Below are 71,863 nucleotides of genomic sequence, written 5' to 3' on the forward strand. Positions count from 1 at the left end.
ATATCATCCGGGACTCCAAACAACTTTCGGTAATCTCGTATAACAATTCCCTATAACCCTAGCGTCATCGAACCTTAAGTGTGTAGGCCCTACGGGTTCGGGAGACACGCAGACATGACCGAGACACCTCTCTGGCCAATAACCATCAGCGGGGTCTGGATACCCATGGTGGCTCCCACTAGCTCCACGATGATCTCATCGGATGAACCACGATGTCAAGGATTCAATCAATCCCGTATACGATTCCCTTTGTCTGTCGGTATAGAACTTGCCCGAGATTCGATCGTCGGTATACCTATACCTTGTTCAATCTCGTTACCGGTAAGTCTCTTTACTCGTTCCGTAGCACGTCATCGTGTGACTAACTCCTTAGTCACATTGAGCTCATGATGATGTTCTACCGAGTGGGCCCAGAGATACCTCTCCGTCACACGGAGTGACAAATCCCGATCTCGATTCGTGCCAACCCAACAGACACTTTCGGAGGTACCCGTAGTGCACCTTTATAGTCACCCAGTTACGTTGTGACATTTGATACACCCAAAGCACTCCTACGGTATCCGGGAGTTGCACAATCTCACGGTCGAAGGAAAAGATACTTGACATTAGAAAAGCATTAGCATACGAACAATACGATCTAGTGCTAGGCTTAGGATTGGGTCTTGTCCACCACATCATTCTCCCAATGATGTAATCCCGTTATCAATGACATCCAATGTCCATGATCAGGAAACCATGATCATCTATTGACTAACGAGCTAGCCAACTAGAGGCTTGCTAGGGACACATTGTGATCTATTCATTCACACATGTATTACTGTTTCCTGTTAATACAATTATAGCATGAACGATAGAAGATTATCATGAACAAGGAAATATGATAATAACCATTTTATTATTGCCTCTAGGGCATATTTCCAACAGTTAGCTGGTGTAGTTGCAAGCAAAGCGTCGTGGCGGCATCTACATGTGAAGCGGAGTACATAGCTGCTTCGGTAGCAGCACATGAAGGAGTATGGATGAAGGAGTTCATTACCGACCTAGGAGTGATTCCAAGTGCGTCGGGCCCGATGACTCTGTTATGTGACAACACTAGAGCTATTGCTATTGTAAAGGAGCCCATGTTTCACAAGAAGACCAAGCACATCAAGCGCCGCTTCAACTCCTTTCGTGCATACATCCAAGATGGAGATATAGATATTTGTAAAGTACACACGGATCTAAATGTCGCGGACCCGTTGACCAAACCTCTTCCACGGGCAAAGCATGATCAACACCAGAACTCTATGGGTGTTCGATTCATCACAATGTAACTAGATTATTGACTCTAGTGCAAGTGGGAGACTGTTGGAAATATGCCCTAGAGGCAATAATAAAATGGTTATTATCATATTTCCTTGTTCATGATAATCGTCTATCGTTCATGCTATAATTGTATTAACAGGAAACAGTAATACATGTGTGAATGAATAGATCACAATGTGTCCCTAGCAAGCCTCTAGTTGGCTAGCTCGTTAGTCAATAGATGATCATGGTTTCCTGATCATGGACATTGGATGTCATTGATAACGGGATCACATCATTGGGAGAATGATGTGGTGGACAAGACCCAATCCTAAGCCTAGCACTAGATCGTATTGTTCGTATGCTAATGCTTTTCTAATGTCAAGTATCTTTTCCTTCGACCGTGAGATTGTGCAACTCCCGGATACCGTAGGAGTGCTTTGGGTGTATCAAATGTCACAACGTAACTGAGTGACTATAAAGGTGCACTACGGGTACCTCCGAAAGTGTCTGTTGGGTTGGCACGAATCGAGATCGGGATTTGTCACTCCGTGTGACGGAGAGGTATCTCTGGGCCCACTCGGTAGAACATCATCATAATGAGCTCAGTGTGACTAAGGAGTTAGTCACGGGATGATGCATTATGAAACGAGTAAAGAGACTTGCCGGTAACGAGATTGAACAAGGTATAGGGATACCTACGATCGAATCTCGGGCAAGTATCATACCGATAGACAAAGGGAATTGCATACGGGATTGATTGAATCCTTGACATCGTGGTTCATCCGATGAGATTATCGTGGAACATGTGGGAACCAACATGGATATCCTCACCCCGCTGTTGGTTATTGGCCGAAGAGATGTCTCGGTCATGTCTGCATGTCTCCCGAACCCGTAGGATCTACACACTTAAGGTTCCATGACCCCAGGGTTATAGGGAAATAGTGTACGTGGTTACCGAGGGTTGTTCGGAGTCCCGGATGAGATCCCGGACGTCCCGAGGAGCTATGGAATGGTCCGGAGGTAAATGTTGATATATAGGACAACAGAAGTGTTTCGGGCGTCACCGGTAACGTACCGGGACCACCGGAAGGGTTCCGAGGGTCCACCAGGAGGGGCCACCAGCCCCAAAGGCTTGCATGGGCCAAAAGGTGGAAGGGAACTAGCCCAGAGTGGGCTGGTGCGCCTCCCACCTAGTCCCAAGGCGCAACAAGAGAGGGAAAGGGGAGAAACCCTAGCGTAGGAGGCCCAAGGCCCACCTAGGGGTGCGCCTCCACCTCTCCCTGCCCTGACCGCCACCTCCCTGGTACAGATGGGGTTGTCACACCCCTTAGGGTGGGAACCCTAAGGGTGGGCGCCTCCGCCCTCTCCCGTATATATATTGGAGGGTTTTTGGCCTTTGGGGAACACGGAAACTCTCTCTCTCTCTCGGCGCAACCCTTCCTCTCTCTATCCTCGTCCTCCACATAGCTTAGCGAAGCTCTGCCGGAGAACCACGTACCTCCACCGCCACCACGCCGTCGTGCTGCCGGAGCTCTCTCCCTCAACCTCTCCTTCCTCCTTGCTGGTTCAAGGTGTTGGAAACGTCACCGGGCTGCACGTGTGTTGAACGCGGAGGTGCCGTAGTTCGGCACATAGATCGGAATCCACCGCGATCTGAATCGCTGCGAGTACGACTCCATCAACCGCGTTCATAGTAACGCTTCCGCTTAGCGATCTTCAAAGGTATGAACATGCTCTACAATCTCTCTCGTTGCTGGTTCTTCATAGATAGATCCTTGTATGGCGTAGGAAAATTTTGAAATTACTATGATCCCCAACAATAATACCCCTCGCGAGTCGCGTTGCCGCAGCCGTCGAGAAACCACTAATGACAGCACGACCTATTCATAGGTTGGCTAGAGCTCCAACGACCTTAATGTTCGTAGGAGCTCACGTCAGCCTTCCCTGGTAGCTGTTGCCCGTCGCTGAAGCTAGTAGGGGCAGCCGCGCAACCACCGTAACACATCAAGGCGGAGGTTTCTTGGTCATTGCTGCGATCATTGCGTCGCCGCGAGCGAAGTCCTCTGGTAGCCGCGCAACGGCGGTCCATAGCCTGTTGAAGCAGCCACCGCCCACCCCAGATGGGCTTAGTGTTGCCGACCGTTTTGTTCCACCTTGCATGCAACGTGTTCGAACAAAATTATTTGTTGGAATAGGACGTTTACATAATCAAACATACATCATTTGTTGTAGTTGCACTTTTATATCTTTAATATGAGTGAATTCTGAATTTTACCCCCTAATTTAACAATTTTGATATTATTTACCCCATTTAACAAATTTTCATCCAGATTACCCCATTTAATGACAATCTTGACTGTTTTTACCCCTTTAATTTTAAGAGCCTTCTTGCAACACCTCTGTTTTACTCGAGAGTCAAGACTAAGTGCCCAAGCATATATTTATATTAAAACAAAAAATCCATCCTATTATATTAATAATTTATAGTACTAATTCTAAATTGACACACATCATTGGAGCCCAACTAAAAAACACATGTTCGACAATAGTAGTGCAAATCTGTAAAATAGAATGTGATGTTTTTATTTGATGATTTACCATTATTAAGATAATAGGATGGGATTTGTTGATGCAAATTTGTAAAATTAGTACTACATTTGACAATTTAAAATTAATACTACAAATTATTAATATAATAGGATGGGATTTTTTGTTTTAATATAAATATATGCTTGGGCACTTAGTCTTGACTCTTGAGTAAAACATGATTATTGCAAGAAGGCTCTTAAAAATTAAAAGGGGTAAAAACAATCAAGATTGTCACTAAATGGGGTAATCTGGATGAAAAATTGTTAAATGGGGGTAAATAATATCACAATTGTTAAATTAGGGGGTAAAAATCGGAATTCACTCATATTAAAGATATAAAAGTGCAACTCGAACATTTCATCAACTTTTCACCAAAATTTCCATTCGTGAAGCTGGAGCTGAATAAAAGCCAAACGTTCCCTTTAAAAGAGCTACAACTTCCGTATGAAACTGCTCCAAAGTGGATTTGTTGGAGCGGATCTACTTTTGATGGAGCAGAGCGGTTCCAAACAGGGCCTTAATATACATCATCTGCTGGAGTTGACTCTTTTTTGAAGATGTAAAAAACATTTCTTTTGAAGGTGTAAATTTTACATCCCTTACTTTTACATCTTCAAATTTATATAATCTATTGAAGGTGTTTTAAGTTTTTTTGTATCATCTGTTAAAGATGCTCTTAGGCCTTTGTGATGTACTTAAAAGTCAGTTATTTTTGCATCTACATTTTCTATCGGAGATGCTCTAAGATTTACCCTATAATCAGCAAATTGGCAAAATAGTCGATCGGACGGCTGATATCTCACCCAAGGACACCACTTGGACGGCCATAAAATGGCGGGCTGCCATAACAAAGGCTCTGCAAGTTGCAAGTTCTTATCCCCCTCTATCCGCCGCCCGCCGGCTTCTCCCACTCCGGCGAGATGCTGACCTGCGGACGATACCTCTCCTCCGCCGCTGCCACAACGCCATCCTTTTCCCCACTCCGGACACTAACATTCTCTCTCCTCCGCCATCATCCTATCCGCTTCCTCTCGTCCTCCTCCTCCGCCGCCACCACCGCAGTCGAACCTGAGACCATAAGTAAAAAAACCCGAGTTCCAAGGTAAAAAAGACCATTTAACTTATCCTAACCTGCCATCTGAGCTGTGTTGGTTTGGGTACAGGCGGCGGCGGCGCTGGTGGTGGTGCCACAAGGCCGCAGTGGAAGGCGGCGATAGACTTCAAGTGGATCCGGGACAACAGGGATGTCGTCGCCACCAACATTCGGAATCGGAACTCCGCCGCCAACCTCGACGTTGTCCTCCAGCTCTACGATCAGTACCTCGCGCTGCAGAAGGTCAGTGATCTGCCTGTTATTGCTACTGCTGCACTCCGGATTTGTTTTTGGACTGTAATCTAATTGAACGGACAGTTTTTCACCGCCAAAGCGCGTGATTTACTAGGCTAGGCATTGGGTATCTGTTAGATGAGACGATTCTTATCGAACGTTAATAATGATCCATCTGGGATTATGCACGAGTTGTTGTTTGAGCTGCGCTATGAATGATGGGCTGGCACTGTTTAGTTTTTTTTTTCAATAATAGCCGCCTTGTGATTATTGTTCCGCATGGTAGCTGTAGCCATTATATAAGTTAGATTAGAATCAGAGCTAAAATACTGACAGTAGATTTTGAATCATCGTTGTTAGTTCGATGCTTGTGTATGTATCTGCCTTGTAAATGTCTGAGTAGGCAGGTGTAAATGCCCAGTGTCAGACCCGAGTGGTTTGAGTGAAGAATAAACACACAAACAGCTCGAGCTAGCTTGATTTCAGGGATGAATCAAGGAGTAGTTCTTACAAGCAGAGACACCTAAGCCGACCAAGAACAATGGCGGCGCAATAGGGGGAAACACTAAAACAAGATGAGCCCACAACGAGCTGGAATCCATGGTTTTATAGCCTTACAAAGTGAAGTAAAAACGGGAGAAAAGGCAGTAAGAAGGTGGCCGGTGTTCCCAGCCGGTGCTGGAAAATCTACAGCGACGCGCGCGTGAAGGGGAGCCGTCGATCGGAGATCAACGCCATCCGCGCCATCTGGCCAGAGCGAAGCGGTGCGGGAGTCTTCGGTGCGTTGGATCGACGATGGATGGCTGTAATCGCTTGGTGCCACAATTCAAACTTGAACTCTTACTTCTTACTCTTCGTTGGGTCCTGACAACTCCCCCCGTTCGATAACAGACCTGTCCTGAGGGTTGAAAGCTGGGAAGACCTTCTGGATGAAAGTGGCGTCTTCCCAAGTGGCATCTTGATCATCCAGATTAGTCCACTTGATGAGCCATCGAACGACTGGTATTTGTATATCACCTTGAACTCTGGGAATGAGCTTTCTGTCCAGTACTTTCTCTGGCTCCAGGAGGATTGTGCCATCCTCATGAAGAAGAGGCAGGTTGGGGTTGGGTATGGCTCTTGGGCCCAGATGCTTCTTCAACTGTCTGACATGAAAAGTTGGGTGAAGTTTGTAGTGGTCTGGTAGGAGTAACTTGTAAGTCACAGGGCCAATTTTCTGGATGATTCAAAATGGACCATAGTATTTGGAGTGTAGCTTGAGGCATCTGTGGATACTGAATGTAGTGTGTCTGTAAGGCTGCAGTTTAAGGTAGACTATATCCCCAACTTCCAGTGATCTTTCACATCTTTTCTTGTCAGCATATCGCTTCATCCTTTCTTGAGCTTTTAGCAGGTTAGCTTTGATCTGGGCAGCAATCTGCTCTGCAGTGATAATGGAAGAGAATTCCTGGGCTTGATCATGAGGGTACAATGCAGCTTCTGCCAACATGCCGGTTGGTCTGTTGTATAGTGCTTGAAAAGGGGTGATTTTCAGTGAGGTGTGGTAGCTAGTATTGTACCACCATTCAACCAAGGAAAGCCAATTCATCCATTTCTTGGGTTGCAGAAATGCCATGCATCTCAGGTAGTTCTCCAAGCACTGATTGACTCTGTCAGTTTGACCATCTGATTGGGGGTGGTAAGAAGTACTCATTTGAAGTTTAATGCCCAATCTCTTGAAGAGTTCTTGCCATAGGTGGCTTGTGAAGATCCTGTCCCTATCAGTAACAATGACAGAAGGAAGACCATGTAGTTTGAAAATGTGGTCAGTGAAGGCAGTGGCTACGGTGCTGATTGTAATAGGATGTTTCATTGCAATGAAATGTCCATATTTGGTGAATCTATCAACCACAACCAAAATCATGTCCTTGTTTTGTGAAGTTGGCAGCCCTTCAATAAAATCCATGCTAATGTGGCACCAGGCAAAATCAGGGACAGGTAGAGACTGCAATAACCCTGAGTATTTGCAGTGTTCATGTTTGTTGATTTGACAAGTTGGGCATTGCTTGATGTAATCCACAATGAATTGTTTCATTCCAGGCCAATGGAATAGAAGCTTGAGTCTCTGATATGTGGCTCGGAGTTGTGTAGGGCAGCTACCAGCTTAGTTATGAGATTTATGTCATTTCCAATGACAATTCTGTTCTTGTACCTGATGATACCCTGTTGAAGAACATAGTTGGGACGGGCAGTACCAGAGGTTACCAGTTGGGAGAGCAGGTCCTTGCATCTCTGATCTTGTGCATAGCTGGAGATGACTTCAGAAATCCATGCTGGTTTTGCTTGACTAGCAACCAATGAGCGCAGTCTGTGTTTTACCCTCCATTTGTTCACTGCCCCATTTGAAGTTATCCTTCTTTAATGATAGATAAAGTGGTTTGTAGATATATTCATAGTTTTGAATAACCTTCTGTAGTACCCTGGAAGGCCCAAAAAACTTCTCAGTTGGGTGACATTTTCAGGGGCTGGCCACTGGACAATTTCTTCAATTTTTGTGGGACCAGTGGCAACACCATCACCTCTAATGACATGTCTCAAGTACTGTACTTGAGGTTGTGCAAAAGAGCATTTACTGAGCTTGGCATATAGTTGATTTGACTGCAGGGCTTGTAAAACTAGTTGCAGGTGTTCCAGATGCTCTTTCATGTTTCTGCTGTAGATTAAAATGTCATCAAAGAAGACCAATACAAATTTTCTGAGATAGGGTGCCAGGACTGTATTCATGAGCAGCTGGAAGGTGGCAGGGGCATTAGTCAAGCCAAATGGCATGGCCAGGTATTCATAGTGGCCACAATGAGTACTGAAAACAGTTTTGCCAATATCTTCCTCTTTCATTTTGATTTGGTGGTAACCACTTCTTAAATCCAGCTTGGAGAATACAGTAGCTCCTTTCAGTTCATCTAGCAAGTCTTCTATGAAAGGAATAGGGTATTTATTTTTAACAGTTTGCTCATTGTCCTTTCTAAAGTCATTGACTAATCTCCAAGTCATGTCTTTCTTCTTGACCAAGAGGGCAGGAGAAGAATAAGGGCTATTTCTGTCCCTTATCACTTTGGTTTTGATCATGTCCTTGATGATGCCTTCCATAACATCCTTTTGATGGTGTGGTAGTCTGTAAGGTCTTTGATTTATGATTTTGGCTTGAGGGGTGAAGCTGATGACATGGTCAATGAATCTTTTTGGAGGGAGAGTGGTTGGGGTACTGAAAACAGGTGAAAACTTGTTTAAGATCTGCTGAACAGGTTCAAGCACAACATTTTCCACTTGTTCCATAACAGAGATTCTGTTACGGAAGAGTACAGCTCCACAAACATGTTCATCAGGGAAGTTTTCCTCAGTATCCAATTCTTGGACAGCAGCAGAGGGAAGGCTTTCATCTTTGAGAATTTTCTTCTCTCCATTTTTCAAGGTGATCTTAGCTTACATCTCATTAAAATCCAGCTCCGTTGGGCTGAAGGAAGCCATCCAATCAGCACCCAAAATGACATCATATCCTTGGGAGTTGGAGGACTCTGAAGTCAGTGGAGAAGTGAGTTCCTTGTAAGGAGAATGGAGTTTGCGGGGCAATAAATTCAGACCAAAGGGTTTCTCCATTTGCTAATATAACCTGTCTTCTTTTGGTTTGGGATAAAGCACATTTAGCCAAAGCAACAACCTTTGGTGTGATAAAGGTAGCAGTACTGCCACTATCAATTAAGGCAGTAGCAGGAGTGTTGCCTAGCATAACAGTAACTGTGAAGCTGAGCTTTCTGGTTGCTCTAATGCCCATCAGAGCATGCATGGATATTTGGAGAGGGGTATCATCAACCTCAAGGGGTGGAGGGGCATCAGTTTAATCAGTGACTTCAGTTTAGTAAACCAGCTCAACATCTTCTGGGTAGGCCTCCTGTAAGGCCTGGATTTGAGTTTGGTTTGCTAGTTTCCACACCTTATGGCCAGGGAACCAGGGCTCCTTGCACTTGTAGCAAATTCCTTTTACTCTTGCTTGTTGGATAATAGCAACATTGTTGGTGGGGCCCGGTTTTCTAGGGTCAAACTACAACTGTTATCTGACCTGTGTGTAGTTGGACACATTGGAAACAATTTTTCTTTGTGGCCGAGCTTGTTCAATTCTTCTTGCTAGCCAGATAGCCTTTTGCAAATCTGCTGGTTCATGGCACTGGACATGGTGCTGTATATTATCCTGCAGTCCAGAGATGAAACTTGATTTATAATAGTCTTGGGGTAAAGCCTGACGAGGAGGAGCAGCGTCAAGACTCGCAGGGGCCTCCTCAGGACCCCTCCGGAGCGGCGGATATTCCGAGGCAAGGCCAGACCTCAGGAGTCAAGGGTGATGCCAGGGAAGGACAGGCGAGCAGCAGATGGCAGGGCGGAACAGTTTCCCCTTTAGTGCAAAGGGGGCGTGAACGTACCGGGGCTCCAAAGGCATCTTCCAAAGGTTTCCCTTCTGGTGCAACGAAGCCGCCGCCGCCCGCCATTAGGGCAAACGTCATCGTCGGGCCCGTCCCTGCAGCGCGGGCAGTTACGTTGCAGGCGAAGACCACCTTTGGGCAAGGGAGCATGTTCCCCTGTTCCCCTTCAAAATTGGCCGCTGTGGGATCCTTTCCCGCCGAAGCTATGAGGGAAGAGGACTCGGGCCTCCGCTATAAATAGAAGGGGTAGAACACTTGGTAGAGGGATCGATCGGTTCATTCTGACCTTAGAGCAACACACCAAGCCGCTTAGCCTCCGGAGGCTCGAGAGCACTGTACTAGTTCATCCACCAACCTTCGCGAGAGGCAATCCACCAAATGCAGGAGTAGGGTTTTACGCTTCGCGGCGGCACGAACATGGGTAACGGTTGTGTTCTGTGTTTCCCTCACCATCCAGTGAGTCCTTCGTCGTTTCCATCGAGTAGCGAGCTAGGCGAGGCTGAGCAGGGAGAGATCTTCGTACACGTCCCTGTGTTCGAATCCTTAGGGTTTTGCGGAGCCCGAAATCCGACATTTGGCGCGCTAGGTAGGGGGCGTGTCGAGGTTTCCTCCAAGCTCCGTCTTCACCGAGCTCCGCCGCTCCGATGGCTGACGCTCGCCGGGCTCGCGCAGAGCGCCGCGCCACCCGCATTGCCCAGACAGCGCCCGTCGGCGCCGCCGGTCAGCGCCGGTCGCCGTCACCCGTGGTGAATGTTGCCACCGGCCTCGAAGTTCAAGAGCAACAAGGCTCCTCCCAGTAGGCGACCGAGCAGGTCGATGGCTGCACCGCCAATCCGTCACTCGTCCGGCCTTCAGGGTCGGTATCGCGCGCCCGGCCAGAGATGCCCCACGGCCGGCGCGTGCTTGCCATGGCCACCGAGCTGCTTCGCTACCGGCTTGCTCCTGACTGCCACGACGACTGGCTCCAGCGCATCGAGGAGCTCATTGTCGCCGCTGGTGACTCCGCGGCGCTCTCCTGCTTGCTCCGACCCAACCGTCCCTGGCAAACGATGAGGAGCAAGACGCGCCACCCCCACCTTTGCGGCGCGGCACGAACCCTGAGCCCAGACAGGAAGCGCGACCCCGCGACCGGCCCCGCGAACCCAGGGCGGGACCTGGAGATGAAGCAAGCTGCCACGTGGTTCCCTGGCCCGCGCCGATGTGTGCACACCCCCGGTGCTGCAAATTCCGCGTCGTGAGCCCCCCCTCGCTCGAAGCAGACCCGTGGAGTAACAAGACCCGACGGCTCCCCCGCGCACGATACTTGTCGGGCCGGTGGGGTGCCTCGCCATCGCCCCCGAGCTCTACCTCGCTGCGTGGCCCTGCAAGTTCAAGCCCGACCTGCCTCCGCGCTACGATGGCACCCAAGACCCGGCTGAGTTCCTGTAACTTTACACGCTGAGCATCAGGGCGGCGGGAGGAGGCGACAAGGTCATGGCGTGTTGGTTCCCCATGGCGCTCAAGGGCGGCGCACTCTCCTGGCTCCTTAACCTCCCGAAGGCGTCTATCACCTCCTGGGACGACCTGCGCGAGCGCTTCATTGCCAACTTACAGGGCACCCGCGACCGCGCTCCTACCGTGAACGACCTGTGGCGCGTCAAGCAGCAGGAGGGAGAGACCCTGCACAAGTTCATACAGCGCTTCACGGTCATGCGCCTCAAGATCCCCAAGGCGTCGGACGAAGCCGTCATCTTGGCTTTCTCCGACGGAGTCACCGACCTCAGGATGAAGGAGGAGCTCGCCATGAACGATGAAATGAGCACTGCACTGGAGATGTTCAACTTAGCAAGCAAATTTGCAAGGCTGAAGAAGGGCACCTGTCACTCTGCGAGCCCCGGGCACCGGACCCAGAAGAGAAGAAGGCCAAGGCCAAGGAGGTGAAACGCAAGGCTCCAGTGGTGCTCGCCGCCGAGCCCGAGGCGAAGCATGTCTGAGAGGGAGGGCGCCCGTCCGGAGGAGGGCCAACGTGCATCTTCCATGGCACCAGCGGCCATGATACCTCCGAGTGTCAAGAGCTCCGCCTGGTCCGTGCCGAACACTTCAGCAGGCGCCCCGGACGGTTCGACAGGGGCCCACGCGCGGAGGAGGCTGCAGTGGGGGCCGCTGGGATGACCGTGCGCCGCGTCAGGGGTGGCGTGAACAACCTCAGGAGGACCCCTGGTGTGGCCAGCCTCAGGAGGACCGTTGGCGCGATAACCCTCAGGAGGGGCAACGACGCGGCCAACCTTGTGAGGCTCGCCCTCGTGAGGCCGGGCTGCCCCCGTTGCCTCCGCCAGCCAGGAGGAGGGATGAGGACAGGCAGGACGATGAGGTTGGGGGCTTCCAAGAGGTCAGGGTGGTGGCCTCCATCCTGGGCGGTGCCCAGACTCCAGCCTTCAACCGCGCCTTCAAGCAGTTTGCCCGGGAGGTGAATGCCGCCCTCCCGAGGCCTGAAGCAATGCGCCCCTCAACTGGTCCCAGACCACCATCGCCTTCGACCCAAGCGACCAACTCAGGTGCTCGTTCACGGCCGGGAAGCTCCCAATGATGTGCACCCCGACCATCAGCAATGTCCTCGTCACCAAGACCCTCATCGATAGTGGAGCAGGGCTCAACGTCCTCTCAGTCGAGACCTTCGAGAAGCTCCAACCGCCGTACGAACAACTCATGCCGACCAAGCCCTTCTCAGGAGTCACGGAGGGGTCCACCGTGCCCATTGGGCAAGTGCATCTGCCCGTCACCTTCGGCGAGCGCAAGAACTACCATACTGAGATCATCGTCTTCGACGTCGCGCACATTCACCTGCCATACAACGAAATCCTCGGATACCCGACACTCGCCAAGTTCATGGCAGTGATCCACCATGGTTACAATGTCCTCAAGATGCCAGGGAGCGGCGGCGTCATCACCATGCCCTGCGACGAGAAGGATGCTGTCTGTACACTGGAGCGCGCCTACCGCGCGGCGGCGGCAGAGCGCTCGGACGACGACGAAGAAGACGAGCTGCCTCGCGAGGACCCACACAAGAAGGAGAAACTCCTTCCCACGGAGCGCCTCGGGGCTTTGGGCTCCGTGTCGGGGGACGGGGCCATGCCCCCCATCGCATAGGAAGGCGCGCTCGGCGCTCCCCTTGGGTCAGGGCTGGGGGCTCCCATCGGGGAGGTCCCTGGTCTGACCAATGAGGCGGGGGTGGCGTTAGAGCACATCCCGAGGGCGCACTCCCGAGTGCGTCCACCCAGCTGTCGTGAGTCTGTCATCATAGCAATCCAAGAACTTCGAGAGGCCCAAGCCGTGCGACGTGGTGACTGCCCTGCACCACCAATCACAGTCGCCGTCGTCGGCACGGTTGACCGGCCCCGCATCTGCATCAACGCGCTCGCAACCAACATGGCCGCGGCTTACGGCCCCTTCTGGCCTACGCTGGCTGACTATCGGTGGGTGTACCCGGACACCAATGCCTTCATGCCCTTCGGGCTGAGGAATGCGGCTCCCACCTACCAGAGGCTCCAGCGGGCCATGCTCGTACACCGCTTGCTGGGGCGCCGCGAGGAAGAGGAGGAGATGCTCGGGCCAAGCGAGGGCCCCGAGCCTCGGGAGGGGACAGACCTTGAGGGTCGTGACCGTGGAGACAGGAGATCAAGCGACGACGGCGCCTTCGGTACTTCAGCGGCACGGCCGCCAGGTGACTTTTTGGCTCACCCTGTCCGAGGGCGCCCCCAGAGCCCCGCGGCTTCCCCGAGCTCAGGACACTCCCTCAGCTGCTACTTTTATTTATGCATCTTTTGGTTGTTTCAGTCTCACCCATTTCGAATCCTAACGTTCCACCTTGCTTATATTGACGGGCGGTCGCCCCCCCCCCTCGCTTGGGGGCTCCGGTCGGAGTTTGTCCATGCAGGCCTCCTGAGGCAGCAGATACACAACCTCACTCCCAAAGAAGAAGTCAGCCAGGTTTGCCAATGACCCAAACAGAATCAACTCCGCCACCAATGACTCGGGGGTAGGGACACTCGCGAGGCCATATCGTCCTCGCGACCTCCCATATACACCCCCACCGTGACACTCTCACGTAATAACGAGCCGAGGCTGTATACGCCCCAGGGCTCCCCGAGGACGCGGAGGGGTCCATCCCACGCCTAGTGGAATCCCTATACTCTGCGCTGGGGAGAAGCTTAGTTCACCAATGTCTCGGGGGTAGGGACACTCGCGAGGCCAAAGCGTCATCGCGACATCCCATATACACCCCCACCGTGACACTCTCACGTAATAACGAGCCGAGGCTGTATACGCCTAGGGCCCCTCGAGGACGCGGAGGGGTCCGTCCCATGCCTAGTGGAAGCCCTATGCTTCGCGCTGGGGAGAAGATGGCGGCAATCAAGACAGTACGCCAATGACTGCACCCGCAGCTGGCACCAACGTAGTCCGCCAATGACTATGCCCGCAGCCGGCACCAACATAGCCCGCCAATGGCTGAGCGCTCAGCTGGCAAGGAAACCAACACAACCTGCCTGTGACTACACCCACGCCCTGTGCGGGGGACCCACAACAGAAGGTACGGAGCCGCTCGCACGTCAAGGGGGACCCTGAGCATCGCGACTCAGGGGCCTAATTGTGCCCGTAGCCCCTTCCCCCTTTGGGTTGTCCTTGGTTTCTGGTCGGTTAAATCGCGGGGAGGTACGCGCGGGGCGGGCCCTGCCGACGCAGAGCCTAGTGCGCTCGACAAACCACTTCGGATCCCTTAGGAAGAACGCCGGAGTCACTCGTATGTCAAGGGGGACTTCTGAGCATCGCGACTCAGGAGCTGAACTGCGCTCGTAGCCCCTTTCCCTTTTGGGCCGTCCTTGGTTTCCGGTCGGTTCAACCGCGGAGAGGTATGCGCGGGGCCGGCCCTGCCGACGCAGAGTGCTGAAGGAGTTCGAGAGTCTCAAATTATCGGCTTCTTAGGAGGAGCATTGGAGTCGCTCGCACGTCAAGGGGGACCCCTGAGCATCGCGACTCAGGGGCCTAACTTTGCTCGTAGCCCCTTCCCCCTTTGGGCCGCCCTTGGTTCAATTGCGGAGAGGTACGCGCGGAGCGGGCCCTGCCGACGCGGAGTGCTGAAGGTGCCCCTAGTTTCGAAATCTTCGCCGCACTCTCCTCATGAGGGCAGCTCGCCTCTCAAAGGGGACTCCTGAGCATCGCGACTCAGGAGCCTAACTGCGCTCGTAGCCCCTTCCCCTTTGGGCCATCCTTGGTTTCCGGTTGGTTCAATCGCGGAAGGTACGCACGGGGCGGGCCCTGCCATCGTAGAGTAACACAACAAATATGACAGGAACAAGGCGAGGAAAACATTCACGCATTCAATTATTACAAATCATGACCAAGTTCATAAAAAAGCAAATAAGTTTAACGCCTCCACGAGGCACGATGTGCACTGCAGGAAGAAAACAGGGACAAGAAATCAGGAGGAGCCACCGCCGGACACCCCCTCCACATGGGGCTGGTCGTCGACGTCAGAAGCATCTTCGGCTTCAGCGGCACCGGGAGACGAAGGAGCCGCGACACGGGCGAACCTCCTCACCAACGCCTTCATGAGGCCCTTCACCGCCTCCGCGGCCGCGGGCCTTGGCAGGGACAGGCAGGATCACAGAGCTGAGATCGAATCCTGGACCGTGAAGATGAAGGTGACTAAAGACGCAAGTCGCAGCCGCGAAGAAGAGGTCGCGACACTCGCTGTCCAAGATTTTGTCCACCTGCGCAACGACACTCTCCAGCACCACGACGAGCCTCTTTGCGAGCACGACAAAACCGTCATCGGGGGTGGCCAGAGGCTCATCGACCCCGTCCCGACAGAAGGAGCGGAGCGCCGTGCGAAGCTCGAGCTCAACTTCAGGGAAGCAGGCCAATTCCGCGGCCTTCTTCCCCTCGGTCGCGGCGAGGGCTTTCTCCTGGGCATCAAGGAGGGCCTTCCTTGAGACGACATCCTTCTCCTGCTCTTGCAAGCGCGTCTGCTTCGTGCCCATGCGACTCGCCTCCTGGGACAGCTCTCCCTACCGGGCGGCGAGCTTGGTCTCGCGGGCCTTAAGTTCCTTCCCCTGCAGGCGACGCTGCACGGCCAGCTCGGCTTGTTCTCCTTGGAGGACGTTCAGGCGGGCTTCCACCTCTTCACAGCGTGCGACAGCCGCCTTGGCTTCCTTCAGCGCCTCCTCACGCGCGGCACGGGCGGCCTCGGCCTCCCTCTCGGCCTTCCCCATCTCGACCGCGACATTACTCAGGGCGGTGAAGGCCGCATTCAAGGCACCTTGGGTGAACACCGAGGTCTTCTGGACCTCCTCTGAAGAGCCTTTAGCGCAGGCGCGGTTGGTGCCGTCAAAGGGGCAGCACCATGAAGAACAGGGGGCCCCGAAGACTGCTCGACGATCGCGAGCATTGACGCCTCAGGAGCCTGAGGGCCCTCGCGGGCCTGCCCCCTCGGGCAGCGACGTCTCCACGACCGCTTCAGGAGGCTTCGGGGGCTCGGGGGGCTCGACGATCGAGGCCAGGGGGGCCGCTCCACGAGCCTCCACTTCCCCACCTGCAGGCGACGACGCGTCGACAAGGGCAGGCGGGGCGTCGGGAGTCGCCTTTGGCTTGACGACCGTCTTCTTCCTTTTCGCCCCCGGCGAGACAATATCCCTGGACGTCAAGTAAAAGGGGGGATCAACCAAGCGCGGACAATAGACGCACAACGCGTGCCCAAGCAAGTAACTTACTCTTCGACATCACGCCATCTCTTCCTCCTCTCCGCCCCGGTGACAGGGCCCCTCACAGAGGGGGGCGAGCTCGGCGCCTTGGACCTCCCGCCGGCAGAAGCGGGATGCGTTGGGGACGGCTTAGCCCCGAGCTTCTGGGAGGTGAGCACGCACGCAGACTGCGTGGCGCGTGGAGTCGACGCGGGCCCCCTTGAGAGGCCCTGGCCAGGCGCGAGGAGGTCCCAGCGGGGGTAACGCCAGTGGCATCATCATCTTCAAGCTCGTGCAGAAGGAGGGATTGCGACGGGAGAGGCATGCTCGCCTGACGGTCGTCGACAGTCTTCTCCGAGTCCCCTTCACCGGAGGTGTTGCCGGATGACACCTCCACCGGACCGGAGCCCTCAGCCGGGAGGAGCCCCAACTCGTTGAAGACAGGCATCGCAGCGACCAGGTCGGCCCGGTCGTCGCAACGGTATAACGGACCCAGGGCGTCGGGAAGGTCATCAGGGTCGCCGCCCAGCAAGATCGCCATGGTCCTGCTCAGGTCCTCAGTGGGGAGGTCTCGGGACCGGAGCCGAAGCCCGTCGTCACCAGCTCGGTACTCCCACAGGGGCCTGGAATGGGCCTGGGGAGGCGCCAGGCGCTGTGCTAAGAATTCCTTCACTATCATGCCCCCGGTCAGCCTCTTGGCGCTGATGTCGCGGGAAAAGCGCTCCAGCACGGGCGCAGCCCGAGGGTCGGAGAGCTTTGCCGAGCTCCACGCGGAAGTCTTCTCTGGCAACTCCTTCGGCTCCTCCAGCCGAGGGTTGGCGTCCTTGAGGCTCATGAGGACCCATCGGTGCCTGAAGTTCTCCACCTTCTTCCCGGCCTTCAAGAGCACATTGCCGCTCTGGGCCGCCATGAAGGAGACACACGCCGACAAATGAGCGCCGTCGTGTAGATGCAGGCTGAAGAAATGACGGAGGAGGGCAACCGAAGGCTGCACGCCAACGAAAGCCTCGCAGTAGAAAGCAAAGACGGACAGAAGCAAGATGGAGTTGGGCTGGAGATGAAGGGCTTGGATGCCGTAGTGGTCCAAGACGACGGTGAAAAACTGGGAGAAAGGCGGCACCAGCCCGACATAAATACTGTGAAGGAAGAAGGGGTATACCGCCTCCGACGCGGGCTGCTCCTCTACGGCGCCAGGCCAGATCAGGGTTCGCCCATGCTCGCTGGACTCGGCCGCGGTCCATGGAAGCACGGGGACGAGATCCGCGTCCTTGGAAAGGGCGCACTCCAGGAGCGGGGAAGCCATCGGTGAACTGGCAGGGGATGACGCGATGCTGGATCTGGGGGACGTCGGTTGGAGTTGGAGACCAAGGAGGAAGAGCGAGTGGGGAAGAAGGAAAGCGGTAAGGCACACTGACGCAACAAGCAGGGCACGTAATAATTTGGGTAGAGACAGAAGACAAGGAGGACCAGACGCGTGACACGCGCCGGCCTGGCCCACAGGCATTTGAGGGCCCACGGCGCCACAGGCTGCCCCCCGAGGCTTCGCCCAGAAGCCAACCCAAGCACGCCGCGAGCCCGGGGGCTACTGTCGGCGTTCTGGGAATGGGGGTACCCAGACCTGCCTGCCTGTGGTCCAGGGCAGGCTCGCCTCATCGAAACAAACCGACGGGCCTGACACCGTTCAGAGTAAAGCCCTCGTGAGGGGCCAAGCCTCACGAGGAGGAGCAGCGTCAAGACCCGCAGGGGGCCTCCTCAGGACCCCTCCGGAGCGGCGGATATTCCAAAGGTCATCTTCGGGCGGCGTACAGGGGTTCCAAAGGCATCTTCCAAAGGTTTCCCTTCTGGTGCAACGAAGCCGCCGCCGCCCGCCATTAGGGCAAACGTCATCTTCGGGCCCGTCCCTGCAGCGCGGGCAGTTACGTTGCAGGCGAAGACCACCTTTGGGCAAGGGAGCATGTTCCCCTTCAAAATTGGCCGCTGTGGGATCCCTTCCCGCCGAAGCTATATGAGGGAAGAGGACCCGGACCTCCGCTATAAATAGAAGGGGTAGAACACTTGGTAGAGGGATCGATCGGTTCATTCTGACCCTAGAGCAACACACCAAGTCGCTTAGCCTCCGGAGGCTCGAGAGCACTATACTAGTTCGTCCACCAACCTCCGTGAGAGGCAATCCACCAAAAGCAGGAGTAGGGTAAACGGTTGTGTTCTGTGTTTCCCTCACTATTGAGTGAGTCCTTCGTCGTTTCCACCGAGTAGCGAGCTAGGCGAGGCTGAGCAGGGGGAGATCTTCGTACACGTCCTTGTGTTCGAATCCTTAGGGTTTTGCGGAGCCCGAATCCGACAAATTCATGGCTTGTTCAAACTTGAGGACATAATCATTGATAGATCCTGTTTGTGTGAGAGCATGGAATGTTAGACCTTTCAGCCTGAGCATTGATAGTTGTGGATGACACTAGGAGAGTTGGGACAATTTTCGTTGGTTTATTTCTCACACAATGCCATGCCAACTTGAGGGGTTGGGGATACATATTTATAGGCTGCTAGCCAGCCAAGCATATGCTAAGATGCTGCTAAGATGCTAGTCTAAGATGCTATCCTAACTGCCAGTCCTTGGTGGTCAAGGATTCTATCCTAACAGCCACAAGGACCATGTGCTGCAGCCCCACAAAGGACCATGTGCTGCAGCCCACAAAGACCCTAGTACAGAGACTTATCCATCATTCTCCCCCCAAGTCTTGTACGTCATCGTCTTGTGGGAGAGTCGAATCATCCCGATCCTGGAGCAGAGTTTGAGGAACTTGATCCTCCCAAGAGGTTTGGTGAGAAGATCTGCGAGCTGGTCCGTGGTGTTGATGTAGCTCGCCTCGATGCTCCCTTCATCCAAACAGCTTCGGATGAAGTGGTACCTCAGTCGAATGTGCTTGCTCCTTTCGTGGAAAACAGGGTTCTTTGCCAGGGCCAGGGCGGATTTGCTGTCCACCAGGAGCTGCACCGTTCTGGTGTCTCGGACGAGGAGATCACCAAGCAGTCGAGCGAGCCAGAGCGCCTGAGTGCAGGTGGTGGAGGCCGCTATGTAATCGGCCTCGCAGTTGGACAGAGCCACCACCTGTTGCTTGATCGGCTGCCAGCTCACGAGGCACTTGCCGAGGAAGAAGAGGATTCGCTCTTGCTGGTGGTAATGTCGCCGGCGTGGTCGCTGTAGCTGTACCCGACGAAGTGTGCCGCCCCCGGACACCTAGGGTAGTGGAGGCCGTGGTCGAGGGTCCCTGCCACCTAGCGGACGATCCTCTTCACTGCCTGTTGGTGCTCCGACGTCGGTCGCTCCATGAACCGACTGACATAGCCGACGGAGAATGCCAAGTCCAGCCGTGTGTGGGCGAGGTAGCGAAGGCTCCCCACAAGGCGCCGATATTGCGTAGCGTCCACTTCCTCCGTCGTGCTGTCGCGGCTCAGCTTCAACCTCTCCTCCATCGGAGTGAGAGTTGGGTGGCAGTCGGTGAGCCCAGCTAGCTCAACGATGCGCTTGGCATAGGCGGACTGTTGAAGCGCGATCCCGGAGTGATCCTGGTGCACCTCGATCCCCAGATAAAAGGAGAGGAGCCCGAGATCACTCATCTGGAAGGTGGCCTTCATTGCCTTCTTGAAAGCCGCCACCTCTGTATCCTTGATGCCGGTGATCACCAAGTCGTCAACATAGACGCCCACCAGCAGGGCATTTCCTCCACTGCCCCGTCGGTAGACGGCCGCCTCATGCGGGCTTTGCTCGAAACCCATCTTCTTTAGCGTGGAGTCCAGCTTGGCGTTCCACGCTGTAGGTGCCTGCCGTAGGCCATAGAGAGCCTTACGCAGGCGGAGTACCTTGCCCTCCTGGCCGGGGATCGCAAATCCCGACGGCTGATGCACATAGACTTCCTCCTTCAAGTCGCCGTTGAGGAATGTCGACTTGACGTCCATGTGATGGACACGCCAGTCCTCCTTAGCACCTAGCGCAAGAAGAAGTCGCACGGACTCCATCCGTGCCACAGGAGCGAAAGCGTCGTCGAAGTCGACTCCTTCATGCTGCAAGAAGCCTCGGGCCACCAAGCGAGCCTTGTGCTTGATGATGGCGCCGGCTCCATCCCTCTTCAGCTTGAACACCAACTTAAGGGTGATTGCCTGGTGACCACGAGGGAGGTCAGCGAGCTCCCAGGTGCGGTTCTGCTAGACCGCATCCATCTCCAACTGCATCGCGGCGCGCCATGCCGCGTCTCTCTCGGCCTCTGCAAAGGACCGAGGTTTGCCATCCTCACACGCGAGTTGTAGCCGCGTCTCCAGGTCGCGTGGCACCAGTCCCGGCACCTGCTGGTCGCCGAGTAGGTTTTCCATCGTACGATACCGCAACGGTTCGCCGCCATGATATGCGTCGATGCGCTCCTCGTCGTGAGGGAGCGGGGAGGCGAAGTCCATCGGGCTGTGCTCGACGTGAGCTGGTGCTGATGAAGACGAGCCCGGAGGGGTGACTGTCGATGCTGGAGTACGCGGCGTCGCCGGCTGTGATGCCCTCGACGTAGCACGCACCGGGGTCGATGGAGTTTTGGGAACTGAGGTAGACATGCTCTGTGAGGAGGAGCTGCTTGCTCCCCCTGCTTCCTTGAAGTGGACGTACTCAACAATGAAGTCGTCATACGTCGGCGTCGAGCCGTCGTCCACCGCCTTGTTCCTTGCCCACCTTCGCCCTTCGTTGAACACGACGTCTCGCGCCGTGCGCACACGCTGTGTCCTTGGGTCGAGGATGTGGTAGGCCTTCGAGCCCTCCGCGTAGCCGTTGAAAACTCCTGGAGTGCTCCTGTCGTCGAGCTTGCTGATGTGTCCGGGCTCCTTGGCGAACGCAAGGCAGCAAAGACCCGCAAGTGGGAGACTGCCGGTTTCTGCCCATGCCAAGCCTCGTACGGCGTCTTGCCGTCGAGTGCCTTAGTAGGCGAGCGGTAGAGGAGGTAGACGGCCGTCAGCACCGCCTCTCCCCAGAAAACAGCCGGTGTCCCTCTCTGCTTCAGGAGAGCCCGAGCCATCCCCACAACCGTCTGGTTGCGTCGCTCGACGACGCCGTTCTGCTGTGGGCTGTACGGCGCGGAGTAGTGGCGCTGGATACCCTCATCAGCGCAGTACGACGCGAATTCAGCCGCTGTGAATTCGCCGCCGTTGTCGGTGCGCAACACGTGCAGTTTGCGGCCGCTCTCCGCCTCCGCAGCAACCTGCGCGCCTGATGGTGTCCGCCGCCTCTCCCTTGCTGCTGAGGACTATCGCGCACATGTAGCGAGAGAGGTCGTCGACGAGCAACAGGAAGTAGCATCGACCTCCTGGTGTGGCTGGCGTCATCGGGCCGCATAGGTCCCCGTGCACGAGCTCCAGCTTCTCCTTGGCCCGGAAAACTGCCTGCTGGGGAAAGGGGAGTCGCCTCTGCTTCGTCAGCATGCAGATGTCGCAGAACTGCTCCACATGGTCATGGCACGGTAGGCCTCGCACCATCTCCTTGGCACTCAGACGCTTCAGGGCCTCGAAATGAAGATGCACAAAGCGCTCATGCCATTGCCACGCCTCGTCGTCCCGACGAGCAGCGAGGCAGACAGGTTGTGCCACCTGCACGTCAAGGACGTAGAGTCGATTTTCACCTCTGGGTACCTTGGCGAGAAGGCGACGCGGGCGATCCCAGATGCGTAGGACCTCATGCTCGATCAGTACGCGTGAGCCGTTCTCATCCAGCTGTCCCAAGCTGATGATGGAGTTCCTTAGCGCGGGGATGTGGTAGACATCGATGAGCAGCCGGTGCTCTCCCGCCTTGGTGGTGAAGATGACGGAGCCGACACCCTTAATTTCCACGGCAGAGGCATCCCCAAACTTGACGGAGCCTCGCGCGTCAGAGTCGAGCTCGGCGAAGAATTCCCTTCGACCGATCATGTGGTGGGTGGCGCCGGTATCGAGGCACCACCCCAAAGTCTTGTCATTCCTGGAGCCATCACCGAGAAGAGCGTGCGCTTTGGGCTCGTCGAGGTGGAGGAGAGTCTTTGTGACTGGTGTCGCTGAAGGTAGCTCGATGCTTGCATGCGCCATGAACAGAGCCGTCTCCTCCTCCGCCTGTGCAACGTGAGCCTGGCCTTGTCGTGGCCGTCGACACTCATTGGCCCAATGGCCAAGCCGGCCATAGTTGTGGCAACTGTTGTCCTGTGCTGGCTTGGGCTTGCCAGCGGCGCCGTCCTTGGCGCCTCCGCGGGCGTCACCTTCGGCACGTCCTTGTGCCTTGCCAGCGGCGCCTCTTCGCGCCTTGCGCTGCTTGCCGCGCTTGCGGCCGCACGTCGTGGAAGAAGGCTCCCCCTTCTTCCTGTCACCAAGGCTGGCATCCCACTGCTCCCGAGTTAGGAGCAGCTTCCCTCCGGTGGTGATGGGCCCCGAGGGAGGTTGTGGCTCGTCGGTGTCGACGACCTTGAGGTGACCTATCGCCTCCTCGATCGTCATCGTGGAGAGATCTAGCAAAGACTCGATCGAGCGAGCCATCTGCTTGTACTTCTCGGGAATGCACCGGAAAAGCTTCTCGACAGCTCTCTCCTTGGTGTAGTTGGCATCGCTGAACTTCACCATCTTCTGCAGCAGAGTGTTGAGACGGAGAGCAAAGTCATCAACGTCCTCACCTGGCTTGAAGGCCAGGCTCTCCCATTCCTTACGAAGTGCCTGCAGTGTGGACTTGCGAGCACGGTCGCTGTCGATGTGTGCCGCGGCGATGGCCTCCCAAGCCTCCTTGGCAGTCCGCTTGTTGGAAAGCGAGAACTGCATCTCGGGCGGCACTGCGGCGATGAGGGCGTCCAGCGCCCGTCGATCCTCTTGGTGGTCGACGTTGCTGTCCTGGACTGCCTACCACAGGCGCCGCACCTGGAGCCCGATCTTCATGATCGTGGCCCACTCGACGTAGTTGGTTTTAGTGAGGGTAGGCCACCCAACACTGGGACCAACATCCCTGACCACAGTCCGGACCTCGTAGAGGCCGCGGTCCTGGTCGTTGCAGCCGCCGTCGCCGTGCGCACCTCCACCTGGAGCGCGGGCATGCTCGGCTGCCCACTGCGCCGTCCGCTCTTGCGCCATTTTGGCGCGGTCTGCGTCGGCGCCATCGTCCGTAGGCGCGGAGCCGTTGGAGCTGCCGGAGCCGTCGCGGAGTGCCTTGGCATCCACCGTAGCCTCACGTGCTGCCTCCGCTGCTGCTGCTTCTACCTCCGCCCTGGCTGCTTCTACCTCCGCTCTGGCTGCAGCCAGCCTCGACACCCTTGCTGCCGCAGCAGTGGCTGCTGCAGCTGCTCGCTCACGCTCCTCTGCCACGGCGCGCTCGGCCTCCTGCCGGCGCCGTATGCTCGAGGTAGCCGTGTGCTGAGAGCGACCTGTAGACATGGCTCGCTGCAGGGGGGTTGTTGCGTGAAGAGGAGGCTGTTTCTGACGAGCTGCTGCTCGATAGTCCGGAGGGAGGGAGGTAACCAGGGGCAGTCGGAGCAGCTGCTGCTACCGGCTTAGGCTGCTCGGCTCCCGGTGAGAGAGGTGAAGGTGAGCAGGAAATGCTCAGGGTACAAGATAACGAGGCTCTGATATCACTTGTTAGACCTTTCAGCCTGAGCATTGATAGTTGTGGATGACACTAGGAGAGTTGGGACAATTTTCGTTGGTTTATTTCTCACACAATGCCATGCCAACCTGAGGGGTTGGGGATACATATTTATAGGCTGCTAGCCAGCCAAGCATATGGTAAGATGCTATCCTAACTGCCAGTCCTTGGTGGTCAAGGATTCTATCCTAACAGCCACAAGGACCATGTGCTGCAGCCCCACAAAGGACCATGTGCTGCAGCCCCACAAAGACCCTAGTACAGAGACTTATCCATCATGGAATAGCCTGACATTATCACAAACTGAAGTTTCAGCAAACCTGTCACCCAACAGTCTGCAAAACCTGTACCATGGTAGAGTGTTAGCAGTAATTCCAGTCCCTCTCCACCATTCAGTAGCAGGGCCCTTGAGGTAAGTGACTGCAATTTCAATCTTCTGCTCCAAGGGTGTTCTTGCAGCTTCAAAGTAGAGCTCAATAGTCTGTATCCAGGAATCAGTGCCAGTACCCTCAAATTCAGGAATATTATATTTTGCTGGCTTAACTAGAGCAAGGGGTCTTTTGTTGTGAAGCACTGCCTCTCTAGCACCAATTGTGCCACTCTTCCTTCCTGTTAAGGAGCTTGGTCAGTTGGCAGATTCTGTTTTCCATTGGTTGCAGGAGGGGGAATAGTCAGGGGTCTTGCTTCAGCACGATTTTGTTTAGTTGCTGCAAAGTGTGGGTGCCTGTAAGGGACTTTGTTGCTACCATCTAGGTTGAGTACTCTGCCTTTCTGCTTGTCCACTAGGGTGGCAGAGCCAACAGTAACAGGGGTGTGGTAAGCCTCCTGGGGGTTTAAGGCAGGACCTTTAGGGGTATTGTTGTCGTCACCACTAGCTTGAGGAACCTCCATTGGGTTGGGTGCGACTTCTGTTGGCTTGGGAAATCCAGAGAGAAAGCTTGACAGTGACCCTTGTAAGTCACCCAAGGATTTCTGCACTGACTGAAAGTTCTCCTGCACATATTCCCTAAATTCATCAAACTCCAGTCGATCCTGCTCTCTGTTTTTCTGCAGCAGTTGCACATCAAGCTGCAAAGTGTGGAACTCCAGCTGATCCGTCGATGAAGAGTCAGAGGGCGCAGTCATCTTGTTGGAAGAATGCAGAGAGGGTTTAGAGTTGGCATGGAGCCAAGTCACCTTGCTGTAGAGAGATCGACAGGCTAAAAGGAAGGAATTTTACGACAGCTTGTGTTGCAACCCGGCCCTTTGCCGTTGATCCTGCCGCCGCTTGCACCGCCGCCGTCGCCACGCCGTCGAAGTACACAGGATCCGGGAGGGTGGTAGGATTTTACTGCAGCAACCACTTACCTGACCAGACCTGTACCGAATTTCACCGCCGCCCGCGCCACCGGAGTAACACCGCCACCGTGATCGGAAGGGGAAAAGGAGGATTTTACGGCTCCTTCAACTCCTCGGCCTCCAGGTCCAATACGCCGCCGAGGAACAATGGCTCTGATACCACTTGTCAAACCCGAGTGGTTTGACTGAAGAATAAACACACAAACAACTCGAACTAGCTTGATTTCAGGGATGAATTAAGGAGTAGTTCTTACAAGCAGAGACACCTAAGCTGGCCAGGAACACTGGCGGCGCAACAGGGGGAAACCCTAAAACAAGATGAGCCCACAACGAGCTGGAATCCATGGCTTTATAGCCTTACAAAGTGAAGTAAAAACGGGAGAAAAGGCAGTAAGAAGGTGGCCGGCGTTCCCAGCCGGCGCTGGAAAAGCTACAGCGACGTGCGCGCGAAGGGGAGCCGTCGGATCGGAGATCAACGCCATCCGCGACATCTGGCCAGAGCGAAGCGGTATGGGAGTCTTCGGTGCGTTGGATCGACGATGGATGGCTGTAATTGCTTGGTGCCACAATTCAAGCTTGAACTCCTACTTCTTACTCTTCGTTGGGTCCTGACACCCAGGGGCCAGGAGCTTGTCAAAGGAAGTATCCTAGAGATAGTATTTATTCTCCTCACACCTTAGGATCACCGAAACAACACTCTTATCAGGATAACTTGGCAATGTGTTTACTGGCTACCCATAAAAGTTAGAAGTAGGGCATAGTAGGAACTCCTACAGTCATACTAACCCTGAGCTTTTGTTGAGCTCTTCCAGACACGTCCTGTTAAACTTATAACACATACAGTCATTCTAATCCTGAGCTTCTGTTTAGCTCTTCCAGATATGCCTTCTGATATGTTACGACATGCATTTTGTCTTGCCAATCGTCAATACTGAATCAGAACAAGTATGTTTTCTGTCACGTGGTGGGTGATTTGAGGAGGATTAGAGCGGAGATGGTAGCTATCTGAAGTAAGAGCCGAACCCCTGGACCTTTGTGGCGCGACGCCAGACGGAGAGGGGCTGTCGCACAGCAAAGACATGGGAAGAAATGTAGCATTATGTAGCCCATGTTACAAGACTTCAGGCCTAAGGCGTAATCTAAACAAAGTTGGAATATAACTAACTATAGACTTGTAAACGATAAAATCCTGCCAAACTAAAAGGATACGACTAATCCTTTCCTCTAGCCACTACTGCCTACATCTGCTGGCGTTGTGGCCCCCTGTGTGGGTGTGGGTCTCCTGCGCCTAAAGGGGATGCCCCACGTAACATTGTATTATGAAAAGCTCAATGATTAACAGAGTTTGGTTGCACTGAACTGATGTAAGATTGCCCGCCAGTCAATTTGTTGTGTCACTGAGTTAATTTGCTAAGTTTGTAAGTTCCTTGTTCATTTACATCTCAGTGCATGGTGCTCATTCTGTTCCCTTTAAATTGTTCCATCCCACAAGGTCTATAAAACTATTGAAGAAATCTGTCTTTACATTCACTAACTGAATACAATTGGTTAATTAGTTCTGTACTGTATAATATGCTGGTAACAAAAGCATTGCGACAATTCCTAATCATGGCAGATGACAGGAGGTCGAACGGCTCCGGGCTGAAAGAAATGCAGTTGCTAACAAAATGAAAGGGAAACTAGACCCGTCTTTGCGACATGCCCTTGTTGATGAAGGTAGAATTATTACTGAGTGTTTTCTGACATTCAAGTATTTGCAAATAGATTTCGCCAGTTTATAATTTTTGGCTCATTTTGGGATATTTTAGGCAAAAACCTGAAAGAAATCCTTATTGCACTAGAAGAGGATCTTGTTCATCTAACTGATAAGCTTCAGTTAGAAGCACAAAGTATTCCTAATACTACACATCCAGATGTGCCTTTAGGGGATGAGGAAAGCTCTGTCACCAGAAAGGAGGTAGTAGATTTCCGTATAACTTCATCTGCAGTGCTGTTACTTTTTTTTCTTTTCAAGGTGATGCCGTTTATGTATTTTCAACATTTCATAATTTGTTTCAGTTATGTTATATAGGTAGGCAGTCAGAGAAACTTCAGTTTCACCATTAAAGACCACCTTCAGCTTGGGAAGGACCTTGATCTATTCGACTTTGATGCAGCTTCTGAGGTATAACTTCAAGAAAGTGTATATTTGTACATAAGCTGAAACAGAACTACCAGTTAGAATTAAAAGTTATGGAGAAAAGGTGGGTTGTCAAACTCTCAGTAACAGCAAGTACATGTATGTAACCTCATAGTAGATTTTTTTGACTGAATACTGTGAGGCATCCTCATAGTAGATTTCGGTATGTTGACCAGCAAATTGCAATTCCGATTTACATAATAGAAACACACTCGTTTGAAATGCTTTGTTGTACCCAGTTATAGAAATATTAGTGGCAAATCCTTTCAACTCTTTTTTGTTTCCATGTTTTCATTGGCTCTTTGGCTATGACCTGCAAATTGAATTGTTGGCTAAGCCATATAGAAGAAATCCTCACTAGATTATATATGTTTTTAGAAAAAGATCAAATATCTGAAATGATAGATAAATAAATTTCAAATCCCATATAAGTTATACATAGTCACAATGACAGGTATATAATTACATCTATTTATGAACAGCACATTGGAATTATCAGGGTAACTAAAGTAAACACCAAAATAATCATAGCAAAACAACAGTAGGTAGAATCTCACACTTTTACCCAAAAAATAGCAACACGACTGAAAGGCAACCGAGATAGGGTGCTTCCTGTGAGCTAAGTGTATCAATTTACCTAATGTATTGTACAGTACATCTCACCAGGTGAGTGTGGGAGGGGATTCTGTGGTATTCATTGACTCCGTACAACTTAATTAGTATCACAAGAGCATGTCGTGAGCGAGGGTTCACTTACATCTCCACCACCTCATACTTGAGTCAATGAGCCCACCACAATATAAGTCGTGTATCCAGGTTCGTGATAAATGGCTCCTACGTTAGTGTGAAACAACCACAAATATATGGACATAACAGAAGGTGGCAAGTAAGAAAAATATAACTCAAATACCAGAATCTTGAGCAAACATGCTAAGTTTGCCTACTTTCAAGCACATCAGTTTCAAGGAAGTAGGCAAACAATTCAGGTATAGAAAGATATACCAAGATTTTGCAGCACAACAGTTTTGGGTTTTGAATCACCCAGGAACAGCTCAATCAGGAACATCTCTTATGCTTGATCTCAAGAGAGTGAAGACGCACCCTCACTTACTGCAGATAACCAATGCCTTTGATGTAGCCTACATTACCATTTGCCAATCATAAAAACAATAATCAGGCATAAATGGTTGATTGTCCTCGAGGGGATCGATGGAACATATATGATTATAATATCTACTGCCACAGAAGGTGATCGAGCCATTTCTTAAACGCCTTCCGATGACATGATATATTAGCATAGAGATAAAACATATTGATATCTGAACTGCCTATTTTAGCTCCATTTGGTGATATGTAAGCAATCAAATAAGTGCCTGTACAGTTTTGCTGCTGAAATGCCGCAGTAGCTACAATTAACATCTAGACATGCAAAAGTACACATCCAGTTCTGGAGGTTTGTCATTTTGGCGAATACTTAATGTGCATGCACTAAGCAAGAGTTGTGATACTGAAAAGGCAAAAGAGCAAATCATACATCTATTTGATGGATAAGTATCTGTACTAGGGTCTTTGTGGGGCTGCAGCACATGGTCCTTGTGGCTGTTAGGATAGCATCCTTTACCACCAAGGACTGACAGTTAGGATAACATCTTAGCATATGCTTGGTTGGCTAGCAGCCTATAAATATGTATCCCCAACCCCTCAGGTTGGCATGGCATTGTGTGAGAAATAAACCAACGAAAATCGCCCCAACTCTCCTAGTGTCATCCACAACTATCAATCTCAGGCTAAAACGACTAACAAGTGGTATTAGAGCCAGTGTTTCTTGTAGCCTGAGCATCTCCTGCTCATCTCTCTCCCCGGGAGCTGAGCAACCCCAGCCGGTAGCAGCAGTTGCTCCGACTGCCCCTGGTTACCTCCCTCCCCCCGGACTGTCGAGCAACAGCTCGTCAGAAGAAGCTTCTTCTCCACGCAACAGCCCCCCAACGGCGAGCCATGTCTGCAGACCGCTCTCAGCACACGGCTACCTCGAGCACACATCGTCGGCAGGAGGCCGAGCGCGCCGTGGCAGAGGAGCGTGAGCGAGTGGCTGCAGCAGCCGCTGCTGCGGCAGCAAGGGCGCCAAGGCTGGCAGCAGCCAGAGCAGGGGTTGAAGCAGCCAGGGCGGACGTAGAACCAGCAGCAGCGGAGCCAGCACGTGAGGCTACGACGGATGCCAAGGCACTCCGCGGCGGCTCCGGCAGCTCCAACGGCTCCGGGCCTGCGGACCACGGCGCCGACGTAGATCGCGCCAATGTGGCGCGAGAGCGGACGGCGCAGTGGGCAGCCGAGCACGCCCGCGCACATTGGGATGGCGCTCCAGGTGGAGGTGCGCACGGTGACGCGGCTGAGACGACCAGGACCGCGGCCTCTACGGGGCAGTGGAGGAAATGCCCTGCTGGTGGGCGTCTATGTTGACGACTTGGTGATCACCGACGTCAAGGATGCAGAGGTGGCGGCGTTCAAGGAAGAAATGAAGGCCACCTTCCAGATGAGTGATCTGGGGCTCCTCTCCTTCTATATAGGGATCGAGGTGCACCAGGATCACTCCGGGATCGCGCTTCGACAGTCCGCCTACGCCAAGCGCATCATTGAGCTAGCTGGGTTCACCGTCTGCCACCCAGCTCTCACTCCGATGGACGAGAGGCTGAAATTGAGCCGCGACAACACGACAGAGGAAGTGGACGCTACGCAATACCGACGCCTTGTGGGGAGCCTTCGCTACCTCGCCCACACACGGTCGGACTTGGCATTCTCCGTCGGCTACGTCAGTCAGTTCATGGAGCGACCGACGACGGAGCACCAGCAGGTAGTGAAGAGGATCATCCGCTCGCTAGGCAAAGAGGGAGGAGCCAGGAAGCGGGACGTAGCGGGGACCCTTGACCACGGCCTCCACTACCCTAGGTGTCCGGGGGTGGCACACTTCGTTGGGTACAGTTGGGTACAGCGACAGCAACCATGCCGGTGACTCGACACCAGCAAGAGCACGAGTGGGATCCTCTTCTTCCTCGGCAAGTGTCTTGTGAGCTGGCAGTCGGTCAAGCAGCAGGTGGTGGCCCTGTCCAGCTGTGAGGCCGAGTACATAGCGGCCTCCACCGCCTGGACTTAGGCGCTCTTGCTCGCTCGACTGCTTGGTGATCTCCTCGTCCGAAACACCAGAACGGTGCAGCTCCTGGTGGATAGCAAGTCCGCCCTGGCCCTGACAAAGAACCTTGTTTTCCACGATCGGAGCAAGCACATCCGACTGAGGTATCACTTCATCTGAAGCTGTTTGGATGAAGGGAGCATCGAGGCGAGCTACATCAACACCATGGACCAGCTCACAGACCTGCTCACCAAGCCTCTTGGGAGGATCAAGTTCCTCGAACTCTGCTCCAGGATCGGGATGATTCGACTCTCCCACAAGACGACGTACACGACTTAGGGGGAGAATGATGGATAAGTCTCTGTACTAGGGTCTTTGTGGGGCTGCAGCACATGGTCCTTTGTGGGGCTGCAGCACATGGTCCTTTGTGGGGCTGCAAGGATAGCATCCTTGACCACCAAGGACTGGCAGTTAGGATAGCATCTTAGCAGCATCTTAGACTAACATCTTAGACTAGCATCTTAGCGTATGCTTGGCTGGCTAGCAGCCTATAAATATGTATCCCCAACCCCTCAGGTTGGCATGGCAATGTGTGAGAAATGAACCAACGAAAATCGCCCCAACTCTTCCAGTGTCATCCACAACTATCAATGCTCAGGCTGAAACGGCTAACACTATTAGCAATTTATCAAATGTTTCAGCGGGATATATAGACTAACCAAAGCGACAGAAACTAATACTACATCTGAATGCAAAGTAGCAGCAAATTGGTCTGAGAAGGAACTGACACAGGGAGAATTAACCACTCAGACGAGATCTTCAGTAATCATAGGAAATTTGCATAGTGACATAATCTAACGGGAGCTGCAACTCACATCCATAAAAGTGAAGGAACTGGGAGTATGAAGAGTGGAAGGAGAGCTGGAGGACAGAGAGACGTGACAAGCTTGCGGATAGGCAACCATCATGGTGGATCACTTACATCTGAAGTGCTTAAAGTCGCCGTAGGCGATAGCACGGAGGCAGGTGGAATAAGGCTGTGTTTGGTTGAGCTGCAGATTTTGGAAAAGCTGCTGTGAAAATGCTGTTGTGGAGAAGCTGAAGACCGTTTGGTAAAACAGCTGCGAAACTGTGGATTTATCTGTGAATTGTCTGTAGTGCCCATGAATTCCGAGTGAATATGTTTATATAGTAATTGACCGTAAATAAGCTATGTACATTTGTAGGTAACTGAACCATCATTTTCCAGAGGAAAACTATAACAATGTAGGCGATTCATAGCTAACACATACGCAATTCAACAACTGTACTTTGATATTTCATACATTTAAATAGATAGTGATCCCATAATATTATTACAAAAACACATGCACCATACAAAACACAAATGGTTCACATGATGATGACCTCCATCGAATAGCTAAATTTATGTTGACATCGCTAGACAAGCATCAGCTATCCTACTACAAATATTGTTCATGCGATCTTCATTCTCCTCCTCTTCAATCGGATCCGCTTGTGTTGGTGCCACCTCCCGCCGTAGCACTGTAGGTACATACTTATCATCGGCATCACATTTATGAAAAAATTTGTCACTAAATAAAAATATGGCAATAGACAGAAACCATGATAAAATTGAGCCAATTGTTGTTCTACCTAACCCAAAATTGGATCATGTCATACGATAATACGGTATACCAATAGATCATGGCTGCATGCAGTTCATCTATATGTTATGCATACTACCAAATATTCAGAAACATCAATGTTGGTTCATACAAGCAATTACATTAAATAAATCAGAATAACAGTTCATACATACAATACACACAAATATTCAGAAAAGAATGTCAGGGGAGGGGATGAGGGAGCGGGGATGGAGGAGAAACTTGGGTGGAGGGAGAAGGGAGAAGGGAGGAGCCAGTCGTCCCAAATCCGTCCGGCAGTGCCGGACCACCCGCTGCCAGGAGCAGTGGCGGAGCTACGTAGGGGCAAGACAGTTCCATGGCCCGCCCAGCTTAGAATGAAAACAGTGCAAAGTATGAGACTGGTTGGATTATTTCAGAAAATTTTGGGTGGTATTCTTCAGATTGGCCCGCCCTGCTCTTAGTTTGTAGCTCCGCCGCTGGCCAGGAGCCTTCACGTTCCTGCCTGTGCAGCAGGGAGGCAGTAGGGGAGAAGGGATGAGGAAGGAAGGACGAAGAAGTGAAGAGAAAGAAGGGACGAGGGAGGAAGTAAGGGACAGCCGAGGGACATCCAGCCGTCGCCGCTGGACGGCGGGCTTGAAAAGGGCCGGCTAGAAGTGGGGTAAGGGGATGGGGGAGGGACAAAGAAGGTAGGAGGAGGCACTACCTCCGGAGGAGAGGCCGAGCTGGAGCGTGATCCGGGCGGCAGCGTAGGGCGGAGATGCACCGGAGAGCTGGCTGAAGCGGCGGCGGCTGCCAAACCCTAGCCCTGCATGCGTCGGCGGCGGCGGCAGAGCCCTTCGTGCATGAGTGCGAGTGGAGGCCTTGTTCTTCTATTTTCCTGCGAGTACGAGAGAAACAGACGCTAAGCGGTATGACTTGCCAATGGCAGTGGTGGGTAAATAGATTGCAACTTTCAGGGGACAGCTAAAAGTACCATGCTGAAGTTGGGGTAGGGGCGGCTGTGAAATTGCACTGCGAAAATCTGGTAGCTTCTGCAACTTCCGCTTCCACTTTTCTTCCTTTGGTTAGCTTCTAGCTTTGAGAAGCTAGAAGTTGGTTCTAAAAGTCCAACCAAACACAGCTTTGGGATGGGTGCGAGAGTCGGGAACATCTTGGCAGAGATCCTCTAGAAGCTAGATCAGAATGTGGAGGAGGCATTAGGGGTGCTTGGACTGGAGTGCAGCACGTGGACGGGATAAGGAGGTCTATGGCTGTGAGATTGCCATGCTTGAGGGAAGGCATCATTCGCCAATTCCTTGAGGCAGAACTCTGTGTTGGTGAAAGAATCCTCATTCACGCAAAGGAGGCTCGACGGCCGGATTGGTGGAGGAGAAAGTAAATGGGAGGTATAAAGTGGTGCGGTAGTGGGGAGAGGAAGGGATGGGTGCCAAAGCTGTAAGGTGAAAATCAAACTGATAGCTCCAAGCCTCCACCAATAGATCGGCTAAGGAGGTTTTGGTTAATTTTATCTGAGGGTTGAAACTTGAAAGCTTGAAATTGTTGCAGTGAGGTGGCTGAGCGGGGAAGCAGGAAAAACAGTAGTTGGCGCCAACTGTTTTAGTTATAGAGGATACTTGTGTACTAAATGATATTAAGTCGATATATGCTTGTTGAAAGGCTCTAGTTATTTTGCCTTATAGTACGAAGTCCTGATATGAGTAGACGCCCAGATTGCTCCTGCTCTTTTTTACAAAAAGTTTGTACTGTCTTGCGTAGGTCAGTGGTTCAAAGTTCTACTACCTGAAGAATGAAGCTGTTTTGTTGGAGATGGCCCTTGTAAATTGGGGTATTGCTGAGGTCTCAAAGAAGGGTTTCACACCACTCATAACTCCAGAAATTGTTAGATCATCTGTTGTTGAGAGATGTGGCTTCCAGCCAAGGGCCCAAAATACTCAGGTATGCAGTTTCTAAACGTAGTATTTGGTTAGTTTGTTATCAACAGTGTTAGAACAGCCACTGCTTGTTTGGGACTGAAAGTCTTTGTTGTTATTGTTTTTGTCCATGTCAATGATTTAGTTACTTACTTTTGTTTTCATGTGATATGTTTTACTTTTGTTTTCATGTGATATGTTTTCCATCAGTATTCTGTTTGTTCTTGTTGATTATTTGGTTAGTGCTGATGTGCGGCCAGGTTGCTGTGATGGTCAATGCAGGCCAATTAACAACTTCGATTCCATTTTTGTAGTTTTGTTAAGGGAGGCACATTTTAGCTATTCTCGGTCACCTTGCACAGCCACTTATATTGTATCCTGCTCATTGTAATGATTACCAATTTGACTGTAATATAAAGGTTTAGTTTTTTTTGCGAAACAAGGTTAGTTTAATTAAAGCAGACAAGTTTGTTACATATTACATCGTCAACTACCTAGATGAAAGATGTTCTAGAACTGATTCAACAAGAGGCAAGGGGACCGGATTATCTTGGTCAAGCTGGTCATTGGAGACTTAGTTCTCAATGTTATGAGTGCATATGCCCCACAAGTAGGCCACAATGAGAGCACCAAGAGAGAATTCTGGGAAGGTTTGGAGGACATAGTTAGGAGGGTACCTATTGACAAGAAGCTCTTCACAGGAGGAGATCTCAATGGCCAGTGGGTAAGTGCATGGGGAACTTTGGATATGGCAACATGAAACAAGGAGAGGCTGTCTTAAGCTTCGCTTTAGTCTATGACATGATTGTAGCTAACATCCTCTTTAGAAAGAGAGAATTGCATCCAGTGACTTTTAATAGTGGACGACACTCTGGCCAGATTGATTTCGTCTTCTCAAGAAGAGAAGGCATGTGTGCTTGCCTCGGTTGTAAGGTGATATCTACAGAGAGTGTTGTCTTGTGGTGGCTGACTTTCGCTTTCAGACTCGTGTCTAGCTGGATAAGCGTGCCGAAGTTGTTAGAATGAAGTGGTGGAAGCTCAAGGGGGAGGCAACTCATGCTTTCGAGGACCTGGTGGTGGAACGATGATGTCCAGAATGCTATTAAGGAGAAGAAAGATTGTTTCAGACGCCTACATCTGGATAGGAGTGCATGAAACATAGAGAAGTACAAGGTGGCAAAGAAGACTGCAAAGCGAGATGTGATTGAAACAAGAGGTTGGGCGTATGAGGACCTCTACAGCATTTACGTTTAAACATGAAGGAACGCGAAAGGGACATCTATAAGATGGCCAAGATCCGAGAGAGGAAGACGAACGATAGTCAGATGGGGGTTAATAGAAAGTTAGTGTTGTAGAGACAGACGTTAGAATCGAAATGTTTTAGGCTTAGTAGAACTAAAAGTGAGTACATGAGGTGCAGTTTCAGTACTACTAGGCACGAGGAGGAAGTTCCTTGGGTCAATTCTGCAGGAGGATGGTGATATCGATGAAAATGTGAGCCAACGAATCAAAGCTGGATGAATGAAGTGGCACCAAGCTTCTAGCGTTCTTTGTGATAAAATAGTGTCACAAAGCTAAAAGGCAGGTTCTATAGGACGATGATTCGACCTACGATGTTGTATGGTGTTGAATGTTGGCCAACTAAAAGGCGACATGTCCAACAACTAGGTGTAGTAGAGATAGGCATGTTGAGATAGATATGTGACCACACAAGAAACGATCGGGTCCGAAATGATGACATACGTGATAGAGTTGGGGTGACACTGATTGAAGAGAAACTTGTCCAACATCGTCGGAGATGGTTTGGGCATATACAATGCAAGCCTCTAGAAATGCCAGTGCTTAGTGGATGGTTAAAGGCGTGCTGATAACCTCAAGAGAGGTCGGGTAGACCAAACTTAACATGGGAGGAGTCCGTAAAGAGATATCTGAAGGACTGGAATATCACCAAAGATTTAGCCTTGACAGGGGTGCATGAAAGTTAGTTCTCAACATGCCAGAACCATGACTTGGTTTCAATATCTTATGGGTTTCAACTCGAGCCTACCCGAACTTGTTTGGAACTGAAAGGCTTTGTTGTTGCACAGATGGTCAAGCAATATAATTATATAAGTGCAATTTCTGTACTATATGCTTTACTATTCAATAGTTTTTGCAGAATCAAATCATATGGCATCTTTATGTCCCTTACATGATTTTAAATAACCACCTGTGCCATCTTTATGTAGGTCTATTCAATAGATAACAGTGATCAGTGCCTCATAGGCACTGCAGAAATTCCCGTTGGAGGCATCCATATCAACTCCATACTTCCCGACTCTGATTTACCTTTAAAATATGTGGCATATTCACACTGTTTTCGCACAGAAGCAGGTGCCGCAGGTGCTGCCACTAGGTATCTCTGTTCTCTTCTTCCCTTAAAGGCTGTCTCAAGAACGGTTGAGTTTTTTTTTTTGATTTAGGAAGTTTCCTCATAGTATGTTCATATAGAAATTGCTGACTGATGTTTCAAGTCGGTAATGAAACCGTTTACTTTTTTTTTTGTGAAGTCGCTGAGTTTCAGTTAATCTGTCTTGAACAGGGGCCTCTACCGCGTACATCAATTTAGCAAGGTTGAGATGTTCATATTCTGTCGGCCAGAGGAAAGCGACAAGTACCATGAAGAACTTATAACCATCGAAGAGAATCTTTATGCATCACTTGGACTTCATTTCAAGTATTTCCTAATCTTGTTGTGAGTTTGTAAGTCATAAACGTTCCAAGGCTAAGATTATTCTCCTCTCTCGTAGAACTTTGGATATGGCAACAGGAGATTTGGGCGCTCCAGCCTACAGAAAGTATGACATTGAGGCATGGATGCCAGGACTAGATCGGTACGGTGAGGTAGGAAACAAGTATTTCATGCGCCCTGGCAACTTGTATCCATTTGAGCAGTTCTTATGTTTCCTGCTCAAAACGTGCAGATCTCAAGTGCATCAAACTGCACGGACTACCAGAGCAGGCGGCTGGATATCCGGTTCCGTCCAGCACCCTTGGAGCCTCCATCGGCGACGAACAACAAGAAAGGCAAAGGGGCCAGTTCAGGTCCAACGCAGTTTGTCCACACGCTCAACGCAACTGCAGTCGCTGTTCCTCGCCTGATCATATCCATTCTGGAGAATTTTCAGCAAGAGGATGGTACGGTTGTGATTCCGGAGCCGCTGAGGCCCTTCATGGGTGGGCTTGGCGTCCTCACCCCAAAAAACAAACGATAGTGGCATTTAAAGTATGGGGTTTCTTTTTTGTATGGAAGTGGCAAGTGCCTTGAAGAACCTTGGTGGGGAACTCTGGTAGAAGATAATTTTGAATCTTAACTGAAAACTGAGTTATACTCCGTATTTGTTAATGCTGTGGACGCGAAACACAATTTTGGTGGACGTCTTTCTTTTCCTTCTCCGGACGAGTAGGAACGGTCTGTGCAGTTATTGGTTTGCGGCCGGTTTTAGGATTAATTAGCCATCTTCAAGGCTAACCGCTTGTTTAGGAGCTTGAGCAATTAAAAAACAATAAAGGTAAAAATCTCACATAAGATTTCATCTCAAAACGTAACGTTTTTCTACACTTATGTTTTAGCACGAAATCTTAGAGCAGTCTGCTGGCATGTCACACACCCAGAACCCTTCGTGCAGTATGTCTGGCGGAACGAACGCATCGATGCATTTTCTTCCTGTCAGTTTTATCCCCTTTTTCTCGTTCGCGGAGCTGTCGTCCTGCCATCGCGGATTCGCCAGAAGTAGTATAATAGTGGGTTTAGGGCATCTTCAATTACAACCCATAAATTTCCTTTTGTATCAGTTCATAGATAGGAGAACCAGTACATAAACACGGATACGGTCAGCTGTCATCCCGGCGGTTTATAATAAATGGGATGAAATGCATGCAAACATGTTTAGATTTCATATAATTTCATATAAATTGGACCAAAATAGTTACATTTTGGATATGTTTTCAACTAAAAAAGAAACCGGACTAATCTCCGACCGGCTCCTGCGAATATCCATTTTGGAGTAGGTTTCTCGGCTTTCACACGAGTTTTAATGGAAGCGTTTGAATGCGATGAGAATATAGAGTAGGTTTCTCGGCTTTCACACGAGTTTTAATGGAAGCGTTTGAATGCGGCGAGAAGGCGTGTTCAATCAGGCATGCAGTGGGCAACACCTTCGATCGGCACGCTGCTTCAATGATGGATGCACTGAGATGTCGCGTCCACCTTGAATCGTCTTCAATGTGCAGTGACGCGCTCTACAGCGGCATGAATGCGAGCAGCTCGCGTCGGCCGGGAACGCGCTTGCGGGAGGGAGGAGGGGGTTTGAATGGGTCAAGACGGTCAAAAGCGGGCGTGAGAACGGTCCATACTCCCGCAAAGCCCTCTATGTTTGTCTTTGGTTTGCGGGAGAAAATGCGTCTGGACCGTGGTCAAAAGAAACGCATGTGTGGTGCTCAAGTGTGCACTCAGAATCGTTGGCGACAACGCGATGACAAGACGGGACAGACGAGGAAGAAATGATAAATACAAAAACGATTAATAATAATAATAAACTTTGCATTTATTATGATGTCTTCATTTCCCCAGGACGTCGGTGGCTCGCAACCGCTGGCCAACTTGAATCCGTGCGTGTTCAACTGAATATGCATGTGGTTGCTCGAGGTTGAGGCGGTCGTGGCGTGCTTTGCCTCGGCAAGGATGGTTTTTGGGGGATTTCAGCGAGCTGGGTGAAAAGCTTGCGCGGTTGCACGGGAGCAGGCTCACCGATGCATGGTCAAACGAAACACCTGTGCGGTGCTCAAGCGTGTGCTAGATTCCTCCGACTGCAGCGTGGTGACAAAACGTGCAAGAGGAGGACGGGATGACGCGCATGCAAACGGGTTATAATAATAAAACATCTGCGATATTAATACATAACAAACGACAGTTCCCTATGTAGCATCGGTAATGGTTTCATCACTCGCTGCTAATTTTTAACCAGCAACCGTCCGTCCACAACACATACAACTTGTCAGGATGAATCATATATCTTATTATTGGTCTTTCCACAAAATTCTGATTACTAAACTGTTTCTCGGGTATCACACACACCTTCTTATGCTAAATCATTTGTGTTCTGCCGGATCAGCGCAAATTTTTTATCCAAGTGAACAGTATGGCGTACTTCACACACATATGTTTTCTGTTAACCGTTTATGCTATCTTGGCTAATCTCAAAGAGTTCACGAGGACCAACTGTATGCCACGCATTGCACACACAAGTCTCATCTGAATTGTGCTTGATGGACCAACCATTGCACATGGTTCATGTTATTGGCGATAAAGCTATAACTATACCGTTTGCGATGGATAACACATCATTTGCTCGAAGGGACTCGGATGCATGTGTCGTCTTAGCACCTTCGTGCAGTAGTGGTACAATCACATCTTAAGCATAAATTCCAAGCATACCAACACAACATTTTAATTTGATTCCGTAAGTGTTTCCCTTTTTGAGTCAAGCGATAATCCCTAAAGTATTCCCGATGATCTAAAGTATCTCCTATTATCAAGTTGAATGGAGATTTATCAGGATTATCAAAGTAGTATTTAATGTCTTCCACATAACCAGTATCGAGGGTTTTAGGAGGTTCCCTATCTCCATGAGTAGCAAGTATAACTATTTTTTGGTGTTTCATGTACCATATCCATGACTAAAGATATAAAACAACCTAAAACAGAAAATAAAATCTACCTAGATATAAAGCAACAAGCACACACGAGAATACCAACCCCGCGCTAGTGCTCCCTGGTGACGTTAAAAAAGGTCTTGATAACCCACACGTATAGGGGATCGTTTGTAGCCTTTTTCAGTAAGTAAGAGTGTTGAACCCAATGAGGAGCTAAATGTACAATTAATATTCTCTCAAGTTCTATCGTGCACAGCTACAACTCTACGCATGCTAACACTTACTTTACCTAGAGCAAGAATAAAATTGTTTTGTGAGAATAGAACTAAGAGTACTTTGCGAGAATAAAACTAGGAGTACTTTGCGAGATAATAAAAGGTAATAGTTTAGTAGAGAGCTTTTTTAACACAAGAGAAAGATTGTGCGTAGGAAAATGAATATAACACAACAGATACTTATCAAATGCAATGAGGGAGAGGCATACGCTAACATAATTTCCGTACTTTGATCATATGCACTTATGATTGGAACTCTAGCAAGCATCCACAACTACTAAAGATCATTAAGGTAAAGCTCAACCATAGCATTAAGTAACAAGCGCCCTTTACTCCCATACGCAACAACCCCCCTTAGTCGGGTGTAAGCTCGTGTCACTCTAGCCACCCAATATAAGTGAATCATGAACGTATTGCAAAACCCTACAACAGTAATCCCACACGCTTGCGCGACACGGAAGGCACCATAAGACATCATCATATTACCATACAACTCATATAAATCATACCATATCACAATTAACCCGTAGGGCAAAAGGGTCTACTCGAACATCATAGGATAGCCACACATCATTGGGTAATAATATATAGCATTAAGCATTATGTTTAAGTAGAAGTTACAACACGGAAAAGATGTGTTACACCGCTGCATAGAGGGGGAGAGAGTTGGTGCTGATGGCTCTAACAGCCCAAGAGGAACATTCCTTTTATTGTCACCATTTTCATGAGATCAAGCTTGTATGACATTCTATGTTTGATTTGATTTGATGAAATTTGCCACATGTCATCCATTTATCATTGCATCATGGCATCATCTGCTGTTGTACATCATGGTGTGCTGTGTGTGTGTGTGTGTTGATGTGGTTGTGTCTGAGTGTTTTGCTTTCCAACATCTTTTACTTGTGATCAATTTGAAAAACCCCTCCAATCCTTCCTCTCATGAAACCCCTTCCTCTCCTTTTTCTTTCTTACTTGCAAAGGAGTTCTCCCTGCCTTCTTTTAATGTCCACTATATTTCTAAATTCCCTAAACCATGCCTAGAAGCCCTCCTCCATTTTTTAGGCCATTTCAAGTTGTTTTGGTTAAATTCAAAAATGCCTCAAGTTTGAATTAAATTCGAACTTGATTTATTTTTCTGTCTCTAAAAATTCCCAAACCAATTTTGATAAAAAGAGCATAAATCCAGAGTCTCAAATGTATTGTTGTTCCATCCTAAGACCTTTTCTTTCACACTTTGCATCTTTCTTTTCTTTTATATTTTGGAAAATGGAGAAATGAATTGATAGAGTGAGAGAGAAGGAGCACCTAGCGCAACAATGACAACTCATTGATACGTCTCCAACCTATCTATAATTTTGATTGTTCCATGTTATTACATTATCAACCTTGGATGCTTTATATGCATTTATATGATATTTTATATCATTTTAGAGAACTAACCTATTAACCGAGTGCCCAATGCCAGTTGCTGTTTTTTGCTTGTCTTTGGATTTTCAGAAATTGAGTACCAAATGGAGTCCAAACGGAAAGAGACTTGTTGATGGCCTTTTTGGGACAAAAATAAGACGTGGAAGCTTCAGAGGGAGACTTGAGGGCAGACGAGGTGTCCCCAAGCCAATAGGGCGCACCCATGGGGGTGGTCGTGCCCTAATGGCTTCGGGCCACCTCCTGACGCCCCGTGCCCTACCTCCACTCCTATAAGTTCTATTTCATGGGGAAAACATGAGAGAGCCACCCGAAATACTTTTTTCGGTGCCGCAAGTCTCTGTTCCGCCGTGATCCCATCTGGAGCCCTGTTTTGGTGCCCTGTTGGAGGGGGGATCAATCATGGAGGACCTTTACATCAACCTTGCCACTCCCATGGTGATGTGTGAGTAGTTTACCACATACCTATTGAAAGCACAATTGCTCCCTAAGATGGTTTTGGTAATTAATAACAACATATGTGTCATTGAACTAATGATTCTATCCAAGTATATTTCAGAAAAGTTCAAAGATGCATTGGCTAAAGGATTGTGAGGAGAAGCCCCTTGATGCAAGGAAAGGAAAATGATTGCCCAAGCTTCAAGCTAGAAGACTCTTGTAGGATCCGAAGTATGTCTAGAGGGGGGGGGGTTGATTAGAATACTTGACCAAATAAAAACTTAGCCTTTAAACAATTTTAGTTCTGGGCCAGTTTTTGCAATTATGACTAGTCAAGTTCACCCCACACATGCATATCTAAGAGTATAATAGCGGAAAGTAGACACAAGAAAATGTAACGTAGAGGGTAGGGAAAGAAGATCAAATGCAAATGTTTCCACAATGATTTTTGGCGTGGTTCCGATAGGTGGTGCTATCGTACGTCCACGTTAGTGGAAGCTTCAACTCACGGAGGTTAATAGCCGCGAGATTCCACGGAGGGCTCCACTCACAAGGGGTCCACGAAGAAGTCGCCTTGTGTATTCCACCATGGCTTACGTCCACACATGACTAGCCTCACTCATGGTGGATATTCAAGAAGTAGGCGAACTCCTTGCCCTTACAAACTTCTTGGTTCAACTCCAGAACATGAAGTAGGAGGCTCCCAAGCAACACCTAACTAATCTAGGAGGCACCACCCTCCAAAAGGTAATAGATGTGGTAGAACGATGAACTCTTTGCTATTGTTCTTCAAAAGATAGTCTCCTCAACACTCAATCACTCTCTCATAGATTTGACATGGGTAGGAGAGATTGATTTTGTGGAAAGCAACTTTGGGATGCTAGAGATCAAGTTCAAATGGTTGGATTGGAATCTCTTGATCAACACATGAGTAGGTGGCTCTCTCTCAGAAAAATGGATTTGGCAAGTGGGTGTGTGTTCTCCTGTGCGAATGAGAGGAGGTGGATGATATATAGAGGCATCCCCCAAAATCCAACAGTTACAACATTATTGCCCAACTTGGTGACACCGAAATGAATCTTGATGGTACCGAGTTGCACTAAATGTGGCAACTTTTGAATTCTTGGTGAGACCGATATATAAATCTTGGTGGTATCGATACGATGACCCAGGGCAGTTTCCAAGCCTTGGTGAGACCGATTTCAAACTTGGAAATTCCGATTCTTGAAATCCACTGAACAGAAAGTTGGTCACATGCTTTCGGTGGCACCAATATGAAACTTGGTGGTACCGAGATATTAGGGTTTGGCAAAGGATCTATCACTCAAAAAATTAGTAGGGCCGAGTGGGAAAAGTTGGCGGCACCGATTTTGCTGTTTTGGCTTGGGACAGAGATATTTTTGGGAGAATGACTGAATATTTTTGGTGGCTATCTCTAAGCACTTGAGCAACCAATTTATCATAATACCTCATCCCCTTTTAATAGTATTGGCTTTCCTATGGGCTCAAAAGTGATTTCTCACAAATGTAAAATGTAGAGTCCTATTGCTTGAAGCTTGAGACAATCCTATTCCTTTCCTTGCGTCAAGGGGTTTATCCTCACAATCCTTTAGCCAATACATCTTTGAACTTTCCTGAAATATACTTGGATAAGATCATTAGTTCAATGATACATATGTTGTGATTAATTACCAAAACCACCTTAGGGAGCAATTATGCTTTCAATCTCCCCCTTTTTGGTAATTGATGACAATATATAGATCAAAGCTTCGACAAAATATATAATCAATGATTAGCATCATCGCTTTGAGAAGTATGCAAAAAGCAAGAGCTCCCCCTAAATTTGCGCATTCTTTTAGTTTGCGTTTGAATGCAAATGCACAATCGATTAGGATCATGGGTCACTCTTCCATGTCACATATATCTTGGTGGTGCACATGAATGATATGAATTATTAGTAATGCACATAAATTCAAACAAATAAGTGAATGATCATCATGTAGATATCTCAAAGGTTTAACATAGTAGCACCAACAATCAAAGCGTATGATCAAACACATCGAAATTCAAGTCATCCAAAAGACCAAAAGATTTGTAAAACCTAACGAGAGAAAATAAAATGCAAATCTCTCTCTCTCTCTCCCAGCTCTAATTGATCTATACACTTCCCCCCTTTGGAAACAAGTGAAAGCACAATTGCTCCCTAGGGTGGTTTTGATAATTGATCACAACTTATGCATCATTGGACTAATATATTTTCCAAGTATATTTCAGAATAGTTCAAAAGATGCTATGGCTAAAGGCTTATGTGGAGATGCCCCTTGATGCAAGAAAGGAATAATATTGGCTCAAGCTTAAAGCTAGAAGACTCTTCATTTTATATTTGTGAGAAATCACTTTTGAGTCCATAGGAAAGCCAATACTATTAAAAGGGGGTGAGGTAGTAAAATGAACTGATTGCTCAAAATGATCAAAGTTAGCCACCAAGATACTTAGTCATTTTTCCCACATATCCACTCTGTCAAATTCCATATACACAAATCCGGTGTACCCAACTTTCATATTTCAGACCCATCGAGTTTGACCTGAGACAGAAACCCTATCCATTCCCACCAAATCGATGCAACCGAATCCATATCGGTGCTACCGAGTTTGGGTGACCAACTTTCGGGTGCCTTAGTACACAAAATCGGTATTTCTGAGTTTGAGTATCGGTGCCACCGAGTTTGGCCATCTAACCGTTAGCCACCTTTTTGATGCCACCGAGTTTCATATATCGGTTTCACCGAGATTCAAAAGTTGCTACCTTTGTGCTAATCGGTACCACCGAGTTTTTCAATTCGGTGTCACCGAGTTTGCCACTTTGTGTGTAACGGTTGGATTTTTGTGTGCTGCCTATATATACCCCTTCACCCACCTCTCATTCATGGGAGAAGCACTCAAAACACACACTTCATTGCCAGATCCATTTTTTGAGAGAGAACCACGTACTCATGTGTTGTGTGACAGCCCGGTGCCGACGTTCCAGAAGATTCCCCTTCTATTCCGTTCTCGTCGTGTGGTTATTTTAATTTGTTGCATCATCATCGCATCATGCGCATCATCTGCATTGCATCGGCATCTCCGTGCCGCCAGTTTTCAAACTTGCATCCGTTGTTAGTTGCCGGTTCGCGTCGTTGTCCGTTCCGAGCCCGACCGCTCACGCACACGCCCGCGGCACCGTCGTAACCCTGTTTTTAAAGTGTGCGTAAAAACCTTCTCTGATCGAGGTGAAACTTGGCACGCGGTCGTGATTAGATATAGCTAGGCCGCCTATCGAATTTCGTCGCGATCGGAGTCCGTCTCGTACCCGAACGGTCGATCGTAGCGGCACCGTACTCGGTCTACCGTCGGACGTCTGTCGGTGTTTTAAAATACGTTGCCGGGTCGCCCGTTTTCCCTCTCATCTTCGCCTAGCCCCTCTGCACAGTGCGTCGACCCTACGCGCGGCCACTCCGAAAACCTCCCGAAACCCGAACCGGCGGTCGTGACCGTTGGATCCGGATCAACCCCGTTTTACCGCAAACAGTCATCGGTTTGTCCATTGGACTCCCTAGCCTATTCATTCTCGACCGTCCGATTTATATCGGAGGGTCCAGTCAGCCCTATCCAAACCCACCTAATTATTTAAGCAGTCAAACCCTAGTCCAATCAGTCCCATCTGCCGCCGCCGCACATCACCTGGTCTCTTCCTCCTTTTTTTCCTCCTCCCCAATCAGATAGCCAGGTCCCCAGCGCCCGCAACAGCCAGATCGAGGAAGCCCTCGATCCTATCGCCCGATCCATCCAGCGCCGCCAGTGGCCTCGATCCACAGGAGCGCCAGCCGCCGCAACGTCCCGCTCGCTGCTTCCCCGCGGTGCCGAGCCCCCGCGTAGACCAAGGCAGCCAACCTCCCCGCGCCTGTGGAACGCGCCAGCACCGACCCTTCCCGCGATCTGGGGATCCATATCGGGTCCCGCGTCCCGCCACCGCCTTGGCACCGCGTCCCGGCTGCCTCGATCGACTCCCACGACGCCGAGCCTCCCGCGTTGACTGACGCCAGCAGATCGGCCAGCGCCGCCCTGGCCCAGGCGCGACGCAGCAGCCCTCCAGCGCCCAGCTGGGCCCTGCGCCAGCCGGACCAGGAGGCCACCGCAGCTGCCCCCCACCAGCAGCTGGCCTCGGCCCGCCTCGCCTCCGCCGCGCGAGCGGCCTGCTTCCTCGCCCACGTGGGCCGGCCGACCAGGCCCAGGCCTACTAAGGTGAGAGCCCCTGTTCCTATCTCCCCTGCCTCTTTTCCCCGCCCCAGGCGAGCATTAGTTAAACTGCGCCATGTCCCTGTAGGCCCGTTAGTTATTTATGTGGTTTTCAGAATAAATAACTTCCAGAAATAACCGTATATTAAAACGCCCGTAACTCTTATTCCGTTAGTTGGATCGCGGTGAATTAGATATGTTTTTCGTGTAGTTTTGCACGTAGAATCCGTTTTCGTAACTTGCATAATTGTTTGACGATGTTTGAGCCGCCATATGCATGGATTAACGTGCTGTCCTATAATGTTTGCGTCCCGTATTATTTTTCGCGAGTGCCCGGATAGCCCGTATGCCTTAGATTAAATGCCCATGTTTTAGGAATCTTTTTTCCATGTATTTTAGAGCGGTCATTGGTATTTTTGCGTGTAAGGTTTGCCGGTAGTTTATTTTCCCGTGTATAGGTTATTTTCTCGCATTTTCGTGTGGCATTATATTATTGTGCAACCCCACATATTTTATATGTTTTCGGGGTAGAAAAATCCCGATTTTTCTGTGCAACTAGTTTTAGCATTAGAACAAGTTAGTTCGCGCGATATTTTGCCATGATACCCTTTTGTTTAATTCGTAGGATTTATTCCCTGCTTCGTTGGATTAAGTTGTCAACTAGGGAGTTGTTCTTGGATGTTTATTCTAGCCCCTGGTATTTTTGGTTGCAATAGAAAAGCATGTTTAGGTGTGGTTTGATTGCCCTCAAGTTGCTAGAAATAGTGCTGATTTGGAGGTGCTGAAATATTACTAAGTCTGGAATCTGTTATATTTTGTTGCTGTCTTGTTTTGCTTGTATCTTTTGATCTGTAGCTCTTTTGAGGTTGGTCCAATGGAGTTAGTTGTAGCCCTTGTATTTCTCTAGCATGCTGTAAGTTTTCATGCCATTCGGAGTCCTGTAGCTATACGTTTTGCTGCTGTCAATATGGCTTCAGATCGAAAACTGCACTTTCATGAGGAGTAATTTTCACTAAGTCTGAAATAGTGTGTGAGATGCCATTTTGTGTCTTCTTTCCCTAGTGATACATGATGCCATGCTAGATGTTGTTAGTTGTTTGTAGTGGTGCTTCTTACCCTCTTTCGTGACATGCCTTGCTTGAGTTTATGGGAGTTCTGTAGCTCGTAGTTGTGGGGTGTAGAAAATGCTATGTGGCTGATTTTGGCAGATTGTAGTCATTTCTTGTTTTGCTCGTAGCTGTTGAACCGTAGCTCCGTTTTGATCGTGTCCTACATGAAACTTGCTTAGAATCTCGTGTAGTTTCATTTTCTCTTGCTGGTTGTATGATTTCAAGTGCTCGTAGCCGTCGTTGCACACATATTGCATTCATGCCATCATATCTTGCGGTGCTTGTAACTTTTGATCCGTAGCTCCGTTGGAGATGTTCTCTATGTGTAGATTGCTTGTCTTGACGCGTAGAATCACGTGAATCTATTTGTTTTGCTGTTTAACAACTAATTAAATGCGTTAGTTCATATCTGGACAGAATTGTAAATTAACATGTGAGGTCGTTTCAGAGAAGCTATATGTCATTTCTGACCTCATTTAAAATGTCCAGATAGGTAGTTTAATTTCCGCTTCACCTCTTGCATGTTTAACCACATTTTATATTGCCGTGTATCTAATCGGATAGAAGTAAATAATTAAACGTGGAGTTTCGTCAATATGCAACTCGTTGCATATTGAACTTCACTTAACGTGTAGTGATTGTTTGTCGTGAATTGTCATGCCGTGACTTGCATGTATTCAGCTGCTCATGCATCATTTGTGTTGTGCACCGTGTGGTGAATTCGTGTGTTGATTCTTGTTTCTGGCTTCCTTCGTCTCGCTAGAGTTGCGCAAGCGTGTCGGATGTGAGGACCCGTTCGACTACGTTGGTTCGTCTGCTTCACGGAGGCATTCTTCATCCAAGCGGGATCTCAGGAAAGATGACCATTTCCCCAGATACCATCACTATCATTGCCATGCTAGTTTTACCGTTTCTACCGATTATGTCTCGTTGCCTACCACATGTTAAATATGAGCCTCTCTACAATGCCATGAAACCTTCAACCTGTTCAACCTAGCAAACCACTTATTGGCTATGTTACTGCTTGCTTAACCCTGTGTTAGCGTTGCTAGTTGCAGGTGCAGTTGCTTCCATGTGTTAACATGGGTTCCTTGTCATATCACCATATTAAATGCTATTTAATTTAATGCACCTATATACTTGGTAAAAGGTGGAAGGCTCGACCTTTCTAGCCTGGTGTTTTGTTCCACCTTTGCCCCCTTAGTTTCGGCTACCGGTGTTATGTTCCATAATTGAGCGCTCCTAACACGATCGGGGTTGTTATGGGGACCCCCTTGATAATTCGTTTTAGATTAAAGCTGGTCTGGCAAGGCCCAACATTGGTTTTACATTTGCCCAACATAATAATTTGATAATACTGAAATGCATAGGGAGTTAGCGCTACCCGAGGAGTAATTTTACATAAACAGGGGGGGGGCAGTGCTGATGGTGTTGGTCCCAAACGGTGTGCGTGCGGGGCCACCGCGAGGAAACTCGAGGTTTGGCACTCGTAGCTAGTTCCATCCCTCGTGTCCTGAGAACGAGATACGCGGCTCCTATCGGGTACGTCGACACGTCGGGCGGCCTTGCTGGATTAGTTTTACCTTTGACGAGATATCTTGTGCATCGGGATTCCGGTGATGCTGTGGGTAATCTCGGAGTTGAGGTTTTCCACTAAGGAATTCGACGAGATCGCGAGCTTCGTGATCGAGGATTTCTATGCGGCTTGTGGTAATATGTGATGGACTAGTTGGAGCACCCCTGCAGGGTTAAATCTTTCAGAAAGCCGTGCCCACGGTTATGTGGCAACGTGGAAACTTTGTTTAACACTCGTTCTAGATAACTCGAAGTTAACTTAATTAAAATATGCCAACTGTGTGTGTAACCCTGACTGTCTCTTCCGTGAGTTCCTTCTCCGATCGAGGACACGGTGGGGTTATGTCTGACGTAGGTAGGTGTTCAGGATCATTCATTTGATCATCAGTAGTCACGTCCGATATGCGTAGATCTTCCCCCTCTTATTTCTTGTACTCGTAAGTTTAGCCACCAAATATATGCTTAGTCGCTGCTGCAACCTCACCACTTAACCATACCTCACCCAGTAAGCTTTGCTAGTCTTGATACCTTTGGAAATGAGATTGCTGAGTCCCCTGTGGCTCACAGATTACTACAACACCAGTTGTAGGTACATGTAAAGGTTACTTGACGCGAGCGCGTTGATTGTACATTTGGAGGTGCTTCTTCGTCTTCTTCTTCTTCATCGATCTAGGATGGGTTTCAGGCCGGTAGCCTGGGATAGCAAGGATGGACGTCGTTCTTATTTTTCTCGTTTGTTTTCGTCCGTAGTCGGACTCAGCTCTTACTCTTGATGATTATGTAATGTACTGATGTGACTCTGATGTAGCTTGTGGCGAGTGTAAGCTAATTCTATATATATCTCTTCTTTTCAGTACATGTACTTGTAACGATATCCATTCCTGCGACACGACGAGATGCGCTTGTATCCCTGACGAGGCCTTCGTGCCAAATTGAGGATAGGGTCGCATCTTGGGCGTGAAAAGTTGGTATCAGAGCAGTACCGACCTAGGAGCCCCCTTGATTGATCGAACATGGCCGAGTCGAGTTTATTGAAAAACTATTTGAGTCTAGTTATATATCGGAGAGTAGGATTCTTTTTATCCTCTTCTATGCTGTGGTGAGGAATCTTGACGTAATAATTTATTCTACTCCTCTTCCCACTCAAATTTTTTTTAGGGTCACGCGGATATTTTTGGAATCTATATGATGCCGATGTGACGGAGTTCTGTCTTGGTGCCTCCTATCTGCTTTAAGTTTCAGGAGAGTTGAGCTCCAGGGGATTCTTGAGCACATCGTTATCATTCAGATTTCTTAGTATCTCAGAATGAAGGATGTTCGTAATTGCTTCAATACTAGTAGTGGCGAGATAACCCCGATGTCCCCAGTACTGGTGCAGATTGTTCGGGAGTACTTCCATACTTTGTATCGTTGTGATCACGAGGGTCTGTATTAGATGAAGGTCCGAGATTCTGGTTGTGTGTTGACGGATGTGATACAGGTGACGGGTTAGTATAGGAGTTGTGTGATATTACTACTTGTATCCGTGTACCAGATTGCATGACCAGATATTTTGGGAACTCATAGGTGGGAATTCAAGTAGTTACTTACAGGATAATCTTCCAACAAATGCATGATGTTAGGTTGGGGTTCAACATCTAGTGGATTCCTGTCTACGAAAATATCGGATGAAATCTTTCTCATGAGTTTGTTCTGGCTTGTTTCATAAGCCTCACCCTTTGTTTTGTTGGAATATGGTAATTTGCCTTGCTTCGATGTCAAGTGGTGATTTCAGATCTTTTCTAAGAGGTGTTCTCATATTTTTATGAGAGTATTAATTCTTTTGCTCTATCAATTGTCTTATCAATTCCTTTTCAACCGGAGTCATCGTATCAATTCCATTCAACCGGTGTGTTTCTCTCCAAGTGGATTCAATCCTCTGCATTTTTTTCCAAGATTATTCTCTCATCTTATTCCGGAGTTCATCTCTTCTGTCCCAAGTTGTCTTTGTTTTCCCTGCCCTCCCGCCCTTTTCTTCAGTGTTTGGTTTCATCCAAGTGCCTTCTTATTCAGTGATGCTTCCGCTATCTCTTCTTCCTTGTTGTAGCCGGTGATTCATTGTGAACATTCTCAGGAGTCGAGTTCATCATTTCTTCATTTTGTTCCTTCCCGGTGAATTTAATTCAGTAGTCCGTGTTCATTATATCCTATTCATCCTTGTAATTCTTTCCTATGTTGGGAATTCTTATGAGCCTGTCTTGTTATTTATTCCTCTCTTTTCGATCCGGAGCGTTGAAGCTATCTTAGAAGTTTTTGTTTCCAATCTTTTCAGTTATTTCGAGGTGCTAACCTCATCAAGTTTTCTTTATACCGGTGCAATATCTCCCGTTCTAATAATCTTTTCAACGGTGATTTCTTTGAGTGGGCCCATAACCCACAGGTTCTTTCCCAGGATCTTTCCTGGCTCTCTTAATCTTTTCCCGGAGATCATTAATTCTTTTCAACTATGACGTAAGTATGAGTTTCATCAGTCATATTCCTTCTTCAAGATCTATTTGAATTAATTCTCATATTGGCTCAACATTTCATTCTTCTTTATTCCGGAGTGTCTCATTAATTCTTGGTGGTGTTCTTCTCATCATTCTCTTCTTTCAAGACCGAAGGAGTGTTCTCTCGAATCTTGGTCCATTCTCTTGCAGATTCTTCATTTCAGCTTTGTGGCATTATCTTATTTGTTCCAATCATGAGTAATCCCTTTCGTGCTATCCGGTGCTTCTCTGAGTTGTTTCTATTTCTCGTTCCTCCAAAGGCCATCATTTCAGAAGAATCTTCGTTCTAAGCTTTCAACTTTCATCCTCGATTCTTCTCAATTGTTGTCTCTTCGTTCGTCTCTCAATTATTCTGCTGCCTTGTTCTAGTTTTCTCTCAGGTGGCTCATGATCTCTTCGTTATCTTGCATCTCCATTAATTCTTGGTGTTCCCACTCAATTGTGAATTCTTACCGGTGCTTCCTTCAATTTTGCTTCAAGTGGTGCTTATCTCCCTATCTCTTCAAGATTCTTTCAAGAGGAATAAGTGGTATGCTAAATCCGTTGCTTGTCATCAATTTAACTTGATGAAGGATGAGCATAACATAATTCTTATTCTTGTTCTTCCTTCTTCCAAGAGATTTCAATTCTTCTTCCGGAGTGGATCATGATATCAATTCTTTTCTCAAGTGCTTATCTTTCTTTTCCGAAGTTCCAAGTCTATCAGTATCTCTTTGTGAAGCTTCATCTAAATCATTGCAAGGCCTTTAATCTTATTCATTTCTACCTTGATATCTTTGCTTCATTCTTTTGTATACGGAGGTCCTTCATGGTGGTTCATCAAGGTTTCAATTCATTCTCAAGTCTTCTTCAAGATTCTTGTTGGAGTACCTCAAGTATCCTTTCTCTTGCATTTCTAAGTGCATTTGTTCTTCCTTATCCTTTGAGGTGGTATTATAGCATTCTTGTTAGCGTAGGAGCCTCGAAGAGTTTTCCTTTCAAGAATGAGATAATTAAACCCACCAATTCTATGTTCATGGAATATTTTTCAACCCATGATTTCTTCATTGAGCTATGTGGTTTGGATTTCACCTAAAGCTTTTCCTATGGATTGTGCTATCATGGTGCTTGTCATTAATCCAAGTTCTCATTGTATCCTCTTGGTGTAAGAAATTGTTCATGTCTTGTTTCTCCCAAGAAATCCTTAATTCTGTTAGTGGCTGATTGTCACTTCTTTAGTTTGAAAGGTTTCCATAAGCCCACTACTATCTTGTTCTTTTCGTTGTTGTTTTTTTCCAACAACTACGTCCTATTCTTCTTGCAAGGATGCTTGCCAAGTTCATTGGAGTAGTAGTTGTCATTCTCTTCTTCCGTATGAGTTAGTTCCTATTCTATTGTTCCGGAGGCATTGTGATGTTGCTCTTTTGGGTCTGTCTTGTTGTTCTATCAAGATCATGGTGTTCTTTTGCTCTATTTACTTGTTTGTTGTGAATATTGTCTATTTCTTCCACCTTTTCGAATTTTTTGTCCCATTTTCCTACTGAAGTGCTGCCGAAATTTTCCGTGAATTCTTGCTTGTTTCTCATATCATTCCTCATCTCTTTGCAACTTTCAAGGATTGTTGGTTTCATTCGTTTGTCAAAGAAGCGACTGAGTTTTCACCTCTTATTCTTTCTCATCCTCTCCCCCTTTCATTCTTGGATCTCGGGGCGAGATCCTCTTGTAGTGTAGGAGAGTTGTGACAGCCCGGTGCCGACGTTCAAGAAGATTCCCCTTCTATTTCGTTCTCGTCGTGTGGTTATTTTAATTTGTTGCATCATCATCGCATCATGCGCATCATCTGCATTGCATCGGCATCTCCGTGCCACCAGTTTTCAAACTTGCATCCGTTGTTAGTTGCCGGTTCACGTCGTTGTCCGTTCCGAGCCCGACCGCTCACGCACGCGCCCGTGGCACCGTCGTAACCTGTTTTTAAAGTGTGCGTACAAACATTCTCTGATCGAGGTGAAACTTGGCATGCGGTCGTGATTATATATAGCTAGGCCGCGTGTCGAATTTCATCGCGATCGGAGTCCGTATGGTACCCGAACGGTCGACCGTAGCGGCACTGTACTCGGTCTACCGTCGGACGTCTGTTGTTGTTTTAAAATACGTTGCCGGGTCGCCCGTTTTCCTCTCATCTTCGCCTAGCCCCTCTGCACAGTGCGTCGACCCTACGCGCGGCCAGTCCGAAAACGTCCCGAAACCCGAACCGGGCGGTCGTGACCGTTGGATCCGGATCAACTCCGTTTTACCGCAAACAGTCATCGGTTTGTCCATTGGACTCCCTAGCCTATTCATTCTCGACCGTCCGATTTATATCGGAGGGTCCAGTCAGCCCTATCCAAACCCACCTAATTATTTAAGCAGGCAAACCCTAGTCCAATCAGTGCCATCTGCCGCCGCTGCACATCACCTGGTCTCTTCCTCGTTTTTTTCCTCCTCCCCAATCACACAGCCAGCTCCCCAGCGCCTGCAGCAGCCAGATTGAGGAAGACCTCGATCCCATCGCCCGATCCATCCAGCGCCGCCAGTGGCCTCGATCCACAGGAGCGCCAGCCGCCGCAACGTCCCGCTCGCTGCTTCCCCGCGGTGCCGAGCCCCCGCGTTGACCGAGGCAGCCAACCTCCCCGCGCCTGTGGATTGCGTCAGCGCCTCCCCTTCCTGCAATCTGGCGATCCAGATCGGGTCCCGCGTCCCGCCACTGCCCTGGCACCGCGTCCCGGCTGCCTCGATCGACTCCCGCGACACCGAGCCTCCCGCGTTGATCGATGCCAGCAGATCGGCGAGCGCCGCCCTGGCCCAGGCGCGCCGCAGCAGCCCTCCAGCGCCCAGCTGGCCCGTGCGCCAGCCGGACCAGGAGGCCACCGCAGCTGCCCCCCACCAGCAGCTGGCCTCGGCCCGCCTCGCCTCCGCCGCGCGAGCGGCCTGCTTCCTCGCCCACGTGGGCCGGCCGACCAGGCCCAGGCCTACTAAGGTGAGAGCCCCTGTTCCTATCTCCCCTGCCTCTTTTCCCCGCCCCAGGCGAGCATTAGTTAAACTGCGCCATGTCCCTGTAGGCCCGTTAGTTATTTATGTGGTTTTCAGAATAAATAACTTCCAGAAATAACCGTATATTAAAACGCCCGTAACTCTTATTCCGTTAGTCGGATCGCGATGAATTACATAAGTTTTTCGTGTAGTTTTGCGCGTAGAATCTGTTTTCGTAACTTGCATAATTGGTTGACGACGTTTGAGCCGCCATATGCATGGATTAACGTGCTGTCCTATAATGTTTGCGTCCTGTATTATTTTTCGCGAGTGCCCGGATAGCCCGTATGCCTTAGATTAAACGCCCATGTTTTAGGAACCTTTTTTCCATGTATTGTAGAGAGATCATTGGTATTTTTGCGTGTAAGGTTTGCTGGTAGTTTATTTTCCCGTGTATAGGTTATTTTCTCGCATTTTCGTGTGGCATTATATTATTGTGCAACTCCACATAATAATATAATTCGTGTGGCATTATATTTTCGTGTGGCATTTATATGTTTTCGGGGTAGAAAAATCCCATGGATTTTTCTGATCAATTAGTTTTAGCATTAGAGCAAGTTAGTTCGCGCGATATTTTGACGTGATACCCTTTTGTTTAATTCGTAGGATTTATTTCGTGCTTCGTTGGATTAAGTTGTCAACTAGGGAGTTGTTCTTGGATGTTTATTCTAGCCCGTGGTATTTTTGGTTGCAATAGAAAATCATGTTTAGGTGTGGTTTGATTGCCCTCAAGTTGCTAGAAATAGTGCTGATTTGGAGGTGCTGAAATATTTCTAAGTCTGGAATCTGTTATATTTTGTTGCTGTCTTGTTTTGCTTGTATCTTTTGATCGGTAGCTCTTTTGAGGTTGGTCCAATGGAGTTAGTTGTAGCCCTTGTGTTTCTCTAGCATGCTGTAAGTTTTCATGCCATTCGGAGTCCTGTAGCTATATGTTTTGCTGCTGTCAATATGGCTTCAGATCGAAAACTGCACTTTCATGAGGAGTAATTTTCACTAAGTCTGAAATAGTGTGTGAGATGCCATTTTGTGTCTTCTTTCCCTAGTGATCCATGATGCCATGCTAGATGTTGTTAGTTGTTTGTAGTAGTGCTTCTTTACCTCTTTCGTGACATGGCTTGCTTGACTTTATCGGAGTTGTGTAGCTCGTAGTTGTGGGGTGTAGAAAATGCTATGTGGCTGATTTTGGCAGATTGTAGTCATTTCTTGTTTTGCTCGTAGCTGTTGAACCGTAGCTCCGTTTTGATCGTCTCCTACATGAAACTTGTTTAGAATCTCTTGTAGTTTCATTTTCTCTTGCTGGTTGTATGATTTGAAGTGCTCGTAGCCGTCGTTGCACACATATTGCATTCATGCCATCATATCTTGCGGTGCTTGTAACTTTTGATCCGTAGCTCCGTTGGAGATGTTCTCTATGTGTAGATTGCTTGTCTTGACGCGTAGAATCACGTGAATCTATTTGTTTTGCTGTTTAACAACTAATTAAATGCGTTAGTTCAGATCTGGACAGAATTGTAAATTAACATGTGAGGTCGTTTCAGAGAAGCTATATGTCATTTTTGACCTCATTTAAAATGTCCAGATAGGTAGTTTAATTTCCGCTTCACCTCTTGCATGTTTAACCACATTTAATATTGCCGTGTATCTAATCGGGATAGAAGTAAATAATTAAACGTGGATTTTCGTCAATAGCAACTCGTTGCATATTGAACTTCACTAAACGTGTAGTGATTGTTTGTCGTGAATTGTCATGCCGTGACTTGCATGTATTCAGCTGCTCATGCATCATTTGTGTTGTGCACCGTGTGGTGAATTCGTGTGTTGATTCTTGTTTCCGGCTTCCTTCTTCTCGCTAGAGTTCCGCAAGCGTGTCGGATGTGAGGACCCGTTCGACTACGTTGGTTCGTCTGCTTCACGGAGGCATTCTTCTTCCAAGCTTGATCTCAGGCAAGATGACCATTTGCCCAGATACCATGCTATCATTGCCATGCTAGTTTTACCATTTCTACCGATTATGTCTCGTTGCCTACCACATGTTAAATATCAGCCTCTCTACAATGCCATGAAACCTTCAACTTGTTCAACCTAGCAAACCACTGATTGGCTATGTTACTGCTTGCTTAACCCTTTGCTAGCGTTGCTAGTTACAGGTGCATTTGCTTCCATGTGTTAACATGGGTTCCTTATCATATCACCATATTAAATGCTATTTAATTTAATGCACCTATATACTTGGTAAAAGGTGGAAGGCTCAGCCTTTCTAGCCTGGTGTTTTCTTCCACCTTTGCCCCCTTAGTTTCGGCTACCGGTGTTATGTTCCATAATTGAGCGCTCCTAACATGATCCGGGTTGTTATGGGGACCCCCTTGATAATTCGTTTTAGATTAAAGCTGGTATGGCAAGGCCCAACATTGGTTTTACATTTGCCCAACATAATAATTTGATAATACTAAAATGCATAGGGAGTTAGCGCTACCCGAGGAGTAATTTTACATAAACCGGGGGGGGGGGGCAGTGCTGATGGTGTTGGTCCCAAACGGTCTGCCTGCGGGGCCACCGCCAGGAAACTCGAGGTTTGGAACTCGTAGCTAGTTCCATCCGTCTTGTCCTGAGAACGAGATACGCGGCTCCTATCGGGTACGTCGACACGTCGGGCGGCCTTGCTGGATTAGTTTTACCTTTGACGAGATATCTTGTGCATCGGGATTCTGGTGATGCTTTGGGTAATCTCAGAGTTGAGGTTTTCCACTAAGGATTTCGACGAGATCGCGAGCTTCGTGATCGAGGATTTCTATGCGGTTTGTGGTAATTTGTGATGGACTAGTTGGAGCACCCCTGCAGGGTTAAATCTTTCGGAAAGCCATGCCCGCGGTTATGTGGCAACGTGGAAACTTTGTTTAACACTGGTTCTAGATAACTCAAAGTTAACTTAATTAAAATATGCGAACTGTGTGCGTAACCGTGACTGTCTCTTTCGTGAGTTCCTTCTCCGATCGAGGACACGGTGGGGTTATGTCTGACATAGGTAGGTGTTCAGGATCATTCATTTGATCATCAGTAGTCACGTCCGATATGCGTAGATCTTCCCCCTCTTATTTCTTGTACTCGTAAGTTTAGCCACCAAATATATACTTAGTCGCTGCTGCAACCTCACCACTTAACCATACCTCACCCAGTAAGCTTTGCTAGTCTTGATACCTTTGGAAATTAGATTGCTGAGTCCCCTGTGGCTCACAAATTACTACAACACCAGTTGCAGGTACAGGTAAAGGTTACTTGACGCGAGCGCGTTGATTGTACATTTGGAGTTGCTTCTTCTTCTTCTTCTTCATTGATCTAGGATGGGTTCCAGGATGACAGCCTGGGATAGCAAGGATGGACGTCGTTCTTATTTTCTCGTTTGTTTTCGTCCGTAGTCGGACCCAGCTCTTACTCTTGATGATTATGTAATGTACTGATGTGATTCTGATGTAGCTTGTGGCGAGTGTATGCCAATTATTTATATATCTCTTCTTTTCAGTACATGTACTTGTAACGATATCCATTCTTGTGACACGACGAGATGCGCTTCTATCCCTGACGAGGCCTTCGTGCCAAATTGAGGATAGGGTCGCATCTTGGGTGTGACATATTGAGACCAAGATATTCCAATCCAATCATTTGAAATTTCATCTCTAGCCTCCCCAAACTGCTTTCCACCAAATCAACCTCTCCTACCCATGCATATTCTGTGAGAGAGTGATTTTGTGTTGAGGAGACTATCTTTAGAAGCACAAGAGCAAGGAGTTCATTGATCTACTACATCTGTTACGTTTTGGAGGGTGGTGCCTCCTAGATTGGTTAGGTGTCGCTTGGGAGCCTCCTACTTCGTGTTGTGGAGTTGAACCAAGATGTTTGTAAGGGCAAGGAGATCGCCTACTTCGTCAAGATCTACCGTGAGTAAGGCTAGTCCTCCGTGGACGGAAACCGTGGTGGAATAGACAATGCCGCTACTTTGTGGACCCTCCGTGGGTGGAGCCCTCCGTGGACTCTCACAACCGTTACCCTCCGTGGGTTGAAGTCTCCACTAACATGTACGTACGATAGCGCCACCTATCGGAATCATGCCAAAAATCACTGTGTCAACCTCATGCGTTTGATCTCCCTACCTTACTCCTCTACTTTACACTTGCATGTTTAATATTCCGCTGCTATACTCTTAGAACTGCATGTGTAGAGTGTACTTTACTTGCGATAAATCCCATAGCTTCCTCTCAACTAAAATTGGGAAAAGGAATTTTTTTATCTTGTCAAGTAGACTAATCACCCCCTCTAGACATACTTTCGATCCTACAAGTGGTATCAGAGCTTTGGTCTCCATTTCATTGGTTTAACAACCTAGGAGAGTATGACATCTAGTGAGGGAAACTATCACCGTAGAGGTCCATATTTCGATGGCACTAATTTTGCTAGTTGGAAGAATAAGATGAATATGCATATTCTTGGTTTTAATCCTCATGTTTGGGCTGTTATTCGTGTTGGTGTGCAAGGTAACTTCTTTGGAGAAGGACATGAACCCGATTGTGATGCGACAACCGATGAACTGAAAATGTTGCAACTCAATGCTCAAGCCTGCGACATCATCTTCAAATGTCTATGCCCCGAAGAATTACACAAAATCAGTCGTCTTGAGAATGCAAAAGAAATTTGGTATACTTTGATCGATATGCATGAAGGTACTGATTCTGTCAGAGAATCTAAGTTGGATGTTCTTCAAAGGTAGCTTGACAAGTTCAAGATGAAGGATGGTGAAGGTGTCGCTGAAATGTACTCTAGGCTAGCTCTCATCACAAGAGATGACTGACAAATTCATCATCAATAAGATACTTAGAGCTCTTGATGGCAAGTATGACACAATGTGCACATTGATCCAAATGATGCCAAACTACAAAGATCTCAAGCTAACTCAAGTCATTGGTAGGATTGTTGCTCATGAGATGTCACTCAAGGACAAAGATGAGCTGCACAACAAGTGAGGCGGTGCTTACAAAGCTTCATGTGATGCTCCCGCTACTTCAAAGTACAATATTGTCACTGGTGAAGAGATAAGCCTGATGGTCAGAAAATTCAACAAGTTCTACGAGAGTAGAGGTAAAGAGAGAAGCTCAAGCTCAAGACACGATGAGAAGCGTTCGTCTAGTGGTGACTGAAACTGCTACAATTGTGGGAAGCCCGGACACTACTCCAGCGAGTGCTCGGCTCCCTACAAAAGAAGAGAAGAGTCACTTAGAAGAAGAAGCGCAAGAGATGAGTCACCTCGCAGAGAGAGAAGGAGTAGAGAAGATCGCTATGAACGAAGACACTCACGGAGAGGCAAGGAATCAGAGAAGGACAAATACACCAAGAGCAGCTCAATAAGAAGACATCAAGCTCATGTTGGTGAATGGGTTTCTCGCTCCAAGTCTGATCACCACTCCGAGGGAAGCTATCACTCGAACTCCGACTATAGTCAAGATGAAGGTGTTGTCGGCATTGCACTTGTTTTCTCCAACTCCTACGACTTATTTGATTCACCAAATGAGGGAGTCGAAAACTGCTTCATGGCTAAAGGCCCCAAGGTATCACACCCCGAGTATCTTAATTTTAATAGTGATGAGGATGACTTGTTAGGAGAAAATGACTTGCTCTTTGATAAAACTAGTGATTGCAATAAAAATAAACTTGCTAATTATCATGCTAGTCAAGAGAAATTGAATGATGATGATAAGAAAGAAATTGAACGACTAACTCAAGAAATAAAAACTCTTAAGTTAGCTCATGAGACTACTCTAGAAGATCATAGAGAGCTTGCAAGAACCCATGAGAAGCTACGCTTCGAGAACTTGGAGCAAGAGCATGAGTTCTTAAAAGCGATCAATGACGATCTTCAAAAGAAGAGTTCTCCTTATCTACCCAAACAATTACTTTTGTCTAATTTTGTTCCACAATTTAAACCTAGGAACACTAGTAACAAAGGCAAGAAAGTTTCTTCATCTAGAAACAACAATGCTAAAGCTAAATCCAATAATGTTGTTGCTAGTAGCTCTATTGATTCCACTAAGGATTCTCTTATCCAAGTTACACTTGAGCAAGAAAACAATTTATTGAAGGGATTATAGAGAGAGGTGTCTTCAAGAGTCTTGCCGGAAGTAAGCAATTCAAGGAAATTGTGCGCAAGCAAGTTGGACATCGGAAGAATCAAGGTGTTGGCTACTTCAACATCAATGGAGATGATTGGGAAGAAGGTCCATACCCCTTTCCTAAGTTTGTTCCCCAACAGGAGAAGTATGATCCTACTCCTCCCGAAGGAACAAGCTCATAATATGACCTTCTACCACAAGACCACAAAGGCAAGGGAAAGCTTCAAGATGACATTGACCTTTTTGAAGAAGAACCCCAAGCCAAGGTCAAGTGGGTTCCCAAGTACACTACTAGCTCTAGCTCAACTAGTGCTACCACAACTCCAAGGATTCCCATCAATTTGGTGTGGATCCCAAAGAGGAAGAACTAGTAAGTTCTTGAGGGGTGACTCCGCCAATGAAATTCACTCTTATTATTTTTTGGCAAGAAATATTTGCAATCAACCTCAACCATATGCATTAGTTCAAGGAGTCACACATTCCCACAAAGGTAAGCAAGGAACAAGGTAATTAATGCATCTTTGGACATCATCCCATTTGTGTTTCACTCCATGTCCATAGATATTTTTGCATATGTTCCTCGTGCTTTGGGACTAACCCATGTAGGTGAGAAGAGTAAGAAAACAAGAAGGATTGCTCCCAACTCAATATGATCTTCATCAACATTGAGAATCCACTACTACTTCACCTACTTGAAGTCTTCTACGACAAAACCCAAGGTAGTTGATCCCTCTTAGGGGTGATGTCATATCAAGGGGGAGCTTTACTCTAAGACTTGAGTATAAGCATCTCCTAAGGACATGAACTCATTAATGCTTATGTAAAGTGGTACCCCACTTGTGCTTAACGATGAGTATGACCTATGATCAAGTATTCTTAGTTGGCTCCTATGTCAATATAATCATATATAGATGACTTTTGTCATCGCCCAAGTGCTTGATAGCTGCTAGGATGTTTGTGCATGTTCACCATGTTTTATCTGTCATCCTTATTGTGTGAGTATGTTGGTATGCATGTGTTTGATCATTTGAGGACATCCAATTGTTGTTATTTGGCTCTTGTTTTATCTTTTGCCAATATGATGGACAAGAATGCCTAGGACCCTTCTCTAGCTATCTATGCTATCTCATCTCAAGTTCCATTCATGCTTCATCACAAAATTTGAACAAGCACTTGTCGATCCCTGTGTGTGAAGGTGCACTCGGAGTTTCGTATCGTCAACAATGGACTTCCAAAACCTCTTTGAAAATCTCAGTGAGACCAACTTCACAAAATCGGTTCCACCGAATTTACAAAGCTAATATGGTTTTCCCATCTCGGTACCACCGGAATCACAAACTCGGCTACACCGAGTTTCCCTGCCAACCGATAGTAGAGGAAGTCTGTGACACCGATTTCGTAATCTCGTGACACCAACAGTGGACGGGTATATATTCTAGCGGACCGAATCTTTGATTTCAGTTCATCAAAGTCGTTTCGTCCCAAACCCTACGCTGCTCCCTGGACCCCTGCTTGTCGCCCTTGACTTCTCGTGTGTCTCCGCCGCTGGGAATCGTCGTCGTCGATGGATTCTTCACCGCCGTCATCGCCATAGCCAGACCATCGCTGAGTTAGGGTACGGATCCGCCCCTTTCTTTTGTGCCTCCCCTCTCTATCTTGTGCACATTAGAATATTTATCCACAAGCCACGGTGTGCAATCTTTGTATCCACTAGATGCTCCCGTAGATCAATGAACGAGGAAGTTTCTAGGGTTATCTGTCCACAGACCTCATCTGGTGACACCGATTTGCAAAAGTCGGTTCCATCGATTTTGAACCTAGGGTTCCTGAGAATGAACTCGGTGAAACCGAGCTCTCAATTTTGGTTCCACCGAAATGATGACCAAGTTTCTGTAAAAGAGTTCATGTGTCTCGGTGACTCCGAAAGTTCAAACTCGGTGCTACTGGAATGTGATTTGCGAAAAGCTAAAACTAAGGATTTGCTTATTCAAATATTTTACAAAAACATGTGAATTTTGTGATGCTCAACCCTTCTGTCTTTGCTATATCTACTTCATAGGTTTTGCTGGTTGCTGCTGATTTTCTGTCTGTCTGCCAAGATGTCTGGATAAAATGATAGTCAAAATGATTTCAGAGAACAAAGTGTTGAGATGGACTCATGCACTAGTCCCGAGAAGTCTGACTGTGACCCTGGATGCTAAAGCTCCCATGGCTTTCCCAAGGCAGCCACCAGGGAGAGGAAGAACTGAATTCTGATGAAAAAGACTCAGACTTTGTGCCGGAGGAAACTTTAGCTCCTGCTAAATCTCCAAGGAAGACTGCGAGGAAAGAGTATGCTAAACCTGCTGATCTGAGAGCACCCGAATCTGCAAGGCAGAGCACAACACTATCCACTGACAAACTTGCCAAGAAGGCTGGAGTGAAGAGGCCCAGGAAGCGAATAGTTCATCTTGTTGGGATAAGGACTTCCATGTATGAAGACCCTGAAGAATATGCTGGAGAAGATGAGATCCGAGCTCCTCCTCGTAAGAAGAAGCTTATGGACGATGCCATGAAATCTTCTCCTAAGCCTCTTGCCAAGGCAAAGAAGGCTGTAGCTCGGAGAAAGACTACAAAGGACATTCCTGCAGATGACAAGGAGAAAGGCCCTGCATCCAGTGCCCCTGTGTGGGAACCCCGACTTACAAGTCGAAATCGCCTAATGAACGTGCTCAGTGATCCCAGAGATCAATGCTCATCGAACACACAAATGCTAAATAATAAGAGTCTTATATCCAAGTACCGAATTATTACATCACATGACTGAATGGTCAACTTCACAAGGTAGGGCCTAGAAGGGCAAATCACACTGATACAACTAGCGGCGGAAATCTTGGGGCTAAGAGGGTGCCCATGCCATCAGCCTACACAATCAGGCATTCTGACCGGGAAGCGTCCTAGTTCGGAGGGCCACCTCCGAAGATGCACTCCTCTGCAAACTCCGGTCCTTCTATGTCTGGTCAATAATATAACCAGTGGCAAACCAATGAGTACTTTTGAATGTACTCGCAAACAACTCATGATATGAACAATGCAATTGGAAGGATAACAAGTAATATGCATCTTTGATGGTCAACATCCTGGTTGTGAATAAACATGATCATGGATGGGCAACATAAGCTAAATGCTGATTTGAAGAACAAGTTACAGATATCAACATATCTGTCAAGGGCTCAACACTTCGGGTTCACCCTATATGCCAAGTCACCAAAATTGGTCATGTCAACTCTTTCATAATAACACCACACTCACACACACTTGGTTTATGCGGAAACGACTGGACGTAGTTTAAGCAGGATTACCCAACTGTCCTTGACCATGGACACGACTATTCGAATAGTTTTACACTTTGTAGAGGTAGTACGCTAGACCCACGAGATCCGGGAAACTTCCGTGTCATCCATGACTCGTAGTATATAACATACCCGAGGTAAGTACCCAATCAATGCCTTTCCCCTGAGGATACTAGACAAAGAGGTCCACTCGATTGGTACCCAGCCCACATGTTGTACGTCTTACGAGCACCAACTCTAGACAGTATCAGCCATGCGGGGGCCAACGCTGTGCTTGGAACACGTAAAAATGGCATAGTCGCCCTACCTGGCATGACCCCATCACGAGAGTGACCACACATCACTGCCGCCACTAGTAATGTGGCTCTTTGCTAGCACCGACCAAAGTAATCAAAGCCCCGTCCCATAAAGGGGTAACGTGGTCGTACATGTAAGGTTGGGACGGTCGACACATCATAAATCTAATCCCATTTCTGAAATCATACACACACAAAATACCCGGTGCACCACTTCTCCAAAAGTTGCCACCTAACTCATCATCACCCTCCGGCATTAGTGTCACCCGACGGGGTTTTCATAAACCTTTGATTTATACCAACATCATGCTCATGCTACTACTACTATAGCTCTACTTGTCAACATGATATTAGCATGATCCTCATAGGTGGTAGGATCAATCTCAATGCAAGTGCTCCGGAGGAGCCTTCGGTAACATCACTTCAATTATTTACCGACACTTATGATCACATGCAACGGGAATATTTGCTACTCTAGCATGCAATATAACATATGCTCAGACATGGTCAAAGGGCTGCTTGCCTTGGTCAGCTAGGTATCCAGGGTCTTCAAGGTCTTCAAGTCCAACTCCTTCGTCACACGGGTTTTCTATCGTCGTAATAAATAAAAAGCAATAAGTGGCTCACTCCAAAACAGATCACAAAGTCACTTTAAAAATGTTGTTTAATTTTGGTAAATTTATATTGTTATTTTTAAAATATTTGTCTATGGTTTTAGTGAAATAATATTTTTAAAAACAATATAACAGAAGCAAAACTATTCCAAATTAACCCTTTTTATTATTATAAAAGAGAATAGTTGTTGCAAAAATTCATCCAAGGGTTCTATTAGATACTACACATTTGTAGAAAAAATAACAGTGGAAGAATCATAATTTTTCACTCGTTAAATCTTTTTACAAAAATCTTTTAAAATCAAGTTTAAAAAAAGGGCAACAACCCCGGCCTGGCTTGGCCTAGGACTGGGCCGACCTAGTGGCCAGCCAAGCAGCCCGCCCATGCGCACGTGCCGTCAGGTTTGAACCTGACGTGCGGGCCCCTGCGGTTAGTGGCTGCGGGCAGCAAGCGAGAGAGAGATAGGCCACCAACAAGTGGGGCACACCTGTCGGGGTCATCTCCTATCTCTGGCCAGAGAGGAGGAGGAGCAAGCCGGCGTGGCTACCGATGTCCTCATGCCCTAACGAAGACATGAATGGGTCCGGCTCGTCGTCGCCTACCTGCTAGTGGTCGAGTCGACGATGGAGGGGGTATGGTTCACCAGCGACGAGGTTGCCGCGGCGGAGGGTTTTTGGGTGAAGGTGGAGGTGGCAGCTACAGGCACATACTCGCTCGGGGAAGAGAGGGGAAAGCTTCCTGGGGTCACGGGGAGTGTTTTGGTGGGCAGAGGGACGCGAGAGCCGACGTGTAGCCGGAGATCGACCGGAGCTCCGAGGCGGAGGGGCCTCGGTCGATCTCGAGCACCGGGGCTCTGCTTTCTCAATGGGGTGGCTAGGGACGTGATTGAGGTCTCGGTGAGGTGGAGTGAGGGGTTCTGGAGTGAGGGGACGGGATATTTATAGGCCCGCGACGGTGAGCCGACTCGGGAGCGCCGGTGATCCACCGTGGCATGCAAGGGGTGCAAGGAGAGGCTGGGGTCGAAACCACGGTCTCGGGACGTGGTTTTGGACCTCTAGGACTCAGTGCGTGAGAGAGGGAGAGAGGGGAGGCGAGCTATCATGGCTGCGCTCCTTTGGTGCTTCTGGTGCGCGCGGGCACGCGTCGCATCGGCTCTTAGCGTGGGAGAGAGCGGCCCTGAGGGCTGCCTGATGCAGAGAGGCTGTCATGGGAGAGGAGAGACACCGCTGGGAGGATGGAACTGGCCGAGGGAGTCGCCCCCACCCCGAATGCTTTCTGTAGCGCGCCCATAGCGCAGCTTTGGCATGCCACGACATGCTAGCACGCTCTGGGGTGTCTTAGACGTGTCTAGCATGTCCTGGGCACTGTCTTGGAGATGCATAGCTGTTGGAGTTCTGTGGGAGCCTCGGCTGGTCAAAGGAAGATAGGGAAACACGTGCTGGCAGCCTTGGGCTGAAGCTCAAATTGAGGATTTTGGTTTCTCTACTTTGAACCAGAGAGGGGCCACTTGACTAGAGTTAGGGAGTGATGTCAGCCACCTAATCTATGAGTTTGAGAGAAAGGGATTGGGTTTAGCTGGGGTTTGGAGGGGTTTTACCCAACTGTCGAAGGTGATCGACAATGGTTTGGGGTGGTTGCACCCCACCACTGGCTATGCAACTTAACAGGATTGGGTTTGGTGCTAAAACATGGGGCTACACCAAGTTTGAGCTCCATTGGACAAGTTTAGCTTTGTAAACTTGAAAACATCCCTAAATGACCAGATCTGCTCCTTCCAAAGGGAGTGTGGGCAAATCAAGTCCCACAAATCCCATTTTTGGCATGGAGTCCTCATTTGAGGTATTAGGCACTCCTGCAGAGTTTCATCTCCATTGGATAAACGTTGCTATGTAGAGTTGCTATAACTTCATACTGGACAGAAGGGGTTTTGGAATTATTTGTTGACCTTAACCACCTTGGATCAAGGTGAACCTTTATATGGGCACCAAATATGGCTTAGGGAATCTACTGGAATTTTCTAGGAATTTATTGAGAATATTTCCTTTGGAAATATTTCAAAAGGTCAAAACAGACAGAAAAGGTTTTCAGGGTTTTACTCAAATATTTATAATATAAATAGGGGTTGAAAACCTTATGTATGGAAAATATATGTCCTTCTGAGTATCTCCAAATTTTCTTAGATTTTTCTAAGGCAGAAAAGTACTTTTCCATATAGGAATATCACTTCTCGCCTCAGAAATGGACATGCAAATAAAATAGGAAAATAATTCATAAAATAATTATTTTATGGTTTGGGTGAGCTATAATGGTTTTAGAACCAAATCACCAACTTTGGGTAAGAGCACTTCTTGCCATCAAGGACTTGTAGTGCAACCCAAAGAAGGGTTTTGCATTAACCAGAAATAAGAAAAAGGTTTTGAATATAAATAGGTTAGGAGAAATATGGTTTTTGATATCACACAATCAAGCATACAATCATACAATAACAATCATGGCACTCACAACATTAGTTTTGAAAAAGTTTTAATAAACTCAGATTTTTGAATTACAGAAGAAGTGATAGTGAAAACGGGGTGTGACAGACCTACCCCCTTACAAGAATCTCGTCCTCGAGATTCCTAAGCTAGGTGCTAAAAAGGTACGGAAACTCAGATCAGAGATAGTTTTCACGCTCCCATGTTGCTTGTGCTTTGGTGTGGTAGCTCCACTGAACCTTGAAATACTTGATGGTGCGGCTTCTGGTGCAACGCTCTGCTTCATCCAGGATGAGGATCGGCCTCTCACTATAAGTGAGATCTGGGTGAAGGTCGATGGCCTGATGGTCAATGTCCTTATAAAGATCTAGATGGTTTGGCGCTTGGAGGCATTTCTGAAGTTGTGACACGTGGAAGACGTTGTGCACACCCGAAAGTTTCGGAGGTAGCTCCAACTGGTAAGCAACTTCTCCACGCCTTGCCATGATCTTAAAAGGTCCAATGAACCTTGGATCAAGTTTCCCCTTAACGTGGAAACGCTTGGTTCCCTTGAGAGGTGTGACATGGAGGTACACCTGGTCTCCGGAAACGAACTCCACTGCTCTGCGATGAGAATCCGCATAGGTCTTTTGTCGCGACTTGGCTGCCTTCAAATTTTCCCGGGCAAGCTGCACCTTATCTTCTGCCTCTTGCAGAACTTCTGGCTCGAAAATCAACCCTTCAACGGTTTCGGACCAATTGAGTGGGGTGCGGCACTTTCGTCCGTACAACACTTTGAATGAGGCCATCTGGAGACTGGACTGGTAGCTGTTGTTGTAGGAGAACTCAACGAACGGTTGAGAGTCTTTCCATTTGGCACCATGTGCCAAGACACAAGCACGGAGCATATCCTCTTGTATCTGATTCACTCTTTCCATCTGTCCGCCCGTTTGCGGGTGGAAAGCGGTGCTGAAAGAGAGCTTGGTTCCGAGGGCTTCTAGGAACTTCTTCCAGAATCTTGAGGTGAACTGCGTGCCTCGGTCAGATACAATCTCCTTGGGGACTCCGTGAAGGCTCACAATATGCTCAATGTAGAGGCTAGCCAGCTTGTCGCCCCCATAGGTGGTACTGACCGGGATGAAGTGAGACACCTTGGTCAGATGGTCGACAATGACACATATAGAGTCATGGCCTCTGCTGGAGGGTCGACAATGACACATATAGAGTCATGCCCTCTGCTGGACCTGGGTAAGCCGATGACGAAGTCCATGCCTACTTTGTCCCACTTCCATTCACGCACTTGGAGAGGTTGTGGCAGTCTAGCAGGTCACTGATGTTCAGCCTTGACTCGCTGACATACATCACACTTGGAAACATAAGATGCTATTTCCCTCTTCATGCCATGCCACGAGAATCTTTCTCGGAGATCTTGATACATCTTGGTACCACCTGGGTGAATAGAGTAGGGTGTGTCATGTGCTTCCTGCAGGATCAAGTCCGTGAGTTCTGCCTTGTTGGGTACGCATAAATGTTTCCCAAACCACACTACTCCTTGTTCATCCACCAAGAATTCTGGGGCCTTGCCTTCCTGGATGTTCTTCTTGATGCCTTCGATGCTCTCATGCCCCTTCCGGGCCTCCTTGATGTCGTCACACATTGTTGGTTTGACTTTGAGGTTAGCCAGGAATCCTGGTTCAACTAGCTCCAACCCGAAGCTTTCCATTTCTTCATATAAGGTGGGTAGCCTTTCTTTGAGCATAACATTCAACGTGCCGACCTTTCTGCTGAAGGCATCAACAACTATATTGGCCTTACCGGAGTGGTATTGAATGCTGAGGTCGTAGTCTTTGATTAACTCCATCCATCTTCGTTGCTTCATATTCAATTCCCTTTGAGTAAAGATATACTTCAGACTTTTGTGGTCAGTGTATATTTCACATCGCTTCCCCAGAAGGTAAGGTCGCCATGTCTTCAGGGCATGCACTACTGCTGCCAACTCGAGTCATGGGTGGCATAATTCTCCTCATGCGGGAGGAGTTGCCGTGACAGATACACCACGACCCTGCCGTCTTGCATTAGGACTCCACCGAGCCCGGTTCTGGAAGCATCACAATATATCACAAACTCCTTGCTGATATCTGGAGTAGCTAATACCGGGGCGGTATTCAATCTCTTCTTCAACTCCTAGAAGCTCGCTTCACACTCCGGCGTCCATTCGAACTTCTTGCCTTTCTTCAAGAACCGAGCCATGGGTGGAGCGATGCGGGAGAATCCTTCTATGAACTTGTGGTAATATCCCGCGAGTCCGAGGAAGCTCCTAACTTCCTTCACATCGATTGGCAACTCCCAGTTGGTTACCTTGGTAATCTTGGAAGGATTGACCGCCAATCCACTTGCCGTCATGGTATGACCCAAGAATCCAACTTCGTTCAGCCAGATTTGGCATTTGCTGAATTTGGCATAAAGTTGGTGCTCTCGAAGCTTCTCCAACACTAACCTCAAGTGTTGCTCATGTTCTTCCTCGGACTTGGATATGATTAATATGTCATCGATGAATACGGTGACAAACTTATCTAGGTATTCCATGAAGACCTTGTTCATGAGGTACATGATGTAAGCTAGGGCATTTGTCAGCCCAAAAGACATGACAGTGCACTTGTATAGACTGTACCGGGTCACGAACACAGTCTTGGGTATGTCTTCAGGTCGGATCTTCATCTAGTAATATCCAGACCGGAGATCGACCTTGGAAAATACCTTGGCTCCATTTAACTGGTCAAACAAGTCTTCAATCTTGGGGAGTGGGTACTTGTTCTTGATTGTGACTTTATTGAGAGAACAGTAATCAACGCAGAGTCTGATAGTCCCATCCTTTTTATACACGATCAGAATAGGTGATCCCCAAGGTGATGCACTCAGACGAATAAATCCCTTCCTGAGTTGCTCATCCAGATGCTTCTTCAGCTCTACTAGCTCTTCGGGTCCCATCCTATAAGGCTTCTTATAGATAGACCTCGATCCGGGCATGAGGTCAATGATGAACTCGATGTCTCGGTCGGGAGGCATCCTTGGTAGCTCATCAGGAAAGATGTCCGGGTACTCACAAACTATCGGCACTCGATCCAGCTCTTCTACCGATAGGCTATTAACCTGCGGTACTCGAGTGGATACTCGCTCAGGGACATAGGTGACTTTCACCCCCTGGTCACTTGTCATGGTAATAGCCCTGTTGGCATAGTCCAAGATGCTCTTGTGCTTGGCCAACCAATCCATTCCAAGGATTACTTCTAAGACGTGCGACTTAATAACGATGAGATCTGCTGAGAAGCTTATCCCATTGATAACGATCCGGACTCCTCTACACCCTAGGTTGGTCCTTAACACGGCTCCTGAGGTATGTACTACCATTTGCCCGTTAAACAGGGTAGGCTTCAGACCACACTTTTCCGCAAACTTCTGAGTAACAAAAGAATGCAAAGCACCACAATCAAACAATATTGTTGCTGGGGTGGAGTTGACGAGGAACGTACCCAGAATGCAGTCCAGGTCTTCCCGCACCTCTTCTATGGAGATTGATCAATACGTACCCTGCTTTGATACTACTGATTACGGGGAGCTTGGTTCCCGCCAGGTGCTCCTTGACCTTGATTTGGCGCATTGGGGCGCGGTGCGTCGGGCTTCTTGTTGGGACACTGCCTGGAATAGTGCCCAGTCTGCCACAACCAAAACAGGTAACTTGTCCTGGAAGGTTGGTCTTGACTCCACTGTTGTTTGGTGGGTTGAATGCTGACTTGCTGTTGACTTGCTGCTAAGGCTCGTAGTTCTGGCGAAATGTTGGAGCCTTGTACTACTGCTGCTAATAACTGGGTCTTGCTGGAGCTGACTGCCATGGGCGTGGCTTCGGATTACTGGGGTCCTCCACTACCCATCGGGTTGCGCTAACGGGTGTCGTCCATTGCATGATGCTTATCTTCCAACATAAGGGCCTTATTCACCAGATCGCAGAAGGTTCGGCATTCAAAAACAACCAGTTGATTCTGAAGTGACTGCTGCAGTCCTTTCATAAAGCGTTCCACTTTTGCAGCCTCAGTGTTGATGTCCTCTGGTGCATATCTTGACAGGAGGTTGAACTTCTGCAGATACTCCTTGACGGTTCCACTGCCTTGCCTTAAGGCTCGGAATTCCCGCTTCTTAATGGTCATCATTCCGGGAGGAATGTGAGCAGCACGGAATCCTTCCTTGAACATTGTCCAAGTGATGACTTGTCCTGCTCGCGTGATCTGGAACCCATCCCACCAAGCTCTGGCCGTGCCTTCGAGACAGTGAGAAGCATAAAGGACTTTCTCACGATCATTAGTGCACTTGACTAGCGTGAGGAGGTCTTCGATAGTACGGATCCAGTCATCGACATCCAATGGTTCAGTCATCTCCGTGAATATGGGAGGCGTAGTCCGCAT

At 48.5% G+C, this 71,863-nt stretch overlaps 1 protein-coding gene across 3 annotated transcripts; it reads left to right on the forward strand.

Annotated features, from left to right (window-relative positions):
- Positions 1-4,702: 4,702 nt before the first annotated feature.
- LOC123448544 (serine--tRNA ligase, chloroplastic/mitochondrial) lies at positions 4,703-37,604 on the forward strand. Of its 3 annotated transcripts, none has more exons than XM_045125485.1 (10): positions 4,703-4,956; positions 5,040-5,212; positions 26,949-27,042; positions 27,135-27,283; positions 27,398-27,490; positions 34,034-34,213; positions 36,417-36,583; positions 36,770-36,904; positions 36,978-37,071; positions 37,152-37,604. In XM_045125485.1, exons 1-10 carry the CDS (start codon positions 4,797-4,799, stop codon positions 37,440-37,442), a joined length of 1,536 nt encoding a protein of 511 aa, XP_044981420.1. In that variant the 5' UTR covers positions 4,703-4,796; the 3' UTR covers positions 37,443-37,604. The 3 variants fall into 3 exon arrangements, with proteins under 3 accessions (XP_044981420.1, XP_044981421.1, XP_044981422.1); XM_045125486.1 differs by having other exon boundaries at positions 4,725-4,956; positions 36,978-37,061; positions 37,152-37,427; XM_045125487.1 differs by lacking the exon at positions 4,703-4,956 and having other exon boundaries at positions 5,147-5,212; positions 26,942-27,042.
- Positions 37,605-71,863: the final 34,259 nt, after the last annotated feature.

Source organism: Hordeum vulgare, chromosome 4H, assembly GCF_904849725.1.
Source record: "Hordeum vulgare subsp. vulgare chromosome 4H, MorexV3_pseudomolecules_assembly, whole genome shotgun sequence".
Classification (NCBI taxonomy): domain Eukaryota; kingdom Viridiplantae; phylum Streptophyta; class Magnoliopsida; order Poales; family Poaceae; genus Hordeum; species Hordeum vulgare.

Coding starts and splice junctions, on each gene's coding strand:
- LOC123448544 (XM_045125485.1), top strand. CDS start 4,797: ATGCTGACCTGCGGACGATACCTCTCCTCCGCCGCTGCCACAACGCCA. Junction 5,213..26,948: donor AGTACCTCGCGCTGCAGAAG/GTCAGTGATCTG, acceptor GGCAGATGACAG/GAGGTCGAACGGCTCCGGGC. Junction 27,043..27,134: donor ACATGCCCTTGTTGATGAAG/GTAGAATTATTA, acceptor GGGATATTTTAG/GCAAAAACCTGAAAGAAATC.